General features: G+C 47.7%; 1 protein-coding gene across 1 annotated transcript; it reads left to right on the forward strand.

Moving 5' to 3' along the window:
- The first annotated feature begins 46,184 nt into the window (after positions 1 to 46,184).
- On the forward strand, positions 46,185 to 56,115 carry LOC144671343 (basic phospholipase A2 4-like). Its single transcript, XM_078533181.1, has 4 exons — positions 46,185 to 46,310; positions 48,688 to 48,856; positions 53,647 to 53,753; positions 55,798 to 56,115. Exons 1-4 carry the CDS (start codon positions 46,268 to 46,270, stop codon positions 55,944 to 55,946), a joined length of 468 nt encoding a protein of 155 aa, XP_078389307.1. The 5' UTR covers positions 46,185 to 46,267; the 3' UTR covers positions 55,947 to 56,115.
- The last annotated feature ends 15,974 nt before the right edge of the window (positions 56,116 to 72,089 follow it).

Genomic DNA, 72,089 nt, shown 5'->3' on the forward strand with positions numbered 1-72,089 from the left:
AGTTAGTGATGGCACTGTCCCTCACTTGGATACAGTTACTTAAGGCACCGTATCACTGCGTTACAGTTACTGAAAGCACTGCCTCTCACTGGGCGACAGTTACTGAAGGCTCGGTCTCTCACTGGGATACAGTTACTGAAGGCACTGTCTCACTGGGTTACCATTACTGAAGGCACTGACTTTTGCTGGGTTACAGTTACGGAAGGCACTGTCTCTCACTGTGTTATTTAGTGAAGGCACTGTCTCTCACTGGGATACAGTTACTGACCGTGCTGTCTCTCACTGGGATACAGTTACTGAAGGCACTGTCTCTCAATGGGATGCAGTTACTGAAGGCACTGTCTCTCACTGGGCTACAGTTACTGAAGGCACTGTCTCTCACTGGGTTACAGTCACTGAAGGCACTCTCTCTCACTGGGCTACAGTTACTGAAGGCACAGTCTCTCACTGGGTTACAGTCACTGAAGGCACTGTCTCTCACTGGGCTACAGTTATTGAAGTTACTGTCTCTCACTAGGCTACAGTTACTGAAGGCATTGTCTCTCACTGGCTTACAGTTACTGAAGGCACTGTCTCTCACTGGGCTAAAGTTATTGAAGGCACTGTCATTCACTTGGATACAGTTACTGAAGGCACTGTCTCTCACTGGATTAGTTACAAAGCCACTGTCTCTCACTGGGTTACTGTTACTGAAGGCACCGTCTCTCACTGGGATACAGTTACTGACCGTGCTGTCTCTCACTGGGATACAGTTACTGAAGGCACTGTCTCTCACTGGGATACAGGTTCTTAAGGCACTGTCTCACTGGGTACAGTTACTGAAGGCACTGTCTCTCACTGGCATTCATTTACTTCAGGCACTGTCTCTCACTGGGATACAGTTACTGACCGTGCTGTCTCTAACTGGGTTACAGTTACTTGAGACACTGTCTCTAACTGGGCTACAGTTACTGAAGGCACTGTCTCTCACTGGCTTACAGTTACTGAAGGCACTGTCTCTCACTGGGATACAGTTACTGAAGGCACTGTGCATCACTTAGTTATAATTACTGAAGGCACTGTCTCTCACTGGGTTACCATTACTGAAGGCACTGTCTCTCACTGGGCTACAGTGACTCAAGGCACTGTCTCTCACTGGGTTACAGTTACTGAAGGCACTGTCTCTCACTGGGCTACAGTTACTGAAGGCACTGTCTCTCACTGGGCTACAGTTATTGAAGTTACTGTCTCTCACTAGGCTACAGTTACTGAAGGCACTGTCTCTCACTGCTTTACCATTACTGAAGGCACTGTCTCTCACTGGGCTACAGTTACTGAAGGTACTGTCTCTCACTGGCTTACGGTTACTGAAGGCACTGTCTCTCACTGGGCTAAAGTTATTGAAGGCACTGTCTCTCACTGGGTTACCGTTACTGAAGGCACGGCCTCTCACTGGGTTACAGTTAGAGAAGCCACTGTCCCTCACTGAGTTACAGTTACAGAAGGCACTGTCTGTCACTGGGTCACAGTTACTGAAGGCACTGACTGTCACTGGGTTACAATTACAGAAGGCAGTGACTCTCACTGGGATACCGTCATGGAAGGAACTTTCTCTCACTGGGATGCAGTCACTGAAGGCACTGTCTCTCACCGGGTTAGTTACTGAAGGCACTGTCTCTCACTAGGCAACATGTACTGAAGGTACTGTCTCTCACTGGGTTAGTTACTGAAGGTACTGTCTGTCACTGGGCTACATGTACTGAAGGTACTGTCTCTCACTGGGTTAGTTACTGAAGGTACTGTCTGTCACTGGGCTACATGTACTGAAGGCACTGTCTCTCACTGGGTTACAGTTAGAGAAGCCACTGTCCCTCACTGAGTTACAGTTACAGAAGGCACTGTCTGTCACTGGGTCACAGTTACTGAAGGCACTGACTGTCACTGGGTTACAATTACAGAAGGCAGTGACTCTCACTGGGATACCGTCATGGAAGGAACTTTCTCTCACTGGGATGCAGTCACTGAAGGCACTGTCTCTCACCGGGTTAGTTACTGAAGGCACTGTCTCTCACTGGGTTAGTTACTGAAGGTACTGTCTGTCACTGGGCTACATGTACTGAAGGCACTGTCTCTTCTTGGGTTAGTTACCGAAGGTACTGTCTCTCACTAGGCTCCATTTACTGAAGGCACTGACTCTCACTGGGTTACAATTACAGAAGGCAGTGACTCTCACTGGGTTACCGTCACGGAAGGAACTTTCTCTCACTGGGTTAGCTACGAAGGCACTGTCTCTCACTGGGTTACAGTTACTGAAGGCACTGTCTCTCACTGGGCTACAGTTTTTGAAGCTATTGCTCTCACTAAGCTACACTTACTGAAGGCACTGTCTGTCAATGGGTTATAGTTACGAAGGTACTGTCTCTCACTGGGTTACTGTTACTGAAGGCACTGTCTCTCACTGGGTTAGTTAGTGATGACACTGTCCCTCACTTGGATACAGTTACTTAAGGCACCGTATCACTGCGTTACAGTTACTGAAGGCACTGCCTCTCACTGGGCGACAGTTACTGAAGGCTCGGTCTCTCACTGGGATACAGTTACTGAAGGCACTGTCTCACTGGGTACTGTTACTAATGGCACTGTCTCTGACTGGGATATAGTTACTTCAGGCACCGTCTCTCACTGGGATACAGTTACTGACCGTGCTGTCTCTCACTGGGATACAGTTACTGAAGGCACTGTCTCTCACTGGCATTCATTTACTTCAGGCACAGTCTCTCACTGGGATACAGTTACTGACCGTGCTGTCTCTAACTGGGTTACAGTTACTTGAGACACTGTCTCTCACTGGGCTACAGTTACTGAAGGCACTGTCTCTCACTGGGCTACAGTTACTGAAGGCACTGTCTCTCACTGGGTTACAGTTACTGAAGGCACTGTCTCTCACTGGGTTACCATTACTGAAGGCACTGTCTCTCACTGGGCTACAGTTACTTAAGGCACTGTCTCTCACTGGGTTACAGTCACTGAAGGCACTGTCTCTCACTGGGCTACAGTTACTGGAGGCACTGTCTCTCACTGGGATTAAGTTACTGAAGGCACTGTCTCTCACTGGCATTCATTTACTTCAGGCACTGTCTCTCACTGGGATACAGTTACTGACCGTGCTGTCTCTAACTGGGTTACAGTTACTTGAGACACCGTCTCTCACTGGGCTTCAGTTACTGAAGGCACTGTCTCTCACTGGGCTACAGTTACTGAAGGCACTGTCTCTCACTGGGTTACAGTTGCTGAAGGCACTGTCTCACTGGGTACTGTTACTAATGGCACTGTCTCTCACTGGGATACAGTTACTTCAGGCACCGTCTCTCACTGGGATACAGTTACGGACCGTGCTGTCTCTCACTGGGATACAGTTACTGAAGGCACTGTCTCTCACTGGCATTCATTTACTTCAGGCACTGTCTCTCACTGGGATACAGTTACTGACCGTGCTGTCTCTAACTGGGTTACAGTTACTTGAGACACTGTCTCTCACTGGGCTTCAGTTACTGAAGGCACTGTCTCTCACTGGGCTACAGTTACTGAAGGCACTGTCTCTCACTGGGTTACAGTTACTGAAGGCACTGTCTCTCACTGGGTTACCATTACTGAAGGCACTGTCTCTCACTGGGATACAGTTACTTATGGCACTGTCTCTCACTGGGTTACAGTCACTGAAGGCACTGTCTCTCACTGGGCTACAGTTACTGGAGGCACTGTCTCTCACTGGGTTACAGTCACTGAAGGCAATGTCTCTCACTGGGCTACAGTTATTGAAGTTACTGTCACTCACTAGGCTACAGTTACTGAAGGCACTGTCTCTCACTGGGTTACCATTACTGAAGTCACTGTCTCTCACTAGGCTACAGTTACTGAAGGTACTGTCTCTCACTGGCTTACAGTTACTGAAGGCACTGTCCCTCACTGGGCTAAAGTTATTGAAGGCACTGTCATTCACTGGGATACAGTTACTGAAGGCACTGTCTCTCACTGGATTAGTTACGAAGCCACTGTATCTCACTGGGCTACTGTTACTGAAGGCACTGTCTCTCACTGGGTTAGTTAGTGATGGCACTGTCCCTCACTTGGATACAGTTACTTAAGGCACCGTATCATTGCGTTACAGTTACTGAAGGCACTGCCTCTCACTGGGCGACAGTTACTGAAGGCTCGGTCTCTCACTGGGATACAGTTACTGAAGGCACTGTCTCACTGGGTTACCATTACTGAAGGCACTGACTTTTGCTGGGTTACAGTTACGGAAGGCACTGTCTCTCACTGTGTTATTTAGTGAAGGCAATGTCTCTCACTGGGATACAGTTACTGAACGCACTGTCCCTCACTGAGTTACAGTTACGTAAGGCACTGTCTCTCACTGGGTTACCGTTGCTGAGGGCACTGTCTCTCCCTGGGTTACAGTTGCTGAAGGCACTGTCTCACTGGGTACTGTTACTAATGGCACTGTCTCTCACTGGGATACAGTTACTTCAGGCACCGTCTCTCACTGGGATACAGTTACTGACCGTGCTGTCTCTCACTGGGATACAGTTACTGAAGGCACTGTCTCTCACTGGCATTCATTTACTTCAGGCACTGTCTCTCACTGGGATACAGTTACTGACCGTGCTGTCTCTAACTGGGTTACAGTTACTTGAGACACTGTCTCTCACTGGGCTTCAGTTACTGAAGGCACTGTCTCTCACTGGCTTACAGTTACTGGTGGCACTGTCTTTCACTGGCTTACAGTTACTGAAGGCACTGTCTCTCACTGGCTTACAGTTACTGAAGGCACGGTCATTCACTGGGATACAGTTACTGAAGTTACTGTCTTTCTCTGGGTTACAATTACCAAAGGCACTGTCTCTCACCTGGTTAGTTATGAAGGCACTGTCTCTCACCTGGTTAGTTATGAAGGCACTGTCTCTCACTGGTTTAGCGTTACTGAAGGCACTGACTCTTGCTGGGTTACAGTTATGGAAAACACTGTCTCTCACTGGGATATAGTTACTGAAGGCACTGTCCCTCACTGAGTTACAGTTACATAAGGCACTGTCTCTCACTGGGTTACCATTACTGAAGGCACTGACTCTCACTGGGATAGTTACTGAAGGCACTGTCTCTCACTGGGATATAGTTACTTCAGGCACTGTCTCTCACTGGGTTAGTAACTGAAGGTACTGTTTCTCACTAGGCTTCAGTTACTGAAGGCACTGTCTCTCACTGTGTTAGTTACTGAAGGCACTGTGCCTCACTTAGTTACAGTTACGAAAGTTACTATCGCACTGGGTTACCTTTACTGAAGGCACGGCCTCTCACTGGGATACAGTTAGAGAAGCCACTGTCCCTCACTGAGTTACAGTTACAGAAGGCACTGTCTGTCACTGGGTCACAGTTACTGATGGCACTGACTCTCACTGGGTTACAATTACCGACGGCAGTGACTCTCACTGGGTTACCGTCACTGAAGGAACTTTCTCTCACTGGGTTAGCTACGAAGGCACTGTCTCTCACCGGGTTACAGTTACTGAAGGCACTGTCTCTCACTGGGCTACAGTTTTTGAAGCTATTGCTCTCACTAAGCTACACTTACTGAAGGCACTGTCTGTCAATGGGTTATAGTTACGAAGGTACTGTCTCTCACTGGGCTACAGTTACTGAAGGCACTGTCTCTCACTGGGCTACAGTTACGAAGGCACTGTCTCTCACTGGGCTACAGTTTTTGAAGCTATTGCTCTCACTAAGCTACACTTACTGAAGGCACTGTCTGTCAATGGGTTATAGTTACGAAGGTACTGTCTCTCACTGGGCTAGAGTTACTGAAGGCACTGTCTCTCACTGGGCTACAGTTACTGAAGGCACTGTCTCTCACTGGGTTACAGTTACTGAAGGCACTGTCTCTCACTGGGTTACAGTTACTGAATGCACTGTCTCTCACTGGGTTACCATTACTGAAGGCACTGTCTCTCACTGGGCTACAGTTACTTAAGGCACTGTCTCTCACTGGGTTACAGTCACTGAAGGCACTGTCTCTCACTGGGCTACAGTTACTGGAGCCACTGTCTCTCATTGGGTTACAGTCACTGAAGGCACTGTCTCTCACTGGGCTACAGTTATTGAAGTCACTGTCTCTCACTAGGCTACAGTTACTGAAGGTACTGTCTCTCACTGGCTTACAGTTACTGAAGGCACTGTCTCTCACTGGGCTAAAGTTATTGAAGTCACTGTCATTCACTGGGATACAGTTACTGACCGTGCTGTCTCTCACTGGGATACAGGTTCTTAAGGCACTGTCTCTCACTGGGATGCAGTTACTGAAGGCACTGTCTCTCACTGGGATACAGTTACTGAAGGCACTGTCTCTCACTGGGATACAGTTACTGAAGGCACTGTCTCTCACTGGGATGCAGTTACTGAAGGCACTGTCTTTCACTGGGCTTCAGTTATTGAAGGCACTGTCTCTCACTGGGTTAAAGTTACTGAAGGCACTGTCTTTCACTGGGCTTCAGTTACTGAAGGCACTGTCTGTCAATGGGTAATAGTTACGAAGGTACTGTCTCTCACTGGGATACAGTTACTGAAGGCACTGTCTCTCACTGGGATTAAGTTACTGAAGGCACTGTCTCTCACTGGGTTACAGTCACTGAAGGCACTGGCTCTCACTGGGCTACAGTTTTTGAAGCTATTGCTCTCACTAAGCTACACTTACTGAAGGCACTGTCTCTCACTGGGTTACAGTTACTGAAGGCACTGTCTCTCACTGGGTTACATATACCGAAGGCACTGTCTCTCACTCGGCTACAGTTACTGAAGGCACTGTCTCACTGGGTACTGTTACTAACGGCACTGTCTCTCACTGGGATACAGTTACTTCAGGCACCGTCTCTCACTGGGATACAGTTACTGACCGTGCTGTCTCTCACTGGGCTTCAGTTACTGAAGGCACTGTCTCTCACTGGCTTACAGTTACTGGAGGCACTGTCTTTCACTGGCTTACAGTTACTGAAGGCACTGGCTCTCACTGGGCTAAAGTTATTGAAGGCACTGTCATTCACTTGGATACAGTTACTGAAGGCACTGACTCTTGCTGGGTTACAGTTATGGAAAACACTGTCTCTCACTGGGATATAGTTACTGAAGGCACTGTCCCTCACTGAGTTACAGTTACATAAGGCACTGTCTCTCACTGGGTTACCATTACTGAAGGCACTGACTCTCACTGGGATAGTTACTGAAGGCACTGTCTCTCACTGGGATATAGTTACTTCAGGCACTGTCTCTCACTGGGTTAGTAACTGAAGGTACTGTTTCTCACTAGGCTTCAGTTACTGAAGGCACTGTCTCTCACTGTGTTAGTTACTGAAGGCACTGTGCCTCACTTAGTTACAGTTACGAAAGTTACTATCGCACTTGGTTACCGTTACTGAAGGCACGGCCTCTCACTGGGATACAGTTAGAGAAGCCACTGTCCCTCACTGAGTTACAGTTACAGAAGGCACTGTCTGTCACTGGGTCACAGTTACTGAAGGCACTGTCTCTCACTGGGCTACAGTTACTGAAGGCACTGTCTCTCACTGGGTTACAGTTACTGAATGCACTGTCTCTCACTGGGTTACCATTACTGAAGGCACTATCTCTCACTGGGCTACAGTTACTTAAGGCACTGTCTCTCACTGGGTTACAGTCACTGAAGGCACTGTCTCTCACTGGGCTACAGTTACTGGAGGCACTGTCTCTCACTGGGTTACAGTCACTGAAGGCAATGTCTCTCACTGGGCTACAGTTATTGAAGTTACTGTCACTCACTAGGCTACAGTTACTGAAGGCACTGTCTCTCACTGGGTTACCATTACTGAAGTCACTGTCTCTCACTAGGCTACAGTTACTGAAGGTACTGTCTCTCACTGGCTTACAGTTACTGAAGGCACTGTCCCTCACTGGGCTAAAGTTATTGAAGGCACTGTCATTCACTTGGATACAGTTACTGAAGGCACTGTCTCTCACTGGATTAGTTACGAAGCCACTGTCTCTCACTGGGCTACTGTTACTGAAGGCACTGTCTCTCACTGGGTTAGTTAGTGATGGCACTGTCCCTCACTTGGATACAGTTACTTAAGGCACCGTATTACTGCGTTACAATTACTGAAGGCACTGCCTCTCACTGGGCGACAGTTACTGAAGGCTCGGTCTCTCACTGGGATACAGTTACTGAAGGCACTGTCTCACTGGGTTACCATTACTGAAGGCACTGACTTTTGCTGGGTTACAGTTACGGAAGGCACTGTCTCTCACTGTGTTATTTAGTGAAGGCAATGTCTCTCACTGGGATACAGTTACTGAACGCACTGTCCCTCACTGAGTTACAGTTATGTAAGGCACTGTCTCTCACTGGGTTACCATTGCTGAGGGCACTGTCTCTCACTGGGTTACAGTTGCTGAAGGCACTGTCTCACTGGGTACTGTTACTAATGGCACTGTCTCTCACTGGGATACAGTTACTTCAGGCACCGTCTCTCACTGGGATACAGTTACTGACCGTGCTGTCTCTCACTGGGATACAGTTACTGAAGGCACTGTCTCTCACTGGCATTCATTTACTTCAGGCACTGTCTCTCACTGGGATACAGTTACTGACCGTGCTGTCTCTAACTGGGTTACAGTTACTTGAGACACTGTCTCTCACTGGGCTTCAGTTACTGAAGGCACTGTCTCTCACTGGCTTACAGTTACTGGTGGCACTGTCTTTCACTGGCTTACAGTTACTGAAGGCACTGTCTCTCACTGGCTTACAGTTACTGAAGGCACGGTCATTCACTGGGATACAGTTACTGAAGTTACTGTCTTTCTCTGGGTTACAATTACCAAAGGCACTGTCTCTCACCTGGTTAGTTATGAAGGCACTGTCTCTCACCTGGTTAGTTATGAAGGCACTGTCTCTCACTGGTTTAGCGTTACTGAAGGCACTGACTCTTGCTGGGTTACAGTTATGGAAAACACTGTCTCTCACTGGGATATAGTTACTGAAGGCACTGTCCCTCATTGAGTTACAGTTATATAAGGCTCTGTCTCACACTGCGTTACCATTACTGAAGGCACTGACTCTCACTGGGATAGTTACTGAAGGCACAGTCTCTCACTGGGATACAGTTACTGAAGGCACTGTCCCTCACTGAGTTACAGTTACATAAGGCACTGTCTCACACTGGGTTACCATTACTGAAGGCACTGACTCTCACTGGGATAGTTACTGAAGGCACTGTCTCTCACTGGGATATAGTTACTTCAGGCACTGTCTCTCACTGGGTTAGTAACTGAAGGTACTGTTTCTCACTAGGCTTCAGTTACTGAAGGCACTGTCTCTCACTGTGTTAGTTAATGAAGGCACTGTGCCTCACTTAGTTACAGTTACGAAAGTTACTATCGCACTGGGTTACCGTTACTGAAGGCACGGCCTCTCACTGGGATACAGTTAGAGAAGCCACTGTCCCTCACTGAGTTACAGTTACAGAAGGCACTGTCTGTCACTGGGTCACAGTTACTGATGGCACTGACTCTCACTGGGTTACAATTACAGACGGCATGACTCTCACTGGGTTACCGTCACTGAAGGAACTTTCTCTCACTGGGTTAGCTACGAAGGCACTGTCTCTCACCGGATTACAGTTACTGAAGGCACTGTCTCTCAGTGGGCTACAGTTTTTGAAGCTATTGCTCTCACTAAGCTACACTTACTGAAGGCACTGTCTGTCAATGGGTTATAGTTACGAAGGTACTGTCTCTCACTGGGCTAGAGTTACTGAAGGCACTGTCTCTCACTGGGCTACAGTTACTGAAGGCACTGTCTCTCACTGGGTTACCATTACTGAAGGCACTGTCTCTCACTGGGCTACAGTTACTGGAGCCACTGTCTCTCACTGGGTTACAGTCACTGAAGGCAATGTCTCTCACTGGGCTACAGTTATTGAAGTTACTGTCACTCACTAGGCTACAGTTACTGAAGGCACTGCCTCTCACTGGGTTACCATTACTGAAGTCACTGTCTCTCACTAGGCTACAGTTACTGAAGGTACTGTCTCTCACTGGCTTACAGTTACTGAAGGCACTGTCTCTCACTGGGCTAAAGTTATTGAAGGCACTGTCATCCACTGGGATACAGTTACTGAAGGCACTGTCTCTCACTGGATTAGTTACGAAGCCACTGTCTCTCACTGGGTTACTGATACTGAAGGCACTGTCTCTCACTGGGTTAGTTAGTGATGGCACTGTCCCTCACTTGGATACAGTTACTTAAGGCACCGTATCACTGCGTTACAGTTACTGAAGGCACTGCCTCTCACTGGGCGACAGTTACTGAAGGCTCGGTCTCTCACTGGGATACAGTTACTGAAGGCAGTGTCTCACTGGGTTACCATTACTGAAGGCACTGACTTTTGCTGGGTTACAGTTACGGAAGGCACTGTCTCTCACTGTGTTATTTAGTGAAGGCACTGTCTCTCACTGGGTTACCGTTGCTGAGGGCACTGTCTCTCACTGGGTTACAGTTACTGAAGGCACTGTCTCACTGGGTACTGTTACTAACGGCACGGTCTCTCACTGGGATACAGTTACTTCAGGCACCGTCTCTCACTGGGATACAGTTACTGACCGTGCTGTCTCTCACTGGGATACAGGTTCTTAAGGCACTGTCTCTCACTGGGATGCAGTTACTGAAGGCACTGTCTCTCACTGGGATGCAGTTACTGAAGGCACTGTCTCTCACTGGGATACAGTTACTGAAGGCACTGTCTCTCACTGGGTTACAGTTACTGAAGGCACTGTCTTTCACTGGGCTTCAGTTACTGAAGGCACTGCCATTCACTGGGTTACAGTTACTGAAGGCACTGTCTCTCACTGGGTTAGTTACTGAAGGTACTGTCTGTCACTGGGCTACAAGTACTGAAGGCACTGTCTCTCACTGGGTTAACTTTACTGAAGGCACTGTCTCTCACTGGGTTAACATTACTGAAGGCACTGTCTCTCACTGGGTTAACGTTACTGAAGGCACTGTCTCTCACTGGGTTAACGTTACTGAAGGCACTCTCTCTCACTGGGTTAACGTTACTGAAGGCACTGTCTCTCACTGGGTTAACGTTACTGAAGGCACTGTCTCTCACTGGGTTAACGTTACTGAAGGCACTGTCTCTCACTGGGTTAACGTTACGGAAGGCACTGTCTCTCACTGGGTTACCATTACTGAAGGCACTGTCTCTCACTGGGTTACATATACTGAAGTCACTGTCTGTCACAGGGCTGCAGTTACTGAAGTCACTGTCTCACTGGCATACTGTTATTGAAGGCACTGTCTGTCAATGGGTAATAGTTACGAAGGTACTGTCTCTCACTGGGATACAGTTACTGAAGGCACTGTCTCTCACTGGGTTACAGTCACTGAAGGCACTGTCTCTCACTGGGCTACAGTTTTTGAAGCTATTGCTCTCACTAAGCTACACTTACTGAAGGCACTGTCTCTCACTGGGTTAATGTTACTGAAGGCACTGTCTCTCACTGGGTTACATATACTGAAGTCACTGTCTCTCACTCGACTACAGTTACTGAAGACACTGTCTGTCACAGGGCTTCAATTACTAAAGGCACTGTCTCACTGGCATACTGTTAATGAAGGCACTGTAATTTACTGGGCTACAGTTACTGAAGGCATTGTCTGTCAATGGGTTATAGTTACGAAGGTGCTGACTCTCACTAGGTTACAGTTACTGAAGGCACTGTCTCTCACTGGGCTACAGCTGCTGAAGGCACTGTCTCTCACTGGGCTACAGTTACTGAAGGCACTGTCTCTCACTGGGCTACAGTTACTGAAGGCACTGTCTCTCACTGGGTTACAGATACTGAAGGGACTGTCTCTCACTGGGTTACAGTTACTGAAGGCACTGTCTCTCACTGGGTTACCATTACTGAAGTCACTGTCTCTCACTAGGCTACAGTTACTGAAGGTACTGTCTTCACTGGGTTACAGTTACTGAAGGCACTGTCTCTCACTGGGCTAAAGTTATTGAAGGCACTGTCATTCACTGGGATACAGTTACTGAAGGCACTGTCTCTCACTGGATTAGTTACGAAGCCACTGTCTCTCACTGGGTTACTGTTGCTGAAGGCACTGTCTCTCACTGGGTTAGTTAGTGATGGCACTGTCCCTCACTTGGATACAGTTACTTAAGGCACCGTATCATTGCGTTACAGTTACTGAAGGCACTGCCTCTCACTGGGCGACAGTTACTGAAGGCTCGGTCTCTCACTGGGATACAGTTACTGAAGGCACTGTCTCACTGGGTTACCATTACTGAAGGCACTGACTTTTGCTGGGTTACAGTTACGGAAGGCACTGTTTCTCACTGTGTTATTTAGTGAAGGCACTGTCTCTCACTGGGATACAGTTACTGAACGCACTGTCCCTCACTGAGTTACAGTTACGTAAGGCACTGTCTCTCACTGGGTTACCGTTGCTGAGGGCACTGTCTCTCACTGGGTTACAGTTACTGAAGGCACTGTCTCACTGGGTACTGTTACTAATGGCACTGTCTCTCACTGGGATACAGTTACTGAAGTCACTGTCTCTCACTGGGATGCAGTTACTGAAGGCACTGTCTCTCACTGGGATACAGTTACTGAAGGCACTGTCTCTCACTGGGATACAGGTTCTTCAGGCACTGTCTCTCACTGGGATGCAGTTACAGAAGGCACTGTCTCTCACTGGCATTCATTTACTTCAGGCACTGTCTCTCACTGGGATACAGTTACTGACGATGCTGTCTCTAACTGGGTTACAGTTACTTGAGACACTGTCTCTCACTGGGCTACAGCTCCTGAAGGCACTGTCTCTCACTGGCTTACAGTTACTGGAGGCACTGTCTTTCACTGGCTTACGGTTACTGAAGGCACTGTCATTCACTGGGATACAGTTACTGAAGTTACTGTCTTTCTCTGGGTTACAATTACCGAAGGCACTGTCTCTCACCTGGTTAGTTATGAAGGCACTGTCTCTCACTGGTTTAGCGTTACTGAAGGCACTGACTCTTGCTGGGTTACAGTTATGGAAAACACTGTCTCTCACTGGGATACAGTTACTGAAGGCACTGTCCCTCACTGAGTTACAGTTATATAAGGCTCTGTCTCACACTGGGTTACCATTACTGAAGGCACTGACTCTCACTGGGATAGTTACTGAAGGCACTGTCTCTCACTGGGATATAGTTACTGAAGGCACTGTCTCACTGGGTTAGTAACTGAAGGTACTGTTTCTCACTAGGCTTCAGTTACTGAAGGCACTGTCTCTCACTGGGTTAGTTACTGAAGGCACTGTCTCTCACTGGGTTAGTTACTGAAGGCACTGTGCCTCACTTAGTTACAGTTACGAAAGTCACTATAGCACTGGGTTACCGTTACTGAAGGCACGGCCTCTCACTGGGTTACAGTTAGAGAAGCCACTGTCCCTCACTGAGTTACAGTTAAAGAAGGCACTGTCGGTCACTGGGTCACAGTTACTGAAGGCACTGACTGTCACTGGGTTACAATTACAGAAGGCAGTGACTCTCACTGGGATACCGTCATGGAAGGAACTTTCTCTCACTGGGATGCAGTCACTGAAGGCACTGTCTCTCACTAGGCTACATTTACTGAAGGCAATGACTCTCACTGGGTTACCGTCACGGAAGGAACATTCTCTCACTGGGTTAGCTACGAAGGCACTGTCTTTCACTGGGCTTCAGTTATTGAAGGCACTGTCTCTCACTGGGTTACAGTTACTGAAGGCGCTGTCCCTCACTGAGTTACAGTTATATAAGGCTCTGTCTCACACTGGGTTACCATTACTGAAGGCACTGACTCTCACTGGGATAGTTACTGAAGGCACTGTCTCTCACTGGGATATAGTTACTGAAGGCACTGTCTCAATTGGTTTGTAACTGAAGGTACTGTTTCTCACTAGGCTTCAGTTACTGAAGGCACTGTCTCTCACCGGGTTAGTTACTGAAGGCACTGTCTCTCACTGGGTTAGTTACTGAAGGTACTGTCTGTCACTGGGCTACATGTACTGAAGGCACTGTCTCTTCTTGGGTTAGTTACTGAAGGTACTGTCTCTCACTAGGCTACATTTACTGAAGGCACTGACTCTCACTGGGTTACAATTACAGAGGGCACTGACTCTCACTGGGTTACAATTACAGAAGGCAGTGACTCTCACTGGGTTACCGTCACGGAAGGAACTTTCTCTCACTGGGTTAGCTACGAAGGCACTGTCTCTCACTGGGTTACAGTTCCTGAAGGCACTGTCTCTCACTGGGTTAGTTACTGAAGGTACTGTCTCTCACTAGGCTACATTTACTGAAGGCAATGACTCTCACTGGGTTACCGTCACGGAAGGAACATTCTCTCACTGGGTTAGCTGCGAAGGCACTGTCTCTCACTGGGTTACAGTTATTGAAGGCACTGTCTCTCACTGGGTTACAGTTACTGAACGCACTGTCTCACACTGGGTTACGGTTACTGAAGGCACTGTCTCTCACTGGGTTAGAGTTACTGAAGGCACTGTCTTTCCCTGGGCTTCAGTTATTGAAGGCACTGTCTCTCACTGGGTTACAGTTACTGAAGGCACTTTCTTTCACTGGGTTACAGTTATTGAAGGCACTGTTTCTCACTGGGTTACAGTTACTGAAGGCACTGTCTCACTGGCATACTGTTACTGATGTCACTGTCTGTCACAGGGCTGCAGTTACTGAAGGCACTGTCTGTCAATGGGTTATAGTTACGAAGGTGCTGACTCTCACTGGGTTACAGTTACTGAAGCCAATGTCTTTCACTGGGCTACATTTACTGAAGGCACTGTCTCTCACTGGGTTACAGTTACTGAAGGCACTGTCTCTCACTGGGTTACCATTATTGAAGGCACTGTCTCTCACTGGGTTACAGTTACTGAAGGTACTGTCTCTCACTAGGCTACATTTACTGAAGGCAATGACTCTCACTGGGTTACCGTCACAGAAGGAACTTTCTCTCACTGGGTTAGCTACGAAGGCACTGTCTCTCACTGGGTAACAGTTACTGAAGGCTCTGTCTCTCACTGGGCTTCAGTTATTGAAGGCACTGTCTCTCACTGGGTTACAGTTACTGAAGGCACGGCCTCTCACTGGGTTACAGTTAGAGAAGCCACTGTCCCTCACTGAGTTACAGTTACAGAAGGCACTGTCGGTCACTGGGTCACAGTTACTGAAGGCACTGACTGTCACTGGGTTACAATTACAGAAGGCAGTGACTCTCACTGGGATACCGTCATGGAAGGAACTTTCTCTCACTGGGATGCAGTCACTGAAGGCACTGTCTCTCACTGGGTTAGTATCTGAAGGTACAGTCTCTCACCAGGCTACATTTACTGAAGGCAATGACTCTCACTGGGTTACCGTCACGGAAGGAACTTTCTCTCACTGGGTTAGCTACGAAGGCACTGTCTCTCACTGGGTTACAGTTACTGAAGGCACTGTCTCTCACTAGGCAACATGTACTGAAGGTACTGTCTCTCACTGGGTTAGTTACTGAAGGTACTGTCTGTCACTGGGCTACATGTACTGAAGGTACTGTCTCTCACTGGGTTAGTTACTGAAGGTACTGTCTGTCACTGGGCTACATGTACTGAAGGCACTGTCTCTCACTGGGTTACAGTTAGAGAAGCCACTGTCCCTCACTGAGTTACAGTTACAGAAGGCACTGTCTGTCACTGGGTCACAGTTACTGAAGGCACTGACTGTCACTGGGTTACAATTACAGAAGGCAGTGACTCTCACTGGGATACCGTCATGGAAGGAACTTTCTCTCACTGGGATGCAGTCACTGAAGGCACTGTCTCTCACCGGGTTAGTTACTGAAGGCACTGTCTCTCACTGGGTTAGTTACTGAAGGTACTGTCTGTCACTGGGCTACATGTACTGAAGGCACTGTCTCTTCTTGGGTTAGTTACTGAAGGTACTGTCTCTCACTAGGCTACATTTACTGAAGGCACTGACTCTCACTGGGTTACAAATACAGAAGGCAGTGACTCTCACTGGGTCACCGTCACGGAAGGAACTTTCTCTCACTGGGTTAGCTACGAAGGCACTGTCTCTCACTGGGTTACAGTTACTGAAGGCACTGTCTCTCACTGGGTTAGTATCTGAAGGTACAGTCTCTCACCAGGCTACATTTACTGAAGGCAATGACTCTCACTGGGTTACCGTCACGGAAGGAACTTTCTCTCACTGGGTTAGCTACGAAGGCACTGTCTCTCACTGGGTTACAGTTACTGAAGGCTCTGTCTCTCACTGGGTTACAGTTACTGAAGGCACTGTCTTTCACTGGGCTTCAGTTATTGAAGGCACTGTCTCTCACTGGGTTACAGTTACTGAAGGCACTGTCTTTCACTAGGCTTCAGTTATTGAAGGCACTGTCTCTCACTGGGTTACAGTTACTGAAGGCACTGTCTTTCACTGGGCTTCAGTTATTGAAGGCACTGTCTCTCACTGGGTTACAGTTACTGAAGGCACTGTCTTTCATTGTGCTTCAGTTATTGAAGGCACTGTCTCTCACTGGGTTACAGTTACTGAAGGCACTGTCTTTCACTGGGCTTCAGTTATTGAAGGCACTGGCTCTCACTGGGTTACAGTTACTGAAGGCACTGTCTTTCACTGGGCTTCAGTTACTGAAGGCACTGCCATTCACTGGGTAACAGTTACTGAAGGGTTAACGTTACTGAAGGCACTGTCTCTCACTGGGCTACAGTTACTGAAGGCACTGTCTCTCACTGGGTTAACGTTACTGAAGGCACTGTCTCTCACTGGGCTACAGTTACTGAAGGCACTGTCTCTCACTGGGTCAACGTTACTGAAGGCTCTGTCTTTCACTGGGTTACATATACTGAAGGCACTGTCTCTCACTCGGCTACAGTTACTGAAGACACTGTCTCTCACTCGGCTACAGTTACTGAAGGCACTGTCTCACTGGCATACTGTTACTGATGTCACTGTCTGTCACAGGGCTGCAGTTACTGAAGGCACTGTCTGTCAATGGGTTATCGTTACGAAGGTGCTGACTCTCACTGGGTTACAGTTACTGAAGGCACTGTCTCTGACTGGGCTACAGTTACTTAAGGCACTGTCTCTCACTGGGTTACAGTCACTGAAGGCACTGTCTCTCACTGGGTTACAGTTACTGAAGGCACTGTCTCTCACTGGGTTACCATTACTGAAGGCACTGTCTCTCACTGGGCTACAGTTACTTAAGGCGCTGTCTCTCACTGGGTTACAGTCACTGAAGGCACTGTCTCTCACGGGGTTACAGTCACTGAAGGCACTGTCTCTCACTGGGCTACAGTTACTTAAGGCACTGTCTCTCATTGGGTTACAGTCACTGAAGGCACTGTCTCTCACTGGGTTACAGTTACTGAAGGCACTGTCTCTCACTGGGTTACCATTACTGAAGGCACTGTCTCTCACTGGGCTACAGTTACTTAAGGCGCTGTCTCTCACTGGGTTACAGTCACTGAAGGCACTGTCTCTCACTGGGTTACAGTCACTGAAGGCACTTTCTCTCACTGGGTTACCATTACTGAAGGCACTGTCTCTCACTAGGCTACAGTTACTGAAGGCTCGGTCTCTCACTGGGCTACAGTTACTTAAGGCGCTGTCTCTCACTGGGTTACAGTCACTGAAGGCACTGTCTCTCACTGGGTTACAGTCACTGAAGGCACTGTCTCTCACTGGGTTACCATTACTGAAGGCACTGTCTCTCACTAGGCTACAGTTACTGAAGGTACTGTCTCTCACTGGGCTAAAGTTATTGAAGGCACTGTCATTCACTGGGATACAGTTACTGAAGGCACTGTCTCTCACTGGATTAGTTACGAAGCCACTGTCTCTCACTGGGTTACTGTTGCTGAAGGCACTGTCTCTCACTGGGTTAGTTAGTGATGGCACTGTCCCTCACTTGGATACAGTTACTTAAGGCACCGTATCACTGCGTTACAGTTACTGAAAGCACTGCCTCTCACTGGGCGACAGTTACTGAAGGCTCGGTCTCTCACTGGGATACAGTTACTGAAGGCACTGTCTCACTGGGTTACCATTACTGAAGGCACTGACTTTTGCTGGGTTACAGTTACGGAAGGCACTGTCTCTCACTGTGTTATTTAGTGAAGGCAATGTCTCTCACTGGGATACAGTTACTGAATGCACTGTCCCTCACTGAGTTACAGTTACGTAAGGCACTGTCTCTCACTGGGTTACCGTTGCTGAGGGCACTGTCTCTCACTGGGTTACAGTTGCTGAAGGCACTGTCTCACTGGGTACTGTTACTAATGGCACTGTCTCTCACTGGGATACAGTTACTTCAGGCACCGTCTCTCACTGGGATACAGTTACTGACCGTGCTGTCTCTCACTGGGATACAGTTACTGAAGGCACTGTCTCTCACTGGCATTCATTTACTTCAGGCACTGTCTCTCACTGGGATACAGTTACTGACCGTGCTGTCTCTAACTGGGTTACAGTTACTTGAGACACTGTCTCTCACTGGGCTTCAGTTACTGAAGGCACTGTCTCTCACTGGCTTACAGTTACTGGTGGCACTGTCTTTCACTGGCTTACAGTTACTGAAGGCACTGTCTCTCACTGGCTTACAGTTACTGAAGGCACGGTCATTCACTGGGATACAGTTACTGAAGTTACTGTCTTTCTCTGGGTTACAATTACCAAAGGCACTGTCTCTCACCTGGTTAGTTATGAAGGCACTGTCTCTCACCTGGTTAGTTATGAAGGCACTGTCTCTCACTGGTTTAGCGTTACTGAAGGCACTGACTCTTGCTGGGTTACAGTTATGGAAAACACTGTCTCTCACTGGGATATAGTTACTGAAGGCACTGTCCCTCACTGAGTTACAGTTACATAAGGCACTGTCTCTCACTGGGTTACCATTACTGAAGGCACTGACTCTCACTGGGATAGTTACTGAAGGCACTGTCTCTCACTGGGATATAGTTACTTCAGGCACTGTCTCTCACTGGGTTAGTAACTGAAGGTACTGTTTCTCACTAGGCTTCAGTTACTGAAGGCACTGTCTCTCACTGTGTTAGTTACTGAAGGCACTGTGCCTCACTTAGTTACAGTTACGAAAGTTACTATCGCACTGGGTTACCTTTACTGAAGGCACGGCCTCTCACTGGGATACAGTTAGAGAAGCCACTGTCCCTCACTGAGTTACAGTTACAGAAGGCACTGTCTGTCACTGGGTCACAGTTACTGATGGCACTGACTCTCACTGGGTTACAATTACCGACGGCAGTGACTCTCACTGGGTTACCGTCACTGAAGGAACTTTCTCTCACTGGGTTAGCTACGAAGGCACTGTCTCTCACCGGGTTACAGTTACTGAAGGCACTGTCTCTCACTGGGCTACAGTTTTTGAAGCTATTGCTCTCACTAAGCTACACTTACTGAAGGCACTGTCTGTCAATGGGTTATAGTTACGAAGGTACTGTCTCTCACTGGGCTACAGTTACTGAAGGCACTGTCTCTCACTGGGCTACAGTTACGAAGGCACTGTCTCTCACTGGGCTACAGTTTTTGAAGCTATTGCTCTCACTAAGCTACACTTACTGAAGGCACTGTCTGTCAATGGGTTATAGTTACGAAGGTACTGTCTCTCACTGGGCTAGAGTTACTGAAGGCACTGTCTCTCACTGGGCTACAGTTACTGAAGGCACTGTCTCTCACTGGGTTACAGTTACTGAAGGCACTGTCTCTCACTGGGTTACAGTTACTGAATGCACTGTCTCTCACTGGGTTACCATTACTGAAGGCACTGTCTCTCACTGGGCTACAGTTACTTAAGGCACTGTCTCTCACTGGGTTACAGTCACTGAAGGCACTGTCTCTCACTGGGCTACAGTTACTGGAGCCACTGTCTCTCATTGGGTTACAGTCACTGAAGGCACTGTCTCTCACTGGGCTACAGTTATTGAAGTCACTGTCTCTCACTAGGCTACAGTTACTGAAGGTACTGTCTCTCACTGGCTTACAGTTACTGAAGGCACTGTCTCTCACTGGGCTAAAGTTATTGAAGTCACTGTCATTCACTGGGATACAGTTACTGACCGTGCTGTCTCTCACTGGGATACAGGTTCTTAAGGCACTGTCTCTCACTGGGATGCAGTTACTGAAGGCACTGTCTCTCACTGGGATACAGTTACTGAAGGCACTGTCTCTCACTGGGATACAGTTACTGAAGGCACTGTCTCTCACTGGGATGCAGTTACTGAAGGCACTGTCTTTCACTGGGCTTCAGTTATTGAAGGCACTGTCTCTCACTGGGTTAAAGTTACTGAAGGCACTGTCTTTCACTGGGCTTCAGTTACTGAAGGCACTGTCTGTCAATGGGTAATAGTTACGAAGGTACTGTCTCTCACTGGGATACAGTTACTGAAGGCACTGTCTCTCACTGGGATTAAGTTACTGAAGGCACTGTCTCTCACTGGGTTACAGTCACTGAAGGCACTGGCTCTCACTGGGCTACAGTTTTTGAAGCTATTGCTCTCACTAAGCTACACTTACTGAAGGCACTGTCTCTCACTGGGTTACAGTTACTGAAGGCACTGTCTCTCACTGGGTTACATATACCGAAGGCACTGTCTCTCACTCGGCTACAGTTACTGAAGGCACTGTCTCACTGGGTACTGTTACTAACGGCACTGTCTCTCACTGGGATACAGTTACTTCAGGCACCGTCTCTCACTGGGATACAGTTACTGACCGTGCTGTCTCTCACTGGGCTTCAGTTACTGAAGGCACTGTCTCTCACTGGCTTACAGTTACTGGAGGCACTGTCTTTCACTGGCTTACAGTTACTGAAGGCACTGGCTCTCACTGGGCTAAAGTTATTGAAGGCACTGTCATTCACTTGGATACAGTTACTGAAGGCACTGACTCTTGCTGGGTTACAGTTATGGAAAACACTGTCTCTCACTGGGATATAGTTACTGAAGGCACTGTCCCTCACTGAGTTACAGTTACATAAGGCACTGTCTCTCACTGGGTTACATATACTGAAGTCACTGTCTCTCACTCGACTACAGTTACTGAAGACACTGTCTGTCACAGGGCTTCAATTACTAAAGGCACTGTCTCACTGGCATACTGTTAATGAAGGCACTGTAATTTACTGGGCTACAGTTACTGAAGGCATTGTCTGTCAATGGGTTATAGTTACGAAGGTGCTGACTCTCACTAGGTTACAGTTACTGAAGGCACTGTCTCTCACTGGGCTACAGCTGCTGAAGGCACTGTCTCTCACTGGGCTACAGTTACTGAAGGCACTGTCTCTCACTGGGCTACAGTTACTGAAGGCACTGTCTCTCACTGGGTTACAGATACTGAAGGGACTGTCTCTCACTGGGTTACAGTTACTGAAGGCACTGTCTCTCACTGGGTTACCATTACTGAAGTCACTGTCTCTCACTAGGCTACAGTTACTGAAGGTACTGTCTTCACTGGGTTACAGTTACTGAAGGCACTGTCTCTCACTGGGCTAAAGTTATTGAAGGCACTGTCATTCACTGGGATACAGTTACTGAAGGCACTGTCTCTCACTGGATTAGTTACGAAGCCACTGTCTCTCACTGGGTTACTGTTGCTGAAGGCACTGTCTCTCACTGGGTTAGTTAGTGATGGCACTGTCCCTCACTTGGATACAGTTACTTAAGGCACCGTATCATTGCGTTACAGTTACTGAAGGCACTGCCTCTCACTGGGCGACAGTTACTGAAGGCTCGGTCTCTCACTGGGATACAGTTACTGAAGGCACTGTCTCACTGGGTTACCATTACTGAAGGCACTGACTTTTGCTGGGTTACAGTTACGGAAGGCACTGTTTCTCACTGTGTTATTTAGTGAAGGCACTGTCTCTCACTGGGATACAGTTACTGAACGCACTGTCCCTCACTGAGTTACAGTTACGTAAGGCACTGTCTCTCACTGGGTTACCGTTGCTGAGGGCACTGTCTCTCACTGGGTTACAGTTACTGAAGGCACTGTCTCACTGGGTACTGTTACTAATGGCACTGTCTCTCACTGGGATACAGTTACTGAAGTCACTGTCTCTCACTGGGATGCAGTTACTGAAGGCACTGTCTCTCACTGGGATACAGTTACTGAAGGCACTGTCTCTCACTGGGATACAGGTTCTTCAGGCACTGTCTCTCACTGGGATGCAGTTACAGAAGGCACTGTCTCTCACTGGCATTCATTTACTTCAGGCACTGTCTCTCACTGGGATACAGTTACTGACGATGCTGTCTCTAACTGGGTTACAGTTACTTGAGACACTGTCTCTCACTGGGCTACAGCTCCTGAAGGCACTGTCTCTCACTGGCTTACAGTTACTGGAGGCACTGTCTTTCACTGGCTTACGGTTACTGAAGGCACTGTCATTCACTGGGATACAGTTACTGAAGTTACTGTCTTTCTCTGGGTTACAATTACCGAAGGCACTGTCTCTCACCTGGTTAGTTATGAAGGCACTGTCTCTCACTGGTTTAGCGTTACTGAAGGCACTGACTCTTGCTGGGTTACAGTTATGGAAAACACTGTCTCTCACTGGGATACAGTTACTGAAGGCACTGTCCCTCACTGAGTTACAGTTATATAAGGCTCTGTCTCACACTGGGTTACCATTACTGAAGGCACTGACTCTCACTGGGATAGTTACTGAAGGCACTGTCTCTCACTGGGATATAGTTACTGAAGGCACTGTCTCACTGGGTTAGTAACTGAAGGTACTGTTTCTCACTAGGCTTCAGTTACTGAAGGCACTGTCTCTCACTGGGTTAGTTACTGAAGGCACTGTCTCTCACTGGGTTAGTTACTGAAGGCACTGTGCCTCACTTAGTTACAGTTACGAAAGTCACTATAGCACTGGGTTACCGTTACTGAAGGCACGGCCTCTCACTGGGTTACAGTTAGAGAAGCCACTGTCCCTCACTGAGTTACAGTTAAAGAAGGCACTGTCGGTCACTGGGTCACAGTTACTGAAGGCACTGACTGTCACTGGGTTACAATTACAGAAGGCAGTGACTCTCACTGGGATACCGTCATGGAAGGAACTTTCTCTCACTGGGATGCAGTCACTGAAGGCACTGTCTCTCACTAGGCTACATTTACTGAAGGCAATGACTCTCACTGGGTTACCGTCACGGAAGGAACATTCTCTCACTGGGTTAGCTACGAAGGCACTGTCTTTCACTGGGCTTCAGTTATTGAAGGCACTGTCTCTCACTGGGTTACAGTTACTGAAGGCGCTGTCCCTCACTGAGTTACAGTTATATAAGGCTCTGTCTCACACTGGGTTACCATTACTGAAGGCACTGACTCTCACTGGGATAGTTACTGAAGGCACTGTCTCTCACTGGGATATAGTTACTGAAGGCACTGTCTCAATTGGTTTGTAACTGAAGGTACTGTTTCTCACTAGGCTTCAGTTACTGAAGGCACTGTCTCTCACCGGGTTAGTTACTGAAGGCACTGTCTCTCACTGGGTTAGTTACTGAAGGTACTGTCTGTCACTGGGCTACATGTACTGAAGGCACTGTCTCTTCTTGGGTTAGTTACTGAAGGTACTGTCTCTCACTAGGCTACATTTACTGAAGGCACTGACTCTCACTGGGTTACAATTACAGAGGGCACTGACTCTCACTGGGTTACAATTACAGAAGGCAGTGACTCTCACTGGGTTACCGTCACGGAAGGAACTTTCTCTCACTGGGTTAGCTACGAAGGCACTGTCTCTCACTGGGTTACAGTTCCTGAAGGCACTGTCTCTCACTGGGTTAGTTACTGAAGGTACTGTCTCTCACTAGGCTACATTTACTGAAGGCAATGACTCTCACTGGGTTACCGTCACGGAAGGAACATTCTCTCACTGGGTTAGCTGCGAAGGCACTGTCTCTCACTGGGTTACAGTTATTGAAGGCACTGTCTCTCACTGGGTTACAGTTACTGAACGCACTGTCTCACACTGGGTTACGGTTACTGAAGGCACTGTCTCTCACTGGGTTAGAGTTACTGAAGGCACTGTCTTTCCCTGGGCTTCAGTTATTGAAGGCACTGTCTCTCACTGGGTTACAGTTACTGAAGGCACTTTCTTTCACTGGGTTACAGTTATTGAAGGCACTGTTTCTCACTGGGTTACAGTTACTGAAGGCACTGTCTCACTGGCATACTGTTACTGATGTCACTGTCTGTCACAGGGCTGCAGTTACTGAAGGCACTGTCTGTCAATGGGTTATAGTTACGAAGGTGCTGACTCTCACTGGGTTACAGTTACTGAAGCCAATGTCTTTCACTGGGCTACATTTACTGAAGGCACTGTCTCTCACTGGGTTACAGTTACTGAAGGCACTGTCTCTCACTGGGTTACCATTATTGAAGGCACTGTCTCTCACTGGGTTACAGTTACTGAAGGTACTGTCTCTCACTAGGCTACATTTACTGAAGGCAATGACTCTCACTGGGTTACCGTCACAGAAGGAACTTTCTCTCACTGGGTTAGCTACGAAGGCACTGTCTCTCACTGGGTAACAGTTACTGAAGGCTCTGTCTCTCACTGGGCTTCAGTTATTGAAGGCACTGTCTCTCACTGGGTTACAGTTACTGAAGGCACGGCCTCTCACTGGGTTACAGTTAGAGAAGCCACTGTCCCTCACTGAGTTACAGTTACAGAAGGCACTGTCGGTCACTGGGTCACAGTTACTGAAGGCACTGACTGTCACTGGGTTACAATTACAGAAGGCAGTGACTCTCACTGGGATACCGTCATGGAAGGAACTTTCTCTCACTGGGATGCAGTCACTGAAGGCACTGTCTCTCACTGGGTTAGTATCTGAAGGTACAGTCTCTCACCAGGCTACATTTACTGAAGGCAATGACTCTCACTGGGTTACCGTCACGGAAGGAACTTTCTCTCACTGGGTTAGCTACGAAGGCACTGTCTCTCACTGGGTTACAGTTACTGAAGGCACTGTCTCTCACTAGGCAACATGTACTGAAGGTACTGTCTCTCACTGGGTTAGTTACTGAAGGTACTGTCTGTCACTGGGCTACATGTACTGAAGGTACTGTCTCTCACTGGGTTAGTTACTGAAGGTACTGTCTGTCACTGGGCTACATGTACTGAAGGCACTGTCTCTCACTGGGTTACAGTTAGAGAAGCCACTGTCCCTCACTGAGTTACAGTTACAGAAGGCACTGTCTGTCACTGGGTCACAGTTACTGAAGGCACTGACTGTCACTGGGTTACAATTACAGAAGGCAGTGACTCTCACTGGGATACCGTCATGGAAGGAACTTTCTCTCACTGGGATGCAGTCACTGAAGGCACTGTCTCTCACCGGGTTAGTTACTGAAGGCACTGTCTCTCACTGGGTTAGTTACTGAAGGTACTGTCTGTCACTGGGCTACATGTACTGAAGGCACTGTCTCTTCTTGGGTTAGTTACTGAAGGTACTGTCTCTCACTAGGCTACATTTACTGAAGGCACTGACTCTCACTGGGTTACAAATACAGAAGGCAGTGACTCTCACTGGGTCACCGTCACGGAAGGAACTTTCTCTCACTGGGTTAGCTACGAAGGCACTGTCTCTCACTGGGTTACAGTTACTGAAGGCACTGTCTCTCACTGGGTTAGTATCTGAAGGTACAGTCTCTCACCAGGCTACATTTACTGAAGGCAATGACTCTCACTGGGTTACCGTCACGGAAGGAACTTTCTCTCACTGGGTTAGCTACGAAGGCACTGTCTCTCACTGGGTTACAGTTACTGAAGGCTCTGTCTCTCACTGGGTTACAGTTACTGAAGGCACTGTCTTTCACTGGGCTTCAGTTATTGAAGGCACTGTCTCTCACTGGGTTACAGTTACTGAAGGCACTGTCTTTCACTAGGCTTCAGTTATTGAAGGCACTGTCTCTCACTGGGTTACAGTTACTGAAGGCACTGTCTTTCACTGGGCTTCAGTTATTGAAGGCACTGTCTCTCACTGGGTTACAGTTACTGAAGGCACTGTCTTTCATTGTGCTTCAGTTATTGAAGGCACTGTCTCTCACTGGGTTACAGTTACTGAAGGCACTGTCTTTCACTGGGCTTCAGTTATTGAAGGCACTGGCTCTCACTGGGTTACAGTTACTGAAGGCACTGTCTTTCACTGGGCTTCAGTTACTGAAGGCACTGCCATTCACTGGGTAACAGTTACTGAAGGGTTAACGTTACTGAAGGCACTGTCTCTCACTGGGCTACAGTTACTGAAGGCACTGTCTCTCACTGGGTTAACGTTACTGAAGGCACTGTCTCTCACTGGGCTACAGTTACTGAAGGCACTGTCTCTCACTGGGTCAACGTTACTGAAGGCTCTGTCTTTCACTGGGTTACATATACTGAAGGCACTGTCTCTCACTCGGCTACAGTTACTGAAGACACTGTCTCTCACTCGGCTACAGTTACTGAAGGCACTGTCTCACTGGCATACTGTTACTGATGTCACTGTCTGTCACAGGGCTGCAGTTACTGAAGGCACTGTCTGTCAATGGGTTATCGTTACGAAGGTGCTGACTCTCACTGGGTTACAGTTACTGAAGGCACTGTCTCTGACTGGGCTACAGTTACTTAAGGCACTGTCTCTCACTGGGTTACAGTCACTGAAGGCACTGTCTCTCACTGGGTTACAGTTACTGAAGGCACTGTCTCTCACTGGGTTACCATTACTGAAGGCACTGTCTCTCACTGGGCTACAGTTACTTAAGGCGCTGTCTCTCACTGGGTTACAGTCACTGAAGGCACTGTCTCTCACGGGGTTACAGTCACTGAAGGCACTGTCTCTCACTGGGCTACAGTTACTTAAGGCACTGTCTCTCATTGGGTTACAGTCACTGAAGGCACTGTCTCTCACTGGGTTACAGTTACTGAAGGCACTGTCTCTCACTGGGTTACCATTACTGAAGGCACTGTCTCTCACTGGGCTACAGTTACTTAAGGCGCTGTCTCTCACTGGGTTACAGTCACTGAAGGCACTGTCTCTCACTGGGTTACAGTCACTGAAGGCACTGTCTCTCACTGGGTTACCATTACTGAAGGCACTGTCTCTCACTAGGCTACAGTTACTGAAGGCTCGGTCTCTCACTGGGCTACAGTTACTTAAGGCGCTGTCTCTCACTGGGTTACAGTCACTGAAGGCACTGTCTCTCACTGGGTTACAGTCACTGAAGGCACTGTCTCTCACTGGGTTACCATTACTGAAGGCACTGTCTCTCACTAGGCTACAGTTACTGAAGGTACTGTCTCTCACTGGGCTAAAGTTATTGAAGGCACTGTCATTCACTGGGATACAGTTACTGAAGGCACTGTCTCTCACTGGATTAGTTACGAAGCCACTGTCTCTCACTGGGTTACTGTTGCTGAAGGCACTGTCTCTCACTGGGTTAGTTAGTGATGGCACTGTCCCTCACTTGGATACAGTTACTTAAGGCACCGTATCACTGCGTTACAGTTACTGAAAGCACTGCCTCTCACTGGGCGACAGTTACTGAAGGCTCGGTCTCTCACTGGGATACAGTTACTGAAGGCACTGTCTCACTGGGTTACCATTACTGAAGGCACTGACTTTTGCTGGGTTACAGTTACGGAAGGCACTGTCTCTCACTGTGTTATTTAGTGAAGGCAATGTCTCTCACTGGGATACAGTTACTGAACGCACTGTCCCTCACTGAGTTACAGTTACGTAAGGCACTGTCTCTCACTGGGTTACCGTTGCTGAGGGCACTGTCTCTCACTGGGTTACAGTTGCTGAAGGCACTGTCTCACTGGGTACTGTTACTAATGGCACTGTCTCTCACTGGGATACAGTTACTTCAGGCACCGTCTCTCACTGGGATACAGTTACTGACCGTGCTGTCTCTCACTGGGATACAGTTACTGAAGGCACTGTCTCTCACTGGCATTCATTTACTTCAGGCACTGTCTCTCACTGGGATACAGTTACTGACCGTGCTGTCTCTAACTGGGTTACAGTTACTTGAGACACTGTCTCTCACTGGGCTTCAGTTACTGAAGGCACTGTCTCTCACTGGCTTACAGTTACTGGTGGCACTGTCTTTCACTGGCTTACAGTTACTGAAGGCACTGTCTCTCACTGGCTTACAGTTACTGAAGGCACGGTCATTCACTGGGATACAGTTACTGAAGTTACTGTCTTTCTCTGGGTTACAATTACCAAAGGCACTGTCTCTCACCTGGTTAGTTATGAAGGCACTGTCTCTCACCTGGTTAGTTATGAAGGCACTGTCTCTCACTGGTTTAGCGTTACTGAAGGCACTGACTCTTGCTGGGTTACAGTTATGGAAAACACTGTCTCTCACTGGGATATAGTTACTGAAGGCACTGTCCCTCACTGAGTTACAGTTACATAAGGCACTGTCTCTCACTGGGTTACCATTACTGAAGGCACTGACTCTCACTGGGATAGTTACTGAAGGCACTGTCTCTCACTGGGATATAGTTACTTCAGGCACTGTCTCTCACTGGGTTAGTAACTGAAGGTACTGTTTCTCACTAGGCTTCAGTTACTGAAGGCACTGTCTCTCACTGTGTTAGTTACTGAAGGCACTGTGCCTCACTTAGTTACAGTTACGAAAGTTACTATCGCACTGGGTTACCTTTACTGAAGGCACGGCCTCTCACTGGGATACAGTTAGAGAAGCCACTGTCCCTCACTGAGTTACAGTTACAGAAGGCACTGTCTGTCACTGGGTCACAGTTGCTGATGGCACTGACTCTCACTGGGTTACAATTACAGACGGCAGTGACTCTCACTGGGTTACCGTCACTGAAGGAACTTTCTCTCACTGGGTTAGCTACGAAGGCACTGTCTCTCACCGGGTTACAGTTACTGAAGGCACTGTCTCTCACTGGGCTACAGTTTTTGAAGCTATTGCTCTCACTAAGCTACACTTACTGAAGGCACTGTCTGTCAATGGGTTATAGTTACGAAGGTACTGTCTCTCACTGGGCTACAGTTACTGAAGGCACTGTCTCTCACTGGGCTACAGTTACGAAGGCACTGTCTCTCACTGGGCTACAGTTTTTGAAGCTATTGCTCTCACTAAGCTACACTTACTGAAGGCACTGTCTGTCAATGGGTTATAGTTACGAAGGTACTGTCTCTCACTGGGCTAGAGTTACTGAAGGCACTGTCTCTCACTGGGCTACAGTTACTGAAGGCACTGTCTCTCACTGGGTTACAGTTACTGAAGGCACTGTCTCTCACTGGGTTACAGTTACTGAATGCACTGTCTCTCACTGGGTTACCATTACTGAAGGCACTGTCTCTCACTGGGCTACAGTTACTTAAGGCACTGTCTCTCACTGGGTTACAGTCACTGAAGGCACTGTCTCTCACTGGGCTACAGTTACTGGAGCCACTGTCTCTCATTGGGTTACAGTCACTGAAGGCACTGTCTCTCACTGGGCTACAGTTATTGAAGTTACTGTCACTCACTAGGCTACAGTTACTGAAGGCACTGTCTCTCACTGGGTTACCATTACTGAAGTCACTGTCTCTCACTAGGCTACAGTTACTGCAGGTACTGTCTCTCACTGGCTTACAGTTACTGAAGGCACTGTCTCTCACTGGGCTAAAGTTATTGAAGGCACTGTCATTCACTGGGATACAGTTACTGACCGTGCTGTCTCTCACTGGGATACAGGTTCTTAAGGCACTGTCTCTCACTGGGATGCAGTTACTGAAGGCACTGTCTCTCACTGGGATACAGTTACTGAAGGCACTGTCTCTCACTGGGATACAGTTACTGAAGGCACTGTCTCTCACTGGGATGCAGTTACTGAAGGCACTGTCTTTCACTGGGCTTCAGTTATTGAAGGCACTGTCTCTCACTGGGTTAAAGTTACTGAAGGCACTGTCTTTCACTGGGCTTCAGTTACTGAAGGCACTGCCATTCACTGGGTTACAGTTACTGAAGGCACTGTCTCTCACTGGGTTAATGTTACTGAAGGCACTGTCTCTCACTGGGCTACAGTTACGAAGGCACTGTCTCTCACTGGGCTACAGTTTTTGAAGCTATTGCTCTCACTAAGCTACACTTACTGAAGGCACTGTCTGTCAATGGGTTATAGTTACGAAGGTACTGTCTCTCACTGGGCTAGAGTTACTGAAGGCACTGTCTCTCACTGGGCTACAGTTACTGAAGGCACTGTCTCTCACTGGGTTACAGTTACTGAAGGCACTGTCTCTCACTGGGTTACAGTTACTGAATGCACTGTCTCTCACTGGGTTACCATTACTGAAGGCACTGTCTCTCACTGGGCTACAGTTACTTAAGGCACTGTCTCTCACTGGGTTACAGTCACTGAAGGCACTGTCTCTCACTGGGCTACAGTTACTGGAGCCACTGTCTCTCATTGGGTTACAGTCACTGAAGGCACTGTCTCTCACTGGGCTACAGTTATTGAAGTTACTGTCACTCACTAGGCTACAGTTACTGAAGGCACTGTCTCTCACTGGGTTACCATTACTGAAGTCACTGTCTCTCACTAGGCTACAGTTACTGCAGGTACTGTCTCTCACTGGCTTACAGTTACTGAAGGCACTGTCTCTCACTGGGCTAAAGTTATTGAAGGCACTGTCATTCACTGGGATACAGTTACTGACCGTGCTGTCTCTCACTGGGATACAGGTTCTTAAGGCTCTGTCTATCACTGGGATGCAGTTACTGAAGGCACTGTCTCTCACTGGGATACAGTTACTGAAGGCACTGTCTCTCACTGGGATACAGTTACTGAAGGCACTGTCTCTCACTGGGATGCAGTTACTGAAGGCACTGTCTTTCACTGGGCTTCAGTTATTGAAGGCACTGTCTCTCACTGGGTTAAAGTTACTGAAGGCACTGTCTTTCACTGGGCTTCAGTTACTGAAGGCACTGCCATTCACTGGGTTACAGTTACTGAAGGCACTGTCTCTCACTGGGTTAATGTTACTGAAGGCACTGTCTCTCACTGGGCTACAGTTACGAAGGCACTGTCTCTCACTGGGCTACAGTTTTTGAAGCTATTGCTCTCACTAAGCTACACTTACTGAAGGCACTGTCTGTCAATGGGTTATAGTTACGAAGGTACTGTCTCTCACTGGGCTAGAGTTACTGAAGGCACTGTCTCTCACTGGGCTACAGTTACTGAAGGCACTGTCTCTCACTGGGTTACAGTTACTGAAGGCACTGTCTCTCACTGGGTTACAGTTACTGAATGCACTGTCTCTCACTGGGTTACCATTACTGAAGGCACTGTCTCTCACTGGGCTACAGTTACTTAAGGCACTGTCTCTCACTGGGTTACAGTCACTGAAGGCACTGTCTCTCACTGGGCTACAGTTACTGGAGCCACTGTCTCTCATTGGGTTACAGTCACTGAAGGCACTGTCTCTCACTGGGCTACAGTTATTGAAGTTACTGTCACTCACTAGGCTACAGTTACTGAAGGCACTGTCTCTCACTGGGTTACCATTACTGAAGTCACTGTCTCTCACTAGGCTACAGTTACTGCAGGTACTGTCTCTCACTGGCTTACAGTTACTGAAGGCACTGTCTCTCACTGGGCTAAAGTTATTGAAGGCACTGTCATTCACTGGGATACAGTTACTGACCGTGCTGTCTCTCACTGGGATACAGGTTCTTAAGGCACTGTCTCTCACTGGGATGCAGTTACTGAAGGCACTGTCTCTCACTGGGATACAGTTACTGAAGGCACTGTCTCTCACTGGGAAACAGTTACTGAAGGCACTGTCTCTCACTGGGATGCAGTTACTGAAGGCACTGTCTTTCACTGGGCTTCAGTTATTGAAGGCACTGTCTCTCACTGGGTTAAAGTTACTGAAGGCACTGTCTTTCACTGGGCTTCAGTTACTGAAGGCACTGCCATTCACTGGGTTACAGTTACTGAAGGCACTGTCTCTCACTGGGTTAATGTTACTGAAGGCACTGTCTCTCACTGGGCTACAGTTACTGAAGGCACTGTCTCTCACTGGGATACAGTTACTGAAGGCACTGTGCATCACTTAGTTATAATTACTGAAGGCACTGTCTCTCACTGGGTTACCATTACTGAAGGCACTGTCTCTCACTGGGCTACAGTGACTTAAGGCACTGTCTCTCACTGGGCTACAGTTATTGAAGTTACTGTCTCTCACTAGGCTACAGTTACTGAAGGCACTGTCTCTCTGGGTTACCATTACTGAAGGCACTGTCTCTCACTAGGCTACAGTTACTGAAGGTACTGTCTCTCACTGGCTTACAGTTACTGAAGGCACTGTCTCTCACTGGGCTAAAGTTATTGAAGGCACTGTCATTCACTGGGATACAGTTACTGAAGGCACTGTCTCTCACTGGATTAGTTACGAAGCCACTGTCTCTCACTGGGTTACTGTTACTGAAGCCACTGTCTCTCACTGTGTTAGTTAGTGATGGCACTGTCCCTCACTTGGATACAGTTACTTAAGGCACCGTATTACTGCGTTACAGTTACTGAAGGCACTGCCTCTCGCTGGGCGACAGTTACTGAAGGCTCGGTCTCTCACTGGGATACAGTTACTGAAGGCACTGTCTCACTGGGTTACCATTACTGAAGGCACTGACTTTTGCTGGGTTACAGTTACGGAAGGCACTGTCTCTCACTGTGTTATTTAGTGAAGGCACTGTCTCTCACTGGGATACAGTTACTGAAAACTCTGTCCCTCACTGAGTTACAGTTACATAAGGCGCTGTCTCTCACTGGGTTACCATTACTGAAGGCACTGACTCTCACTGGGATAGTTACTGAAGGCACTGTCTCTCACTGGGATATAGTTACTGAAGGCACTGTCTCTCACTGGGTTAGTAACTAAAGGTACTGTTTCTCACTAGGCTTCAGTTGCTGAAGGCACTGTCTCTCACTGGGTTAGTTACTGAAGGCACTGTCTCTCACTGGGTTAGTTACTGAAGGCACTGTGCCTCACTTAGTTACAGTTACGAAAGTTACTATCGCACTGGGTTACCGTTACTGAAGGCACGGCCTCTCACTGGGTTACAGTTGGAGAAGCCACTGTCCCTCACTGAGTTACAGTTACAGAAGGCACTGTCTGTCACTGGGTCACAGTTACTGAAGGCACTGACTGTCACTGGGTTACAATTACAGAAGGCAGTGACTCTCACTGGGATACCGTCATGGAAGGAACTTTCTCTCACTGGGATGCAGTCACTGAAGGCACTGTCTCTCACCGGGTTAGTTACTGAAGGTACTGTCTGTCACTGGGCTACATGTACTGAAGGCACTGTCTCTCACTGGGTTTGTTACTGAAGGTACTGTCTGTCACTGGGCTACATGTACTGAAGGCACTGTCTCTTCTTGGGTTAGTTACTGAAGGTACTGTCTCTCACTAGGCTACATTTACTGAAGGCACTGACTCTCACTGGGTTACAATTACGGAAGGCAGTGACTCTCACTGGGTTACAGTCACGGAAGGAACTTTCTCTCACTGGGTTAGCTACGAAGGTACTGTCTCTCACTGGGTTACAGTTACTGAAGGCACTGTCTCTCACTGGGTTAGTTACTGAAGGTACTGTCTCTCACTAGGCTACATTTACTGAAGGCAGTGACTCTCACTGGGTTACCGTCACGGAAGGAACTTTCTCTCACTGGGTTAGCTACGAAGGCACTGTCTCTCACTGGGTTACAGTTACTGAAGGCACTGTCTTTCACTGGGCTACAGTTATTGAAGGCACTGTCTCTCACTGGGCTACAGTTACTTAAGGCACTGTCTCTCACTGGGTTACAGTCACTGAAGGCACTGTCTCTCACTGGGCTACAGTTACTGGAGCCACTGTCTCTCATTGGGTTACAGTCACTGAAGGCACTGTCTCTCACTGGGCTACAGTTATTGAAGTTACTGTCACTCACTAGGCTACAGTTACTGAAGGCACTGTCTCTCACTGGGTTACCATTACTGAAGTCACTGTCTCTCACTAGGCTACAGTTACTGCAGGTACTGTCTCTCACTGGCTTACAGTTACTGAAGGCACTGTCTCTCACTGGGCTAAAGTTATTGAAGGCACTGTCATTCACTGGGATACAGTTACTGACCGTGCTGTCTCTCACTGGGATACAGGTTCTTAAGGCACTGTCTCTCACTGGGATGCAGTTACTGAAGGCACTGTCTCTCACTGGGATACAGTTACTGAAGGCACTGTCTCTCACTGGGATACAGTTACTGAAGGCACTGTCTCTCACTGGGATGCAGTTACTGAAGGCACTGTCTTTCACTGGGCTTCAGTTATTGAAGGCACTGTCTCTCACTGGGTTAAAGTTACTGAAGGCACTGTCTTTCACTGGGCTTCAGTTACTGAAGGCACTGCCATTCACTGGGTTACAGTTACTGAAGGCACTGTCTCTCACTGGGTTAATGTTACTGAAGGCACTGTCTCTCACTGGGCTACAGTTACTGAAGGCACTGTCTCTCACTGGGATACAGTTACTGAAGGCACTGTGCATCACTTAGTTATAATTACTGAAGGCACTGTCTCTCACTGGGTTACCATTACTGAAGGCACTGTCTCTCACTGGGCTACAGTGACTTAAGGCACTGTCTCTCACTGGGCTACAGTTATTGAAGTTACTGTCTCTCACTAGGCTACAGTTACTGAAGGCACTGTCTCTCTGGGTTACCATTACTGAAGGCACTGTCTCTCACTAGGCTACAGTTACTGAAGGTACTGTCTCTCACTGGCTTACAGTTACTGAAGGCACTGTCTCTCACTGGGCTAAAGTTATTGAAGGCACTGTCATTCACTGGGATACAGTTACTGAAGGCACTGTCTCTCACTGGATTAGTTACGAAGCCACTGTCTCTCACTGGGTTACTGTTACTGAAGCCACTGTCTCTCACTGTGTTAGTTAGTGATGGCACTGTCCCTCACTTGGATACAGTTACTTAAGGCACCGTATTACTGCGTTACAGTTACTGAAGGCACTGCCTCTCGCTGGGCGACAGTTACTGAAGGCTCGGTCTCTCACTGGGATACAGTTACTGAAGGCACTGTCTCACTGGGTTACCATTACTGAAGGCACTGACTTTTGCTGGGTTACAGTTACGGAAGGCACTGCCTCTCACTGTGTTATTTAGTGAAGGCACTGTCTCTCACTGGGATACAGTTACTGAAAACTCTGTCCCTCACTGAGTTACAGTTACATAAGGCGCTGTCTCTCACTGGGTTACCATTACTGAAGGCACTGACTCTCACTGGGATAGTTACTGAAGGCACTGTCTCTCACTGGGATATAGTTACTGAAGGCACTGTCTCTCACTGGGTTAGTAACTGAAGGTACTGTTTCTCACTAGGCTTCAGTTGCTGAAGGCACTGTCTCTCACTGGGTTAGTTACTGAAGGCACTGTCTCTCACTGGGTTAGTTACTGAAGGCACTGTGCCTCACTTAGTTACAGTTACGAAAGTTACTATCGCACTGGGTTACCGTTACTGAAGGCACGGCCTCTCACTGGGTTACAGTTGGAGAAGCCACTGTCCCTCACTGAGTTACAGTTACAGAAGGCACTGTCTGTCACTGGGTCACAGTTACTGAAGGCACTGACTGTCACTGGGTTACAATTACAGAAGGCAGTGACTCTCACTGGGATACCGTCATGGAAGGAACTTTCTCTCACTGGGATGCAGTCACTGAAGGCACTGTCTCTCACCGGGTTAGTTACTGAAGGTACTGTCTGTCACTGGGCTACATGTACTGAAGGCACTGTCTCTCACTGGGTTTGTTACTGAAGGTACTGTCTGTCACTGGGCTACATGTACTGAAGGCACTGTCTCTTCTTGGGTTAGTTACTGAAGGTACTGTCTCTCACTAGGCTACATTTACTGAAGGCACTGACTCTCACTGGGTTACAATTACGGAAGGCAGTGACTCTCACTGGGTTACAGTCACGGAAGGAACTTTCTCTCACTGGGTTACCTACGAAGGTACTGTCTCTCACTGGGTTACAGTTACTGAAGGCACTGTCTCTCACTGGGTTAGTTACTGAAGGTACTGTCTCTCACTAGGCTACATTTACTGAAGGCAGTGACTCTCACTGGGTTACCGTCACGGAAGGAACTTTCTCTCACTGGGTTAGCTACGAAGGCACTGTCTCTCACTGGGTTACAGTTACTGAAGGCACTGTCTTTCACTGGGCTACAGTTATTGAAGGCACTGTCTCTCACTGGGTTACAGTTACTGAAGGCTCTGTCTCTCACTGGGTTACAGTTACTGAAGGCACTGTCTTTCACTGGGCTTCAGTTATTGAAGGCACTGTCTCTCACTGGGTTACAGTTACTGAACGCACTGTCTTTCACTGGGCTTCAGTTACTGAAGGCACTGTCTTTCACTGGGCTTCAGTTACTGAAGGCACTGCCATTCACTGGGTTACAGTTACTGAAGGCACTGTCTCTCACTGGGTTAACGTTACTGAAGGCACTGTCTCTCACTGGGTTAACGTTACTGAAGGCACTGTCTCTCACTGGGTCAACGTTACTGAAGGCACTGTCTGTCACTGGGCTGCAGTTACTGAAGGCACTGTCTCTCACTGGGTTAACGTTACTGAAGGCACTGTCTCTCACTGGGTTAACGTTACTGAAGGCACTGTTTCTCACTGGGTCAACGTTACTGAAGGCACTGTCTGTCACAGGGCTGCAGTTACTGAAGACACTGTCTGTCAATGGGTTATAGTTACGAAGGTGCTGACTCTCACTGGGTTCCAGTTACTGAAGCCAGTGTCCTTCACTGGGCTACAGTTACTGAAGGCACTGTCTCTCACTGGGTTACAGTTACTGAAGGCACTGTCTTTCACTGGGCTTCAGTTACTGAAGGCACTGTCTTTCACTGGGCTTCAGTTACTGAAGGCACTGCCATTCACTGGGTTACAGTTACTGAAGGCACTGTCTCTCACTGGGTTAACGTTACTGAAGGCACTGTCTCTCACTGGGTTAATGTTACTGAAGGCACTGTCTCTCACTGGGTCAACGTTACTGAAGGTACTGTCTGTCACAGGGCTGCAGTTACTGAAGGCACTGTCTCTCACTGGGTTAACGTTACTGAAGGCACTGTCTCTCACTGGGTTAACGTTACTGAAGGCACTGTTTCTCTCTGGGTCAACGTTACTGAAGGCACTGTCTGTCACAGGGCTGCAGTTACTGAAGACACTGTCTGTCAATGGGTTATAGTTACGAAGGTGCTGACTCTCACTGGGTTACAGTTACTGAAGCCAGTGTCTTTCACTGGGCTACAGTTACTGAAGGCACTGTCTCTCACTGGCTTACAGTTACTGAAGGCACTGTCTCTCACTGGGTTACCATTACTGAAGGCACTGTCTCTCACTGGGTTACAGTCACTGAAGGCACTGTCTCTCACTGGGCTGCAGTTATTGAAGTTACTGTCTCTCACTGGGTTACAGTTACTGAAGGCACTGTCTCTCACTGGGCTAAAGTTATTGAAGGCAATGTCATTCACTGGGATAGTTACTGAAGACACTGTCTCTCCCTGGGTTAGTTAGTAATGGCACTGTCCCTCACTTGGATACAGTTACTTAAGGCAGCGTGTCACTGCGTTACAGTTACTGAAGGCACTGCCTCTCACTGGGCGACAGTTACTGAAGGCTCGGTCTCTCACTGGGATACAGTTACTGAAGGCACTGTCTCACTGGGTTACCATTACTGAAGGCACTGACTTTTGCTGGGATACAGTTACTGAAGGCACTGTCTCTCACTGGATTAGTTACAAAGCCACTGTCACTCACTGGGTTACTGTTACTGAAGGCACTGTCTCTCACTGGGTTATTTAGTGAAGGCACTGTCTCTCACTGGGATACAGTTACTGAACGCACTGTCCCTCACTGAGTTACAGTTACGTAAGGCACTGTCTCTCACTGGGTTACCGTTGCTGAGGGCACGGTCTCTCACTGGGTTACAGTTACTTCAGGCACCGTCTCTCACTGGGATACAGCTACTGATCGTGCTGTCTCTCACTGGGATACAGTTTCTTAAGGCACTGTCCCACAGGGTACAGTTACAGATCGCACTGTCTCTCACTGGCATTCATTTACTTCAGGCACTGTCTCTCACTGGGATACAGTTACTGACCGTGCTGTCTCTAACTGGGTTACAGTTACTTGAGACACTGTCTCTCACTGGGCTACAGTTACTGATGGCACTGTCTCTCACTGGCTTACAGTTACTGAAGGCACTGTGCATCACTTAGTTATAATTACTGAAGGCACTTTCTCTCACTGGGCTACAGTTATTGAAGGCACTGTCTCTCACTGGCTTACAGTTACTGAAGGCACTGTCATTCACTGGGATACAGTTACTGAAGGCACTGTCTCTCACTGGGCTACAGTTACTGAAGGCACAGTCTCTCACTGGGTTACAGTCACTGAAGGCACTGTCTCTCACTGGGCTGCAGTTATTGAAGTTACTGTCTCTCACTGGGTTACAGTTATTGAAGGCACTGTCTCTCACTGGCTTACAGTTACTGAAGGCACTGTCTCTCACTGGGCTACAGTTACTGAAGGCACTGTCTCTCACTGGCTTACAGTTACTGAAGGCACTGTCATTCACTGGGATACAGTTACTGAAGTTACTGTCTTTTTCTGGGTTACAATTACCGAAGGCACTGTCCTCACCTGTTTAGTTATGAAGGCACTGTCTCTCACTGGTTTAGCGTTACTGAAGGCACTGACTCTTGCTGGGTTACAGTTATGGAAAACACTGTCTGTCACTGGGATACAGTTACTGAAGGCACTGACTCTTGCTGGGTTACAGTTATGGAAAACACTGTCTCTCACTGGGATACAGTTACTGAAGGCACTGTCTGTCACTGGGATACAGTTACTGAAGGCACTGTCCCTCACTGAGTTACAGTTACATAAGGCGCTGTCTCTCACTGGGTTACCATTACTGAAGGCACTGTCTCTCACTGGGTTACCATTACTGAAGGCACTGACTCTCACTGGGTTACAGTTACTGAAGGCACTGTCTCTCACTGGGTAACAGTCACTGAAGGCACTGCCTCTCACTGGGCTACAGTTACTGAAGGCACAGTCTCTCACTGGGTTACAGTCACTGAAGGCACTGTCTCTCACTGGGCTGCAGTTATTGAAGTTACTGTCTCTCACTAGGCTACAGTTACTGAAGGCATTGTCTCTCACTGGCTTATAGTTACTGAAGGCACTGTCTCTCACTGGGCTAAAGTTATTGAAGGCATTGTCATTCACTGGGATACAGTTACTGAAGGCACTGTCTCTCACTGGATAAGTTACGAAGCCACTGTCTCTCACTGGGTTACTGTTACTGAAGGCACTGTCTCTCCCTGGGTTAGTTAGTGATGGCACTGTCCCTCACTTGGATACAGTTACTTAAGGCACCGTGTCACTGCGTTACAGTTACTGAAGGCACTGCCTCTCACTGGGTGACAGTTACTGAAGGATTGGTCTCTCACTGGGATACAGTTACTGAAGGCACTGTCTCACTGGGTTACCATTACTGAAGGCACTGACTTTTGCTGGGATGCAGTTACTGAAGGCACTGTCTCTCACTGGATTAGTTACGAAGCACTGTCTCTCACTGGGTTACTGTTACTGAAGGCACTGTCTCTCACTGGGTTATTTAGTGAAGGCACTGTCTCTCACTGGGATACAGTTACTGAACGCACTGTCCCTCACTGAGTTACAGTTACGTAAGGCACTGTCTCTCACTGGGTTACCGTTGCTGTGGGCACGGTCTCTCACTGGGTTACAGTTACTGAAGGCACTGTCTCACTGGGTACTGTTACTAACGGCACTGTCTCTCACTGGGATACAGTTACTTCAGGCACCGTCTCTCACTGGGATACAGCTACTGACCGTGCTGTCTCTCACTGGGATACAGTTTCTTAAGGCACTGTCCCACTGGGTACAGTTACAGAAGGCACTGTCTCTCACTGGCATTCATTTACTTCAGGCACTGTCTCTCACTGGGATACAGTTACTGACCGTGCTGTCTCTAACTGGGTTACAGTTACTTGAGACACTGTCTCTCACTGGGTTAACGTTACTGAAGGCACTGTCTCTCACTGGGTTAACGTTACTGAAGGCACTGTCTCTCACTGGGTTACCATTACTGAAGGCACTGTCTCTCACTGGGTCAACGTTACTGAAGGCACTGTCTCTCACTGGGCTACAGTTACTGAAGGCACTGTCTCTCACTGGGTCAACGTTACTGAAGGCACTGTCTTTCACTGGGTTACATATACTGAAGGCACTGTCTCTCACTCGGCTACAGTTATTGAAGTTACTGTCTCTCACTAGGCTACAGTTACTGAAGGCATTGTCTCTCACTGGCTTATAGTTACTGAAGGCACTGTCTCTCACTGGGCTAAAGTTATTGAAGGCACTGTCATTCACTGGGATACAGTTACTGAAGGCACTGTCTCTCACTGGATAAGTTACGAAGCCACTGTCTCTCACTGGGTTACTGTTACTGAAGGCACTGTCTCTCCCTGGGTTAGTTAGTGATGGCACTGTCCCTCATTTGGATACAGTTACTTAAGGCACCGTATCACTGCGTTACAGTTACTGAAGGCACTGTCTCACTGGGTTACCATTACTGAAGGCACTGACTTTTGCTGGGATGCAGTTACTGAAGGCACTGTCTCTCACTGGATTAGTTACGAAGCCACTGTCTCTCACTGGGTTACTGTTACTGAAGGCACTGTCTCTCACTGGGTTATTTAGTGAAGGCACTGTCTCTCACTGGGATACAGTTACTGAACGCACTGTCCCTCACTGAGTTACAGTTACATAAGGCACTGTCTCTCACTGGGTTACCGTTGCTGAGGGCACGGTCTCTCACTGGGTTACAGTTACTGAAGGCACTTTCTCACTGGGTACTGTTACTAACGGCACTGTCTCACTGGGATACAGTTACTTCAGGCACCGTCTCTCACTGGGATACAGCTACTGACTGTGCTGTCTCTCACTGGGATACAGTTTCTTAAGGCACTGTCCCACTGGGTACAGTTACAGAAGGCACTGTCTCTCACTGGCATTCATTTACTTCAGGCACTGTCTCTCACTGGGATACAGTTACTGACCGTGCTGTCTCTAACTGGGTTACAGTTACTTGAGACACTGTCTCTCACTGTGTTAACGTTACTGAAGGCACTGTCTCTCACTGGGTTAACGTTACTGAAGGCACTGTCTCTCACTGGGTCAACGTTACTGAAGGCACTGTCTCTCACTGGGCTACAGTTACTGAAGGCACTGTCTCTCACTGGGTCAACGTTACTGAAGGCACTGTCTTTCACTGGGTTACATATACTGAAGGCACTGTCTCTCACTCGGCTACAGTTACTGAAGACACTGTCTCTCACTCGGCTACAGTTACTGAAGGTACTGTCTCACTGGCATACTGTTACTGAAGTCACTGTCTGTCACAGGGCTGCAGTTACTGAAGGCACTGTCTGTCAATGGGTTATAGTTACGAAGGTGCTGACTCTCACTGGGTTACAGTTACTGAAGCCAGTGTCTTTCACTGGGCTACATTTACTGAAGGCACTGTCTCTCACTGGGTTACAGTTACTGAAGGCACTGTCTCTCACTGGGTTACCATTACTGAAGTCACTGTCTCTCACTGGGTTACAGTTACTGAAGGTACTGTCTCTCACTGGGCTACAGTTACTGAAGGCACTGTCTCTCACTGGGTTACAGTCACTGAAGGCACTGTCTCTCACTGGGCTACAGTTACTGAAGGCACAGTCTCTCACTGGGTTACAGTCACTGAAGGCACTGTCTCTCACTGGGCTACAGTTATTGAAGTTACTGTCTCTCACTAGGCTACAGTTACTGAAGGCATTGTCTCTCACTGGCTTACAGTTACTGAAGGCACTGTCTCTCACTGGGCTAAAGTTATTGAAGGCACTCTCATTCACTTGGATACAGTTACTGAAGGCACTGTCTCTCACTGGATTAGTTACGAAGCCACTGTCTCTCACTGGGTTACTGTTACTGAAGGCACCGTCTCTCACTGGGATACAGTTACTGACCGTGCTGTCTCTCACTGGGATACAGTTACTGAAGGCACTGTCTCTCACTGGGATACAGGTTCTTAAGGCACTGTCTCACTGGGTACAGTTACTGAAGGCACTGTCTCTCACTGGCATTCATTTACTTCAGGCACTGTCTCTCACTGGGATACAGTTACTGACCGGGCTGTCTCTAACTGGGTTACAGTTACTTGAGACACTGTCTCTAACTGGGCTACAGTTACTGAAGGCACTGTCTCTCACTGGCTTACAGTTACTGAAGGCACTGTCTCTCACTGGGATACAGTTACTGAAGGCACTGTGCATCACTTAGTTATAATTACTGAAGGCACTGTCTCTCACTGGGTTACCATTACTGAAGGCACTGTCTCCCACTGGGCTACAGTGACTTAAGGCACTGTCTCTCACTGGGTTACAGTTACTGAAGGCACTGTCTCTCACTGGGCTACAGTTACTGAAGGCACTGTCTCTCACTGGGCTACAGTTATTGAAGTTACTGTCTCTCACTAGGCTACAGTTACTGAAGGCACTGTCTCTCACTGCTTTACCATTACTGAAGGCACTGTCTCTCACTAGGCTACTGTTACTGAAGGTACTGTCTCTCACTGGCTTACGGTTACTGAAGGCACTGTCTCTCACTGGGCTAAAGTTATTGAAGGCACTGTCATTCACTGGGATACAGTTACTGAAGGCACTGTCTCTCACTGGATTAGTTACGAAGCCACTGTCTCTCACTGGGTTACTGTTACTGACGCCACTGTCTCTCACTGTGTTAGTTAGTGATGGCACTGTCCCTCACTTGGATACAGTTACTTAAGGCACCGTATTACTGCGTTACAGTTACTGAAGGCACTGCCTCTCACTGGGCGACAGTTACTGAAGGCTCGGTCTCTCACTGGGATACAGTTACTGAAGGCACTGTCTCACTGGGTTACCATTACTGAAGGCACTGACTTTTGCTGGGTTACAGTTACGGAAGGCACTGCCTCTCACTGTGTTATTTAGTGAAGGCACTGTCTCTCACTGGGATACAGTTACTGAACGCACTGTCCCTCACTGAATTACAGTTACATAAGGCGCTGTCTCTCACTGGGTTACCATTACTGAAGGCACTGACTCTCACTGGGATAGTTACTGAAGGCACTGTCTCTCACTGGGATATAGTTACTGAAGGCACTGTCTCTCACTGGGTTAGTAACTGAAGGTACTGTTTCTCACTAGGCTTCAGTTGCTGAAGGCACTGTCTCTCACTGGGTTAGTTACTGAAGGCACTGTCTCTCACTGGGTTAGTTACTGAAGGCACTGTGCCTCACTTAGTTACAGTTACGAAAGTTACTATCGCACTGGGTTACAGTTACTGAAGGCACGGCCTCTCACTGGGTTACAGTTGGAGAAGCCACTGTCCCTCACTGAGTTACAGTTACAGAAGGCACTGTCTGTCACTGGGTCACAGTTACTGAAGGCACTGACTGTCACTGGGTTACAATTACAGAAGGCAGTGACTCTCACTGGGATACTGTCATGGAAGGAACTTTCTCTCACTGGGATGCAGTCACTGAAGGCACTGTCTCTCACCGGGTTAGTTACTGAAGGCACTGTCTCTCACTGGGTTAGTTACTGAAGGTACTGTCTGTCACTGGGCTACATGTACTGAAGGTACTGTCTCTCACTGGGTTAGTTACTGAAGTTACTGTCTCTCACTAGGCTACATTTACTGAAGGCACTGACTCTCACTGGGTTACAATTACAGAAGGCAGTGACTCTCACTGGGTTACCGTCACGGAAGGAACTTTCTCTCACTGGGTTAGCTACGAAGGCACTGTCTCTCACTGGGTTACAGTTACTGAAGGCACTGTCTCTCACTGGGTTAGTTACTGAAGGTACTGTCTCTCACTAGGCTACATTTACTGAAGGCACTGTCTCTCACTGGGTTACATTTACTGAAGGCTCTGTCTCTCACTGGGTTACAGTTACTGAAGGCACTGTCTTTCACTGGGCTTCAGTTATTGAAGGCACTGTCTCTCACTGGGTTACAGTTCCTGAAGGCACTGTCTTTCACTGGGCTTCAGTTATTGAAGGCACTGTCTCTCATTGGGTTACAGTTACTGAAGGCACTGTCTTTCACTGGGCTTCAGTTATTGAAGGCACTGTCTTTCACTGGGCTTCAGTTACTGAAGGCACTGCCATTCACTGGGTTACAGTTACTGAAGGCACTGTCTCTCACTGGGTTAACGTTACTGAAGGCACTGTCTCTCACTGGGTTAACGTTACTGAAGGCACTGTCTCTCACTGGGTCAACGTTACTGAAGGCACTGTCTGTCACAGGGCTGCAGTTACTGAAGGCACTGTCTCTCACTGGGTTAACGTTACTGAAGGCACTGTCTCTCACTGGGTTAACGTTACTGAAGGCACTGTCTCTCACTGGGTCAACGTTACTGAAGGCACTGTCTGTCACAGGGCTGCAGTTACTGAAGGCACTGTCTGTCAATGGGTTATAGTTACGAAGGTGCTGACTCTCACTGGGTTACAGTTACTGAAGCCAGTGTCTTTTACTGGGCTACAGTTACTGAAGGCACTGTCTCTCACTGGGTTACAGTTACTGAAGGCACTGTCTCTCACTGGGTTACCATTACTGAAGGCACTGTCTCTCACTGGGTTACAGTTACTGAAGGCACTGTCTCTCACTGGGCTACAGTTACTGAAGGCACTGTCTCTCACTGGCTTACAGTTACTGAAGGCACTGTCATTCACTGGGATACAGTTACTGAAGTTACTGTCTTTTTCTGGGTTACAATTACCGAAGGCACTGTCTCTCACCTGGTTAGTTATGAAGGCACTGTCTCTCACTGGTTTAGCGTTACTGAAGGCACTGACTCTTGCTGGGTTACAGTTATGGAAAACACTGTCTGTCACTGGGATACAGTTACTGAAGGCACTGACTCTTGCTGGGTTACAGTTATGGAAAACACTGTCTCTCACTGGGATACAGTTACTGAAGGCACTGTCTGTCACTGGGATACAGTTACTGAAGGCACTGTCCCTCACTGAGTTACAGTTACATAAGGCGCTGTCTCTCACTGGGTTACCATTACTGAAGGCACTGTCTCTCACTGGGTTACCATTACTGAAGGCACTGACTCTCACTGGGTTACAGTTACTGAAGGCACTGTCTCACTGGGATACAGTTACTTCAGGCACTGTCTGTCACTGGGATATAGTTACTTCAGGCACTGTCTCACTGGGTCACTGTTACTGAAGGCACTGTCTCTCACTGGGATACAGTTACTGAAGGCACTGTCTCTCACTGGGTTACAGTTACTGAAGGCGCCGTCTCTCACTGGGCTACAGCTACTGACCGTGCTCTCTGTTTCACTGTGATAAAGTTTCTTGAAGTGCTGATACGCACTATTGTACTGTTCTGCCAGATTGCTGTCATCCACCTGTAACTCACAGGCGTCCCCCTCACTTACTTGCGAGCGTGCCCTCCAAACTTTGCGGATGATATTTAACCATGTGGTGCATCACCACCTGTCCCAAACCTGTCCACATCCAGCATCCCAACACATGCTCCCGCAGTCATCCTAAATCAGAAATTCGGGATTTTGCCTGGCTCAGAATTACCGGGTCCTGCGGACCGATCCAACTCAGTCAATACATTTGCACATTGATAAATGAGGGGAGATCTTTGATCTGAAATTTGTGATTAAATAAATTGGACTGGGAATTGGGGAGAGGCTAGGCAGCTGAGTGCCTCTGGGTCCAGTGCCTTCTGTATGTGGACAATTTACCCCTTGTCCTCGCTTGTAAGCATTTCGGTCAGAGACCCCAACCTCGCCACCACCGCCCCATAACGACAGGTTCTTCAAACCCCACACCCATGAGAGCAATGCGAGACATTAGAATGAACACCCCAAGGGGATCTTCACATTTGCATTCGCAGAGCGAGCATGGGTGGTAACGACCCAGGGAGCACAATAAAAGGGGCTGAGCCACAGACCAGGTACACACACCGATCTCCCCAAGCAAGTGAGAAGTCATGGAGCATCTGAAATTCATCGCTGTCCTCCTCGGGCTCGGAGGTAAGTGATCGGCTGGAGAGCTGAGGGATGTGCTGAAGGGTGTAAGGAGAGCAAAGGGAGGCAACATTTAGAACCGTGCATCATTCGGAACAAATAAGTTATCAATGACAAGGTAACAGGAAATGTGACTACCTGCCCTGGGAGTGTTTGATGGGGACAGTGTAGAGGGAGCTTTACTCTGTATCTAACCTCGTGCTGTACCTGTCCTGGGAGTGTTTGATGGGGACAGTGTAGAGGGAGCTTTACTCTGTATCTAACCCCGTGCTGTACCTGCCCTGGGAGTGTTTGATGGGGACAGTGTAGAGGGAGCTTTACTCTGTATCTAACCCCGTGCTGTACCTGTCCTGGGAGTGTTTGATGGGGACAGTGTAGAGGGAGCTTTACTCTGTATCTAACCCCGTGCTGTACCTGTCCTGGGAGTGTTTGATGGGGACAGTGTAGAGGGAGCTTTGCCCCGTGTTGTGCCCTCCATGGGCATGTTTAATATGATGGATGAATGTGAACATGAGACTGCTTATAATCCACACTTCACTTGATGTGTCTGTCAGGCTTGGTGATAGACGAGGCAGTGAATATATTCAATAACCACAAGGATGCTTTAATCCATTCTTCCAAAGGGGAGAGTCTGGGACGGGGTCAGTTGGTGATCAGGGAAATAAGTGTGGTAATGTTTCAGGACTGAAGCTGTGATCAGTGCTGGACTATCCCTCTAAACCTTCTACCTGGGTCCACCCTTTACCCATTTCATTCACACCCAATTTACACAGTTCATTTTGTCACCTCAGTCCCAATGGTCATTATTGTCAAAGGACGAAGCAGTTTTTCTGGTCAGGTGACCAAAATCCAATTGGAATTTCAGGAGAGACTTCTTTACCTGGTGAGCGCTGAGATTGTGAAACTCGCTACCACAGGGAATGGTTGATGTGAATATGACTGATGAATTCAAAGGGGAAGCGAGGCAAGTACATGAGGGGAAAAAGGAGTGGAAAGCTATGCTGATAGGGTTAGATGAAGAGGGATGGGAGGAAGCTGGTGGGGAACAGGCACATAGCCATGGAATCGAGGATCGATTTGATAGAGGTGTTCCAAATCACGAGGGGGGGCGCGGGACAGTGTAGATAGGGAGAAAAAAACAAAAAACTACTGCGGATGCTGGAAATCCAAAGCAAAAACAGAATTACCTGGAAAAACTCAGCAGGTCTGGCAGGATCGGCGGAGAAGAAAAGAGTCGACGTTTCGGGTCCACATGACCCTTCAACAGAACTGAAGTATAGTTAGGAGAGGGGTGAAATATAAGCTGGTTTAAGGTGGGGGGCAAGGGGGGGAGAGAAGTTGAGGGTGGGGTGGTTGTAGTGACAAGCAAGCAGTGATAGGATTATCTGCTCCTATCACTGCTTGCTTGTCCCTACAACCACCCCACCCTCAACTTCTCCCCCCCCCACCAGCCCCCCACCTTAAACCAGCTTATATTTCACCCCTCTCCTAACTATACTTCAGTTCTGTTGAAGGGTCGTGTGGACCCGAAACGTCGACTCTTTTCTTCTCCGCCGATGCTGCCAGACCTGCTGAGTTTTTCCAGGTAATTCTGTTTTTGTTTTAGATAGGGAGAAACTGTTCCTGCTCGTAAAGGATTGAGGACGAGAGGGCACAGATTTAAAGTGATTTGCAAAAGAAGCAAATGTGACGTGAAAAAAACCAAAAGGTTCAGGCAGCGAGTGTGTTTCGAGTCTGGAAAGCGCTTCCTGGAAGTGCGGTGGAGGCAGGTTCGATCGAGGCGTTCCAGAGGGCATAGGGTGATTATTTCAATTGAAAGAAACGTGCAGGGTTACGGGGAAAAGGGAGGTGTCAGCTGTGGCTCAGTTCATAGCACCCTCGCCTTTGAATCAGAGGGTTGTGGGTTCATGTCCCACTCCCGGAAAACCAAGAACTGTGATTGTACTCGAAAGAGTTACAATCTGTGACTGTTGATAACTCAAAAGAGTTAACTTTTGAGGTGTCAGCTGTGGCTCAGTTCATAGCGCCCTCGCCTTTGAGTCAGAAGGTTGTGGGTTCATGTCCCACGCCCGGAAAAAAAAAAGTCAAGAACTGTGAATGTACTCGAAAGAGTTACGGGGAAAAGGCTGGAGAGTGGCACTGAGTCACAATGCTCGTTCGGAGATGGGCCGAATGGCCTCCTTCTGCACCGTGTCAACCATTTCTGTGGCTGTGAATCTTTGGGCTGAGTGGCCCATTTCAGAGATGCAATTTCTGCTGGTGTTGGTGAACATTCTTTGTCGGGTTGTCCTGCTTTGTAATCCGCGCGTTGTTAAATTGCTCACTCCGATTCAGGGGTTTCATGATCCAATGTTTTTTTTTTAAAATTGTTGTCTCCTCGTAGCAATGTTGAACCCTGCACAGGGCGCCGCCACTCAGGCAAGAGGCCTACTCCAGTTCGCAGCAGTTGTTCAGTGTGCCAATCCAAGCTTCCAAAATTTGGCCTATCTGGACTATGGCTGTTTCTGTGGCTTTGGCAGCAACGGCAATCAGCCAGTTGACCGACTTGACAGGTAAGATGAGACAAAGCTTGTATAAAAGGGCACATGCTTCCCCTATATAGTCCCTTTCATTACCTCCTGGTGTACAAAAAGTGCTTTATACAGCCCCGATCAGCTCATTTTGAAGTGTGATCACTGTGGTAAGGCAGAAGCCCATCCATACACAGCAAGATCCCACACTCGCAGTGAGATAATGGCCAGGTTGACCTGTTTTGGCGACATGGGTTGAGGGATAAATATTGCTTTGTGCTGCTCATCGCTGATCTCCAGCTCAGGGCTAGAAGCCATGTCTCTCACGGTTCGAGGATCCCGACAATCTCTCACCTGCCGTTTAACCCATTAAGACTCCATTGAAAACTGATGGATACCACGGACGACAGGGGTGGGGGGTGTGGGGTGGGGACCAGACCATCCCAAGTTTTGCTGGGGACACTCCCGGTTTTTCCACTAAACCTCCCAGTGTCCCAAAAAGCTCTCTCCAGGTTGGTCAAATGTCCGGCTTTTCAGCTCTAGAGTTAACGTTTCGAGTCAGTTTGACCCTTTGCCCTTTCAGAGCTAAAGAGAAGTAGAAATGTGACAAAATTTATACTGTTTGGTGGTGCAGGTGAAGCTGGATAGAAGGTGAGCGATAGGTGGGGGCTAAGGACAGATTGACAAAGATGTCATGGACAAAAAGACAAAGGGAGTGTTAATGATAGTGGTAAGGGCTAAAGAAGGTGCTGATGATAGTGGCATAAAGGTAAGAGAGCAGAATGTGTTAAGAGCAGATCAAGGGTCAGCACTTAAATAAAAACAAAAAAAACTACTGCGGATGCTGGAAATCCAAAACAAAAACAAGAATTACCTGGAAAAACTCAGCAGGTCTGGACAAGACCTTCATGAAGACCTTCATGACCTGGACAAGGTCTTCATGAAGGTCTGGACCTGCTGAGTTTTTCCAGGTAATTCTGTTTTTGTTAAGGGTCAGCACTTCTCGTGCTGCACTGCACCCAACCAGAATGCCACCCACTTACCCACTGTTCCGCGGCTACGCGTGAATGCGCCCCAGGAGGTGCAGAGAGAGAGAAATCTCTCTCCTCGACATCAAAGCTTTTCGCTGCCTTTGATTGGGCCAATTGGGGCCACTGAAAGGCGAACCAACCAGAGTGGCTCAGACGCAGTGGCCAATCAGGAATTCCATGGAGGTGGCCAACAGGTGATGCACTGATTTTATAGGGGAGGCATTGGAGGTAATTTAGAATTACTGGGGGTAATTTATAGGAGGCCATGGGGGTGATTTATAGGAGGTTACCGGGGGGGGTCATTTTACCCTCATGACAGCACCCTCGCCTTTGAATCAGAAGGTTGTGGGTTCATGTCCCACTCCCGGAAACCAAGAACTGTGAATGTACTCGAAAGAGTTACAATCTGTGACTATTGATAACTCGAAAGAGTTACCCTCATGACCACCTGGGAGCTGGGAGACCATCAGCCTCAGGGTGTGACAACAGAAGATTGACGGTGGTGTTGGCCAATCACAAGCCGCACTGGTCAGACTCCGCCCATTAGTAAACCACAAATCAGCACTGAGGAAGGTGACAGGCAAAGTGCAGCTGAGCCATGGCACAATCAACCAAACTTCTCATTGACAGATCTTGTGCTCTCCTGCTTACAGCACTGGGTGCAAACAAATCTCCCACACTTGAGGTATGTTTGCTATTTTAAAATCCAGCTTTTAGCTACAAAACATCTGCTGTTAGAACCCAGTGTGCAAATGAAAATAAACGAGGCTTTTCCATGGATACTGGTCTTAATCCATTGCGCCCTGCACAGCGCAGTTAGAGCTGAACCTGGTTGGGATCTTGTGAGAAATGATGTCTTGCTTCAGTTTTTTTTTAAAAGAAAGGTGAGGCAGAAATGTCATTGTCCCAGATCTTCCAAATTCCGGATCCCCATATCCCGGGGGTACTCCAGAAGATGCACTGGGGGAATCCCTCGGAATTCCCAAAAGAAGGACTCCGCGGGAGTTGCCCACGAAATTTCAACTTCTGACGGGCAATGACCCCGCACCTGGAACCCTCAAAACTGAGTTAGAGTTGGAGACTTTGGGTGGTTCTGACTTATTTAGCAGGTTGGTTACCCAGGGGAAGTTGGAAGGATTAAAACCAGTTCCAGCTCCGTGTAACTCTAATACTGGTAATCCCCGACTCGCCGCTGGAACCCCCTCGACTACATACCTTTCCACCCACAATACTCTCCAAATACACCCCCTGCTCTGGACTACCCCACAACTACTCCCCCACCCCATGAGTATCCTCCTGACTCCCCCACTAACCCCCTCTCACCCGACTACACTCTGAACCTCCCACTGCCCCCCGCCCCAGACTACTCCCCCACCCACTCCAACTATCCCCTCAGCCCCCTGACTATCTGGCTCACCGTCGACTACCCTCACTACACCCTGACTACCACCCCACCCCCCCGACTTCCCCCAACACCCCGAACATCCTGCCCCTTGAATGTGCACCCGACCCGCCTACCCTCCTGACCTCCCAACTACTCCCCACCTGATTAACCCCCCCACCGAACACCTTGCCTTTCCCCCACACCTTTACTAGCATCCCCTGCCGACCACCCGATTACCCCCCACCGACATCCTGAATCCACCCTACACCTTCCCTCCTGACCCACCCTACCCCGCACGCACTTGTCTTATCTCTGTAGCTACTCAAAGTGGCTTTTATGACATTTCACTTTACCGGTGTACAGCAGCTAGTGTTCCAGCTCCAACAAGAGAGAATCTAACAATCGCCACTTGATATTCAATGGCATTACCATCACTGAATCCCCCACTATCAACATCCTGGGCGTTACCATTGACCAGAACCTGAGATGAACTAGCCTGATAAACACTTTAGGTACAAGAGCAGGCCAGAGTCTAAGAATCCTGCAGTGAGTAACTCACCTCCTGATTCCCCAAAGCCTGTCCACCATCTACAAGGCACAAGTCAGGGGTGTGATGGAATACTCCCCACTTGTCTGGATGAGCGCAGCTCCCACAACACTCGAGAAACTCAACACCATCCAGGACAAAGCGGCCCCGCTTGATTGGCACCTCATCCACAAACATTCACTCCCTTCACCACTGATGCACAGTGGTAGCAGTGTGTACCATCTACAAGATGCACTGCAGCAACTCACCAAGGCTCCTTCAGCAGCACCTTCCAAAACCATGACTACTACCATCTAGAAGGACAAGGGCAGCAGACACATGGGAACACCACCACCTGGAAGTTCCCCTCTAAGTCACTCACCATCCTGACTTGGAAATATATCGGCCGTTCCTTCACTGTCGCTGGGTCAAAATCCTGTCCCTCCCTAACAGCGCTGTGGGTGTACCTACACCACATGGGCTGCAGCGGTTCAAGAAGGCAGCTCACCACCACCTTCTCAAGGGCAATTAGGGATGGGTAATAAATGCTGGCCCAGCCTGCGACGCCCACATCCCATGAAGAAATAAAAAAAGTTTAAAAAGTTAAACGGGGCTATGGCTTAGCTCCCCCACTATGAGGTACCGACTCCAATAGCAGGTACGGTCCACATTTCCCCAGGAGCCTGGTTCAAAAGTGCAGGTGAGGAATGTTGAGCTCCTGTGCAAGGTAAGTAAACAGGAGTCGAGCGGCAATCCGATGATCTGTGAGTACCATTCCTCAGAAAATTCGGTCCATTGAAATTAAAGGCTGTTGATCACAACTGTTGTCTTTGATAATTGCAGGGGGGGCTTTATAGGGTTGCCAACTCTGGCTGGACATATTCCAGGAGATGTCATCACATGACCTCCCATCTTCAACTGCCCCTCCCACCCCTCCCCCACCCCCACCCCCCACCCCCGACACTTGCCATTGATCAGTCGACCTGAGCATCATCTCACAGCTCCGCCTTCCCAAGGATTTTCAGAGGTGTCAGCTGTGGCTCAGTTCATAGCACCCTCGCCTTTGAATCAGAGGGTTGTGGGTTCATGTCCCACTCCCGGTAAACCAAGAACTGTGATTGTACTCGAAAGAGTTGCAATCTGTGACTGTTGGTAACTCGAAAGAGTTTCCCAAGGATTTTCAACATGTCCGGGCTTCGGCTTTTGAAAATCCGGTCACCCCCCCCAGTGACTGAGTGACCCCAACGTAACTGGGCGTCTGCTGTTACTTGGAAGTTCAGGTAACCCCACCCCCCCCACACTATCAAAATACAAAAGGAGAAAGCTAAAATAGTCATTCCGCATTGTACTGTAAGTGGAAAACACCAAAAACTTCAGGCTTGTTTATTGTAGACAGGGTTTATTGTTTGCCCTGGGCAGGGTGTCATATTCTTTCAGAAAACATTGGTTTAATGATAGATACACATATTCCTGGAGTGTTCATGATATTACCTCCCACCCCCAAACATCTTGCCTCCATGCTGCCACTGGTTGGCTAACATGTCCCACCCTCCAGCTGTGTCATCTTTCCATGAGAATTGGAAAGTGAATAGACACTTTATCATCTGACTGGACGCCCACCACAACCTTATCTCCAATGAACAACTCCACTGAAATAAAAAAAAATCAAGCGAAGCAATGGCTTTATTCCCCCCCCCCCCGCCCACCTCAAGTTACTTGAAATGAGTTGCCTGAGGATTAATCTTTCATCCCTGGAGACTCCAGGGCAATTCTTCAGAGTTGGCAACCCTATCTGAGGCTAGGCTGGAATCATTAAGTCCTTGGCTGAGTTTCAGTCCCTTCAGAAAAATTTACATCTGAAGTAATATCTCCTGCTTGTCAACCCTCTCAGATGCTGCCAAGTGCATGATAACTGTTATGGTCGAGCTGATAGAATGGGATGCAACTCTTACTTCGCATTTTACAGAGTAATTTGCAGAAATTGGAACCCCTCATGCTGTAAGTAAATCACCAAAACAAACCTATTTTGACCTGAGGAAGTTCCGCTGACCCTTTGTCCTCTCCCTTCCCTTAACAGATCAACACCAGCAATGTACAACAACAGGTTACATTTATGTAAAAACAAAAAGCTACTGCGGATGCTGGAAATCCAAAACAAAAACAGAATTACCTGGAAAAACTCAGCAGGTCTGGCAGCATCGGCGGAGAAGAAATCGGTGGAGAAGGAATCTCTGCCGAAGTTCTGCCGAAGGGTCGTGAGGACTCGAAACGTCAACTGATTTCTTCTCCACCGATGCTGCCAGACCTGCTGAGTTTTTCCAGGTAATTCTGTTTTTGTTTTGGGTTACATTTATGTGGTGCCTCTGGAGTAACGAAGTTAACATCCACAGTTGCTTCAGATGACCAAAAGCGTGGCCAAAGAGGTTTTAACGAATGCCTCAAAAAGATAGATGGAGGGAATTCCAGAGCTCGGGGCCCGGACAACATGACGTTAAAAATTGGGGATGCACAAGAAGCCAAAATTAGAGGAGCATAGAGATCTGGACTTGCTGTGGGGCTGGGGAAGATTGCAAAGATAGGGAGGGAACGAGGCCATAGAGGGATTGGAAACAAGGTTGAGAATTTAAAAATCAATAATTTGCTATAAATTCACTACAGCTCCTTATTTAAGCTAGTGCCCTAGTTTAGAGAGAAAAAAAAGCTCATGAACCAATCACCTACTTGCTTACTTAACCTAACGACTATTTCTGGATTTCAACTCTCATGTCTCACTGTGTCCCACCTACTCTTTCAGACCACTATTGTCCTGTAAAGGACTAGTGCTTCCATCGCTGCACCAAATTCCCTCATTCATCGTATTTCCGAGTTCTGTACTCTTGTCAAGTCTGTGCTCTGTTCAACAGACTTTCATGCTCTGTGCATTAGCAAAAACCTCCATTATTTATACCATCTGAAGAGCTGAGTTAGGCCATGATAACTAAGGATCCAGTTCTAACTAGCCACTGGTTGTGCACTAGCTTGTTTACCACTGGCTAAGACTGAAGGAAACTGCGAGTTAATATTAACGTTGATTGCTAAGTGCAACACTTGTCAAGATTTCAAAAACCCATCAAACACCTGGAATTCCAGTCCTGCGCCAAATTCTGGTGTTAAGCACCAGACCTGTCCTCTGGGACAGGTCAGTGGGTATCGGCCCCATCCAGTCCATTCAAACCACACGTCCCCAGATTCAAGGAGGGGAACATTCATTGGTGACAGCCAAGGTTTAAGTTGGTGTGCTACTTCTCACTGTGGTGGAGGTGTCAGCTGTGGCTCAGTTCATAGCACCCTCGCCTTTGAATCAGAGGGTTGTGGGTTCATGTCCCTACTCCCGGAAACCAAGAACTGTGATTGTACTCGAAAGAGTTGCAATCTGTGACTGTTGATAACTCGAAAGAGTTTCTCACTGTGGTGAGAACTCTGATTGGTTCATTTCCCCCATGCTTGAGGGATAACTGTAGAAATCACCATGCTAGGGAACCCACCCCCCCCAACACATTATAGGCATGCACCCCACCCCAGAGGCTTGACCACATGAGGGAATCGCACAATATTAGGGAACTCCTGGCAACATGAAGGACAGAATACACAACAGGAGATTGGGGACCACCCCTTCCCCACCCACACTGGAATGCTTCTCACTGCCTTAGGCCCGCCAAAGTATTAGATTAAAAATGAATGAACTTTGGGCGTGCCTCTGGCACACAGCACGAGGGACATTTTCCGACGCGAGGGACCCCCATCATATATTAAGAAAGTCCAACAACGTGATTCGGGCCCCCTTCTGAATCGCCCACAACACGAAGGGGCTCGCAATAATAAAGGTTCTTGCAACATTGTGGATTCTCACACCTTTTAGCACACCACCCACCCCCATCCTATCCCATCCCATCCCCTCCCACCCAACCCCATCATTATTGTGTACTTTAATGGAGTTGCTATGTAAACATTACAGTGCGTATATTATTATACTGTGTTTATTTATTTGCTCTCTCCTCTTTAGCAATCAGATCGTTTGGACAGAGTTCATGTGGTCTAAAGGTATGCCGATGTGACGTTAAAGCTGCCCGGTGCTTCAAAAAATATCGCAACCGATTCAACCCTAAATTTGTGAATTATAACCAATCTCGGTGTTTTCGCAAGTTACAATGAAGCGGCAGGGATGTGTCTCTCCAATAGAATATCCCGGGTGTGATTGATGGGATTCCTCTTGCAAGACCTCGACTGATTTTCCACTCGCTCACTTTTCTGTCTCTCCTTGCTAAGTTATGTTTGCTGTTTTGCCTTTAATTCATTTAAAATGTACCTTGCAGTTCTGGTGAAATAAACGACACTGATCGAAGCATGCAATTCTGGGAGTTGCGAGTGTTTGTTGATGACCACTACAGAAATCGGCCTCGATCCTGGTTGTCGGGGCACCTGGGTGGTGGTGTTTGGGGGGGTGGGTGGGTGGGGGGGGGGAGGTAGATGAAGAATTATAGCAGGTACAGACACTTCGGTTACGTGCAGAGAAACAAAACAGAATGGGCAAAGGTAGGAGAATGAGGGGCAAAGTGGGTCATCATCACTGAAATCATCATAAACAGAGGGGGTGCAAAATACCCAGTCAAGGCTTGTCATTTGGATTTGTACATTCCCACGTCATAGAGTCATAGCACACATGGCATTCAGCACACAAAAAGGCCTTTCGGCCCATCATGTCCGTGCCAGCCATCAAGCCCCTATCTACTCCAACCCCATTTTCCAGCACTTGGCCCCTAGCTCTGTAGGCAATGACGTTTCAATTGCTCATCTAAATACTTCTTAAATGTTGTGAGAGTTCCTTCCTCTACCACCCCCTCAGATTTCAGATTCCAACAACGCTCTGGGTGAAAAGATTTTTCCTCAAATCCCCTCCAAACCTCCTGCCCCTTATCTTAAATCTATGCCCCCGCCTTGGTTATTGACACCTCCGCTAAGGGGAAAAGTTTCTTCCTATCCAGCCCTATCCATGCCCCTCATAATTTTGTACACCTCTATCAGGTCCCCTCTCAGCCTTCTCTGCTCTAAGGAAAACAACCCCAGCCCAATCCAGTCTCCCTTCAATGGGTTGAAACGCTCCAGCCCAGGCAACATCCTGGTGAATCTCCTCTGCACCCTCTCCAGTCACATCATTGACACTTTCGATTTCCTCCCCCACACACCTGAAGCTATAACCCATCGAGAATCAACATCTCCTGAAACCGTCCTGACTACCCCTCGGTATAGCTCCAAGAATACAATATTCCTCCTCACACCAGTGCTCATTTCTCATCTGTGTTCCTGAAGCTACTGACTGTCAATGAGGGAGACAGTTCCTGAAGACATTGATTGCTACTGACACCAGATGTCAGACACCCTTCTCTACCGCACAGGAGTTCCAATTATTCCCATTTGAGCCTCAACCTCAAATGCCAGCAGGATATTTGACCTTGTGGGGCATCACAAACAATCCCAAAGTTGTCCACACACAACAGCTGTACACATGGGCCTGCAGTAATGTTGAGCACCGACCCCATTAACTTAAGGAAGTATCTTGCTTTGCTTTACGATTGTTCTATACAACTCAGCACCAAACGAGTCAGGAAATGTACAGTCATAAATGAGGGAAGATCACTGTTGCAATGTAATTATTGGGCTGGCAATTGTGAAGGACCTACATTTGATTTATGATGTGTCCTGTGCATTCTGCATTCTGACATGTACTAGTTAGGGGTCACTTGTAGGTAGTTGTGTAAGAGAGGGTGAGGCCACCTGCCCCACCCATAACATCAGCATTTAGACCATAGACCATAAGACATAGGAGCAGAAATTAGGCCATTCGGCCCATCGAGTCTGCTCCGCCATTCAATCATGGCTGATAAGTTTCTCAACCCCATTCTCCCGCCTTCTCCCCGTAACCTTTGATCCCCTTAGCAATCAAGAACCTATCTCTCTCGGCCTTAAATGCACTCAATGACCTGGCCTCCACAGCCTTCTGTGGCAATGAATTCCATAGATTCACCACTCTCTGGCTAAAGAAGTTTCTCCTCACCTGTTCTAAAAGGTCTTCCCTTTACTCTGAGGCTGTGCCCTCAAGTCCTAGTCTCTCCTACTAATGGAAACATCTTCCCCACGTCCACTCTATCCAGGCCTTTCAGTATTCTGTAAGTTTCAATCAGATCCCCCCTCATCCTTCTAAACTCAATCGAGTATAGACCCAGAGTCCTCAAACGTTCCTCATATGCTAAGCCTTTCATTCCTGGGATCGTTCTCGTGAACCTCCTCTGGACCCTCTCCAGGGCCAGAACATCCTTCCTGAGATACGGGGCCCAAAATTGCTCACAATCTTCTAAATGTGATCTGACCAGAGCCTTATAAAGCCTCAGCAGCACATCCCTGCTTTTATATTCTAGTCCTCTCGAAATAAATGCCAACATTGCATTTGCCTTCCTAACTACCGACTCAACCTGCAAGTTAACCTTAAGAGAATCCTGGACTAGGACTCCCAAGTCCCTTTGCACTCCAGATTTCTGAATTCTCTCCCCATTTAGAAAATAGTCTATGCCTCTATTCTTCCTACCAAAGTGCACAACCTCACACTTCCCCACGTTGTATTCCATCTGCCACTTCTTTGCCCATTCTCCTAACCTGTCCAAATCCTTCTGCAGCCTCCCCGCCTCCTCAATACTACCTCAATAGTCCACCTAACTTTGTATCATCTGCAAACTTAGCCAGGATGCCCTCAGTTCCTTCATCTAGATCATTAATGTATAAAGTGAAAAGTTGTGGTCCCGACACTGACCCTTGCGGAACTCCACTAGTCACCAGCCGCCATCTTGAGAAGGACCCCCTTATCCCCACTCCCTGCCTCCTGCCAGACAGCCAATCTTCTATCCATGCTAGTATCTTGCCTCTAACACCATGGACTCTTATCTTACTGAGCAGCCTCCTGTGCGGCACCTTGTCAAAGGCATTTTTCGAGCCTCTCACACTTGGGAGATGGGCAAGATGTTAAAAGTAGCGCCCCAAGATGATCTACACCCCAGTTCCATTTGCAGAGCTAACGTGAGGTGGAATGACCCCGAGAGCATAATAAGAGAGGCAGAGCCACGGGCGAGGCAAACATCGACCTCTCAAAGGAAACAAGAAGCCATGGAGCCCCAGTACTTCATTGCTGTCCTCATTCTGCTGGGAAGTAAGTGACCAGCTGGAGATCTGGGGAGGTGGTGGGGGGAGTGACAGTAACAGCGAGTGAGGTCACACCCAAAACTGGGCATAATTTGAAATGCTGATCAATTTCAAATTGCAGAGAAGGCAAAAAGAAATGGGAATAACTACCCTGGGAGTGTTTGATGGGGACAGTGTAAAGGGGCTTTACTCTGTATCTAACCCCGTGCTGTACCTGCTCTGGGAGTGTCATATTTGACAGTGCAGAGGGAGCTTTACTCTGTATCTAAACCCGTGCTGTACCTGTCCTGGGAATGTTTGATGGGGACAGTGTAGAGGGAGCTTTACACTGTATCTAACCCTGTGCTCTACCTGCCCTGGGAGTGTTTGATGGGGACAGTGCAGAGGGAGCTTTACTCTGTATCTAACCCTGTGCTGTACCTGTCCTGGGAATGTTTGATGGGGACAGTGTAGAGGGAGCTTTACCCTGTATCTAACCCCGTGCTGTACCTGCCCTGGGAGTGTCTGATTTGACAGTGCAGAGGGAGCTTTACTCTGTATCTAACCCCATGCTGTACCTGTCCTGGGAGTGTTTGATGGGGACAGTGTAGAGGGAGCTTTACTCTGTATCTAACCCCGTGCTGTACCTGCCCTGGGAGTGTTTGATGGGGACAGTGTAGAGGGAGCTTTACTCTGTATCTAACCCCGTGCTGTACCTGTCCTGGAAGTGTTTGATGGGGACAGTGTAGAGGGAGCTTTACTCTGTATCTAACCCTGTGCTGTACCTGTCCTGGGAGTGTTTGATGGGGACAGTGTAAAGGGGCTTTACTCTGTATCTAACCCCGTGCTGTACCTGCCCTGGGAGTGTTTGATGGGTACAGTGTAGAGGTAGCATGGTGGCACTACCACCATGCTAAATGGGTTGGATTTCTAACAGATCTTGCAACACAAGAGTGGGCAGCCATGAGGTGCTGTGGGCCATCAGCAGCAGCAGAATTGTACTCGAACACAATCTGTAACCTCATGACCTTGCACATCCCGCAATCTACCATTACGATCAAGCCAGGGGATCAACCCTGATTCAATGAAGAGTGCAGGAGGGCATGCCAGGAGCAGCATCAGGCATACCTAAAAATGAGGGTCAACCTGGTGAAGATATAACACAGGACTACTTGCGTGCCAAACAGCATTAGCAGCAAGTGATAGACAGAGCTAAGCAATCCTACAATCAACGGATCACTGCTAAGCCACATCCAGTGGTGAATGGTGGTGGACAATTAAACAACTCACTGGAGGAGGAGGTTCCACAAATATCCCCATCCTCAATGATGGGGGAGCCTAGCACATCAGTGCAAAAGATAAGGCTGAAGCATTTGCTACAATCTTCAGCCAGAAGTGCCGAGTGGAAGATCCATCTCAGCCTCCTCCGAAAGTCCCCAGCATCACAAATGCCAGTCTTCAGCCAATTCAATTCACTCCATGTGATATCAATAAACAGCTGAAGGCACTGGATACTGCAAAGGCTATTGGGCCTGACAACATTTCGGCAATAGTACTGAAGACTTGTGCTCCAGAACTTGCCGCGCCCCTCGCCAAGCTGTTGCAGTATAGCGACAACACTGACATCTACCCAGCAATGTGGAAAATTGCCCAGGTATGTCCTGTACACAAAAAGCAGGACAAATCCAACCCGGCCAATTACCGCCCCATAAATCTACTCTCCATCATCTGTAAATTAACGGAAGGGGTCATCAACAGTGCTATCAAGCGGCACTTGCTTAGCAATAACCTGCTCACTGATGCCCAGTTTGGGTTCCCCTGGGCCATTCAGCTCCTGACCTCATTACAGCCTTGGTTCAAACATGGACAAAAGAACTGAACTCCCGAGGTGAGGTGAGAGTAACTGCCCTTGACATCAAGGCAGCATTTGACCAAGTGGGACATCAAGGAGCCCTAGCAAAACTGGAGTCAATGGGAATCAGGGGGGAAAAACTCTCTGCTAGTTGGAGTCATACCTAGCACAAAGGAAAGTGGTTGTTGAAGGTCAGTCATCTCAGCTCCAGGACATCACTGCAGGAGTTCCTCAGCGTAGTGTCCTCGGCCCAACCATCTTCAGCTGCTTCATCAATGACCTTCCTTTCATCATAAAGTCAGAAGTGGGGATGTTCGCTGATGATTGCACAATGTTCAGCACCATTCGCAACTCCTCAGATACTGAAGCAGTCCATGTCCAAATGCAGCAAGACCTGGACAATATCCAGGCTTGGGCTGACAAGTATCAAGTAACATTTGTGCCACACAAGCGTCAGGCAATGACCATCTCCAACAAGAGAGAATCCAACCATCACCCCTTGAAGTTCAATGGCATTACTATCACTGAATCCCCCACTATCAACATCCTGGGGGTCACCATGACCAGAAACTGAACTGGACCAGCCATATAAAAACTGTGGCTACAGGGGAGCAGGTCAGAGGCTAAGGATCGTGTGACGAGTAACTCACCTCCTGAGTCCCCAAAGCCTGTCCATCATCTACAACACACAAGTCAGGAGTGTGATGGAATACTCCCCATTTGCCTGGATGAATGCAGCTCCTACAACAGTGAAGACACTGGACACTGTCCAGGACAAAGCTGTCCGTTTGATTGGCACCCCATCCACAAACATTCACTCCCTCCACCACCGACACACAGTGGCAGCAGTGTGTGTACCATCTACAAGATGCACTGCAGGAATTCATCAAGCCCCCTTCAACAACAGCCTCCAAACCCACGACCACTACCATCTAGAAGGACAAGGGCAGCAGACACATGTGAACACCACCACCTGGAAGTTCCCCTCCAAGTCACTCACCATCCTGACTTGGAAATATATCGCTGTTCCTTCACTGTCGCTGGGTCAAAATCCCGGAACTCCCTCCCTAACAGCGCTGTGGGTGTACCTACACCACATGGACTGCAGTGGTTCAAGATGGCAGCTCACCACCACCTTCTCAAGGGCAATTAGGGATGGGCAATAAATGCTGGCCCAGCCAGCGACGCCCACATCCCATGAATGAATAAAAAAAAGTTTATTTTTACTAGTAGGGTGCCGCAGGGATCAGAGCTGGGGCTACAATTATTTACAATATATATTAATGACTTGGATGAGGGAAGTGAATGTACTATCGCCAAGTCTGCGGATGACACAAAAATAGGTGGGAAGGCAAAAGATGAGGATGACACAAGGAGTCTACTGAGGGGTATAGACAGGTTAAGTGAGTGGGCAAAAGTGGACTATAATGTGGGAAAGTGTGAGGTTATGCACTTTGGCAGGAAGAATAGAGGAGCTGAATATTATTAAATGGAGAAAGACTGCAGAAAGCTGCAGCACAGAGGGATTTGGGAGTCCTTGTGCATGAATCCCAAAAAGCTAACATACAAGTTCAGCAGGTAATAGGGAAGGCAAATGTAATTTTGGCCTTTATTTCAAAGGGAATGGAGTATAAAAATAGGGAAGTCTTGCTAAAACTATACAAGGCACTAGTTGGACCACACCTAGAATACTGTGAACAGTTTTGGTCCCCTTATCTAAGGAAAGATATACTGGCATTGGAGGCAGTCCAGAGAAGGTTCACTAGATTGATCCCGGGGTATGGAGGGATTTTCTTATGCGGAGAGTTTGAGTAAGTTGGGTCTGTACTCATTGGAGTTTAGAAGAATGAAAGGTGACTTTATTGAAACATATAAGATTCTTAGGGGGCTTGACAAGGTAGATGTTGAGAGGTTGTTTCCCTTTGTGGAAGAGTCTAGGACCAGAGGGCTTAATCTCAGATAAGAGGTCACCCATTTAAGAGATGAGGAGGAATTTCTTCTCTGAGGGTAGTCAATCTGTGGAATTCTTTACCGCAGAGGGCTGTAGAAGCTGGGTCATTAAGTATATTCAAGGTTGAGACAGACAGATTTTTAATCAGTAAGGGAATCAAGGGTTATGGAGAAAAGGCAGGAAAATGGAGTTGAGGATTATCAGATCAGCCATGACCTCATTGAATGACGGAACAGACTCGATATGCCGAATGGCCTACTTCTGCTCCTACGTCTTATGGGATATGGTCTAATGGTCTTATGGCAATAAATGCTGGCCCAGCCAGTGAAGCCCACATCCTGTGAATGAATTAAAAATTTCAAGTAATTGGCAAAAGAAGCAAAATCGATATGAGAAATGTTTTGTTTTCACGCAGCGAGTGGCTGGGGTCTGGAATGCTCTGCCTGAGAGTGTGGTGGCGGCAGGTTCAATCGAAGCATTCAAAGGGGAATTGGGATGTTACCTGAAAAGGAAGAATGTGCAGGGTTACGGGGAGAAGGAGGGAGAATGGCACCAGGTGAATCGCTCCTTCGGAGAGGTTTGGTGCAGACATGAAGGGCCGAATGGCCTCCTTCTGCACTGTAACAATCCTGTGATTGTGTAATGGGGGGAGGCTTGTGTGGAGCAAACACACAGACATGGGATTGTAGAGACGAATGGCTTGTCTCTGAGGTTCAATTTCCACCGACTTTGCAGATGTTCTTTTTAAGCTTGTCCTGTTTTTCAGTCTAAGCGTTGTTAAGATGTCCGCCTGCACACTCTGATTTCCGGCTGCCTGATACACCGATTTTGTTTTTTATTTGTTGCTGCTGTTGTTTCTTGTCCTCTGAAGTAGTGTCGATTCCTGCTCAGGGTGTTGCAATTCAGGGAAGAGGCATAATCAGCTTTGCAGAAGTTGCTGACTACTCCAGCCCAGAGGTCAGTAACCTGCGCTACAATGACTATGGCTCCTTCTGTGGGCTCGGAGGCAACCAGCCAGTTGATGCAGTTGACAGAGTAAAATTAAGCGTCCCCCCCTCTCTCTCTATCTGTCTGCCTCTGTCTCCAAAAAGCAACTGTGCCTCTTTCTGTGTCAATGTGTGAAAATTGTCACTTTGTTTTCAATAGGTTTTGGCTGGGTTTCTTTCCCCATGACAACCAGATCACATGGGTCTGTCTCCAGGCAGAGGTTTAGTATGACAGCCAGGATGGATATAATAGAAAGAGAGAATTTGCATTTCTATGGCGCCGTTCACTGCCTCAAGCCGCGCAAAAAGCGCTTAACAACCAATAAAACGGTTTTGAAGAGTGACCATTGTGGTAAGGTAGGGAATCGCAGCAGTCAATTTGTACATGGTCCCACAACCAGCAGCGAGATACAGTAATGACCAGAGCGATATGTTTTTAATGATGATGGTTGAGAGATAAACAGTGGTTTGGACACCGGGGGACACCTTCCTTGCTCTTCCCAGAAGTAGTGCCGTGGGGGGGTGTCATTTCAGTCCACCTGAGTGGGCAGGCGGGGCCTCGGTTTCATGTTTTATCTGAAAGATGGCACCTCCGATATTGTGTACTCAAATCTTTGGAGTGATGCTTGAACCCACAACTTCCTGACTCAAAGGGGAGACTGCTACCCTGGAGCCAAGGCTGACGCACAAATAGGTAGCATAAGAACGTAAGAAATAGGAGCAGGTGTAAATCATTCGGCCCCCTTCACCATTCAATACGATCATGGCTGACCTTCTACCTTCACTTTCCCACCTGTCTCCCTTATCCTTGAGATATCAAAAATCTATGGACCTCAGTCTTGAATACACTCTTACAATCTCCCTGGGGACCAATAACTTTGAAAAAGAGATGAGTTTCCCAGCGACCAACAGAAAGAACGAAGGACAAGATTTCAAGTTTTAAGCCTTTTACTGTAACAAAAAAACCACAATAGATGAGTTCAAACATTCATTAACAGGCAACGAATATATCAAAGTAAATAAAAGGTACTTTCGCATTAACTAATTGACTCAATCGAGGTGTGCCATATGAAATGTTTTTAGTTTATACCATGCTTAAGATAGGTACATGGATATTTCCCAAGGCACTCCCAGCTTCCATGGCTCTCTTCTTCCTGCCAGTCCATGTTGAACCTTCCAACGTATTCGAAAACCATTCTAATCAGCTGGGGTATTCCAGCAAGGCCCACCTCGGTGTGTCCTTGTTCCTCAAATCTCCAAAGGTCCTGTCAGTCCTGTCCCCTTCCTTTCGAACAGAAAACCAACTTTTAAAAGCAATCTTGCTTAGTTGTCAACACAAAAACAGTTCACCCTGCTCTTTACTGCAGTAGCTGCTACTTCTCCACACAGCAGCAATTCCTTTCCCTCTCTCTCTATCTGTCTGCCTCTGTCTCCAAAAAGCAACTGTGCCTCTTTCTGTGTCAATGTGTGAAAATTGTCACTTTGTTTTCAATAGGTTTTGGTTGGGTTTCTTTCCCCATGACAACTAGATCACATGGGTCTGTCTCCAGGCAGAGGTTTAGTATGACACCATCCCCCTATCTGGGCCATTCTATTTCGCCTTAAGTTAAAAGAGGCATTTTAAAACATAACTGTCTTGTTCAGTCCCACATTCGTAACAATACTCAATGATGGTGTATCCAAAACCTCTGGGGTGAACAATTGCAAAGATTCACAATCCCAGAGTGAAGAAATTTCTCATGTCAGTCCTAAATGATCAACCGCTTATCCTGAGACTACGCCCTCAAGTTTTAGATTCCCTAACCAGCGGAAACAATCTTTCAGCTTCTACCCTATCAAACCCCTTCAATATCATATGTGTCACATATGAAATGACCTCTCACTCTGCTAAACTCCTGAGAATATAAAGCTAATTTATTCAGCCTCTCATCATAGGATAACCCTCTCATCCCAGAAACCAATCTAGTGAACCTTCACCATCCTGTTATCTTGTGGTGTTTGGTCCCCTTACCTTAGGAAGGACATTATTGCCATAGAGGGAGTGCAGCAAAGGTTCTCCAGACCTGTTGCGGGAATGGCGGGACTGTCCTGTGAAGAGAGATTGGGGAAACTGGGCCTGTATTCTATAGAGTTTCGAAGAATGAGAGGTGATCTCATTGAAACCTACAAAATACATAAAGGGACAGACAGGGTAGATATGAGAAAGATGTTTCCCCTGGTTGGGGAGTCTAGAACCAGGGGACACAATTTCAAAATAAGGTGGAAGCCACTTAGGACTGAGAGGAGAAGAATGTTTTTGACTCAGAGGGTTGTGAATCTTTGGAATTCTCTGTCCCAGAGGGCAGGGGGAGCTCAGTCGTTGAGTATGTTTAAAGCAGAAATTGCCCTAAAGAGCAATGAGATAAAGGGATATGGGGATAGTGTGGGGAAAAGGCATTGAAGTTGATGATTGGCCATGATCGAGCAGGCTTGTTGGGCTGAATGGCCTACTCCTGCTCTTATGTTGCTATGAAACAAAGCAACTTTATTGGAGCTATATCCAGCAACTTTAACGCCAGCCTAGAGAGTGCAGGGGCTAGCAGCCAGTACTGACTCTACGGGAATACCTTTAGCACCCGGCTCCTGCCCCATCCACCAGGCAGCCCAGTCACAAAGGGTTGGCTCAACCCCAAAAAGCCAATTGGTCCCCTGTGCAAGATGGACAATGGAGGATATAATCTATTTTTCAATACCTCTTTGTGGACCTGTCACATATCTAATGTGGACAGCACCACCTCCCATACCTCCCTCTCCTGTGTCCTGTGTTGTAGCTTCACCAGATTGGCACCTCATTTTTGCGTGTGCCTGGTGCTGCTCCTGGCATGCTCACCTGAGATCTTCATCGAACCAGGGTTGATCCCCTGGCTTGACAGTGATGGTCAAGTGGGGGATATGCTGGGCCGTGAGGTTACAGGTTGTGGTTGTATACAATTCTGTTGCCGCTGATGACCCACAGCGCTGCGTGAATGCCCGCTGTGCCCTCACCTCTGATGAGCCTGTCCTATCAGTGGGACAGGGCATGCCCAGGGCTGGTGATGTCTGTGACATGAGCTGCAAGGCACGATTCAGTGAGTGTGACTATGTCAGGCTGTTGCTTGACTAGCCTGTGGCACAGCTCCCATAAGTTTGGCACAAGCCCTCGGAAGTTAATATGGAGGGCTTTGCAGAGTTGACAGGGCTGGGTGTGCCAATGTCATTTCCGGTGCCTTGGTTATTGCTGGGAGGTCCATCTGGTGTTATTGCTATTTGACTTTTCTGTAGCAGTTTTGTACAACTGAATGACTTGTTAGGCCATTTCAGAGGGCAGTTAAAAGTCAACCGCATTACTATGGGTGTGGAGTCATATGTAGGCCAGACCAGGTAAGGACGGCAGATCCCCTTCCCTAAAGGACATTAGTGAACAAGGTGAATTCCAGATGGGAACCATTATAAATGCTTGGCTGAGAGGCCAGACTCTCATAAAAGGATTACATCTGTAGGAGTCTTGTTTATATAGGTGCAGAGAACAATTGACTTTACTTGATTATAATAAGAGAGGTTATAATAAGTTATCTTTTCTGTTATCCCTTTTGTCAATGGCTCAATATTTATTTGCACCAGATTAAGAGGGGCCAAGTGCTTAAAGCTTATGTTATTGATACTTTAAAGGTCTGTTTGATTGACACCTTCATAGGGTTGTAGCAACAGAAGTTTCCCTTCAAAACATTGTGAATTGATGTTTTTTAAGCAGTTTCACACATGCCATTGTTACTATAGGGTTCATTGGTTTTGTACATAGTATATACTGGGTAAATGGGCATGGAAAGACCATGAATTGGCATGGAATGTATGAGGGGCCAGGCGGGGCATGAATTAGCACTGAGTTGAAATGGAGAGGGCATGAGGAACATAGGGGTGGTGGCATGGGAATAGCCTTTTGAACTTACCTTTCAAAAGGTTCCAGAATCCAGACCAAGGTTCATGACTCCTCTGAAGGGCTGTGAACAAGGAGTCACCCAGAATCTGGCTGGATTCCACAAAAATTGTGGGCGGTGGGGGCGTTGGGGAGGAGGGGTTCATAGAAAATTGCTTACCTCTGCAATGACTCTAGGGCCCATCCAACTCCATGAAAATCTGGCCCAAATAGGCCATAAAGAAATATAGGTAGGTTAAGTGAGCGGCTAAAATTTTGCCAGGTGGAGAATAAAGTGGGACAATGTGAAGTTGTTCACTTTGGCAGGAAGAATTGAAAAACATTAATTTCCATTATTTAAATGGAAAGAGTCTGCAGAAACTGCGGTACAGAGGGATCTGGGTGTCCTGGTACACTATCACAGCCAACTGAGAGGTGGTAAAATGACTCCCCGCCCTCTTTCCACCTCTCAGTTGACTGTAACGGGTGTTTAAAGAGGAATTTGATTGTCAATCTAGTGAGCATTTAACTGTTTGAGTGCTGTGGCTGCAAAAGGCACACACAGACAGGATGTCTTGTAAGTTTTAAAAGAAAGGGAAATATTGTTCATTACCCTTAACACCCAATAGGTAAAAAATAATTTTAAAAAAACGTCCCAACTCACACTCACACATGCATACAAGAGACTCACACGCAGACTGAAGTAGGTTACAGGGAGGGAGGGTAAGTTAAATTGCTTAAGAGCCTCCAAAAGAAAGTCAATCATATATGGATCCTGTAGGTTGATGCGTTAGATGTTTCAGACTGTGTTCTGTGATTTTTTTTCCAGATTCTATGTACAGGCAGCTTAAAGTCTTGACAGACGATCTGCATCTTTTCCTCTGGTATCAGCAGCTGTTTGTTTTACATTGAAGATGCTGCCTGCGGTGTTAAGCTGGTCAGATACAGGCAGGGGGCATGTTTGCAGAGTGGCTGGAGAGAAAGAGAGAGAGGCATCATGAGTTCCCTGCTCACCCTAATCCACTCATGACCTGTCTGACTCTGACCTTGGAAAAGCAGTTTCTTTATTTAACACAAAGGTTTAGCTTGCTATCACATGACCTCCATTCACAAACCAGCCAGTTACTAAATACGGCCATATCGAGCTGGGGAACCCTCAATCCAGGTCCATTTCTTAAAGTGTTAACTGCTTATTGCCGTGAGTCGTCCAAAGGGTCTGGGGCTGGCAACTCTTCTCAGCTGGGGCCCATGATCTGGTTAATAGATTAATGGCCAGTGGAGCCCCCTTCTCAGGCAGGGTCCATTGTCCAAAGTGATTTTTGACAGGTTGGTCTGCACCCACCTGAATAAACATGTTATATCTGGATGTCTGCGAGTGGTTCAGGAGATGGGCCATTCACACTTGTTTAAGCTGATTGTCCGATTGGGCTACTTCCAGACAGCACACCTCCTTTCTGATAGCTTTAGTGACAGTATGAGTCACTTAAAAGTACTGTTGCCAGTCTTCCTTAAAGCTTAGCCTGTGGTTTCAGACTACTCCATAAATAAAGTCATTTTTGATATAAAACGTGGTTTTACAACAACACAAAAAGTCAGCATGCAGGTACAGCAAGTAATTAGGAAGGCAAGTGGAATGTTGACCTTTATTGCAAGGGGGATGGAGTATAAAAGTAGGGAAGTCTTGCTACAACTGTACAGGGCATTGGTGAGACTGCATCTAGAGTACTGCGTATAGTTTTGGTCTCCTTACTTAAGGAGGGACATACTTGCGTTGGGGGCAGTTCAGAGCAAGTTCACTGTGTTGATTCCCAGGTGAAGGTTTTGTTTTATGATATAAAGTTGAGCGGATTGGGCCTGGTCTTTGGGTTTACAAATAGTTGTTTGGTTGTACTGAACTCGGGTATGGATGAAAAAAGAGGCACGAGGTATTCTTGCAAAGTGTCCTGATGAGTGGAAGAATAAAAGCTTCGACATGTCTCTTTTCCCAGCAATACTCTTTGGAGTTCTTTGGGGTTGGAGGTGGATATAGGACTAGGGGGCACAATTTCAAAGAAAAAGGGTCTCCCATTGAAGGCGGAGATGAGGAGGAATTTCTTTTCCCTGAGGATCATGAGTCTTTGGAATTCTCTTCCCCAGAGAGCAGTGGAGGCTGGGTCACTGAATATATTCAAGGCTGAGTTAGGCAGATTTTTGACTGACAAGGGAATCAAGAATGATGGGGGGCGGGCGGTGTGGTGGGATGGTTGGTGGGGTGGGGGGCCAGCCAGAAAAGTGGAGTTAAAGTCACAATCAGATGGGCCATGATCTCATTAGTTGGCAGAGCAAGCCAGATGGGCCGATTGGCCTACTCCCGCTCCTGATTATGTTTCTTTACAATTTTATAATTTTATGGGCCATCCACAACATCAAGGTGGTGTAGTGATAATATCACTGGACTAGTAATCCAGAGACCCAGGTTAATTCTCTGGGGACAGGGGTTCAAATCCCACTACGGCTGCTTTTTGAATTTGGTTAATAAATCTGGAATTGAAAGCTAGTCTCAGTGATGGTGACCATGAAACTATCGTTGATTGCTGTAAAAACCCATCTGGTTCACTAATCTCCTTTAGGGAGGGAAATCTGACATCCTTACCTGGTCTGGCCTACATATGACCCCCAGACCCCACAACAATGTGGCTGACTCTTAACTGCCCCTCTGAAATGACCTAACAAGGTCAGTTCAAGGGCAATTAGGGATGGGCAACAAATACTGGCCCCCCTGGTGACACCCACACCCCATGAAAGAATAAAGAAAAAATGAAGGAGTCCAGTAAGGACTCTTACAACATTGGGAATCCTCACATCTTAAAGGAACACCTACAACATTAGTGTGCATGTTACTGTGTGTACCTTACAGTGTGCATATTATAGTTTGTACATTACCATTAATATATTTGCTTGTACTGTCCCCTTTAAAGGATAATTCATGGTGGTCATGCAGTAGCAGGAACTGTGACTGTGACGTTCCAATTGCTCTGTTCTTCAGGAAGCACAGTGACAAATTCAACCAAACATTTATGCATGATGACCATACTCTGTGTCAGACCATCCCATGGCTCCAACAATGAAGCCACAGAGATGTGACGGAGAGTCGCATTGTCAAGAGCATGTCCAGTAGCATATCCCAGGTGCAATTGATGGGATTCTCTTCTGCTGTGGTAACTGATTTCTCGGTCACTGAGTGGTCCCTCGTGTCTAAGTTTTGTTGCAGTTTTACCTTTAATTTATTTAAAGTGTACTTCACAATCCTGGTGAAATAAGTAAAACACAGTCTCTGTTGCTGTGACTCATTGGAGCATAAAATGCTGCGAGTGGGAATGTTCGCTAATAACTGATAAAGAAATCGGCAAAATGAAGCAGGCACACACCCACATCATCCCCCTGGTTTAGGGAACTAATTTTTCTTTCATTCGTTCATGGGGTGTGGGCGTCACTGGCTAGGCCAGCATTTATTGCCCATCCCTAATTGCCCTTGTGCAGAGGGCATTTCAACCACACTGCTGTGGGTCTGGAGTCACATGTAGGCCAGACCAGGTAAGGATGGCAGATTCCCCTCCCTAAAGGACATTAGTGAACCAGATGGGTTTTTACAACAATCAGCATTGGTTTCATGGCAAAAACAGGATGACCTGGAAAAACTCAGCAGGTCTGGCAGCATCGGCGGAGAAGAAAAAAGTTGACGTTTCGAGTCCTCATGACCCTTCAACAGAACTGAGTAATATTAGGAGAGGGGTAAAATATAAGCTGGTTTAAGGTGGGGTGGGAGGTGGGGGGAGAGAAGTGGGTGGGGGGGGTGTTGGTTGTAGGGACAAGCAAGCAGTGATAGGAGCAGATAATCAAAAGATGTCACAGACAAAGGAACAAAGAGGTGTTAAAGGTGGTGATATTATCTAAACGAATGTGCTAATTAAGAATGGATGGCAGGACACACAAGGTACAGCTCTAGTGGGGGTGGGGTGGAAAGACTAACAGGGCATAAAGGGTATAGATTTAAAAATAATGGAAATAGGTGGGAAAAGAAAAATCTATATAAATTATTAGAAAGAACAAAAGGGAGGAGGAAGAAACGGAAAGGGGGTGGGGATGGAGGAAGGAGTTCAAGATCTAAAGTTGTTGAATTCAATATTCAGTCCGGAAGGCTGTAAAGTGCCTAGTCGGAAGATGAGGTGCTGTTCCTCCAGTTTGCGTTGGGCTTCACTGGAACAATGCAGCAAGCCAAGGACAGACATGTGGGCAAGAGAGCAGGGTGGAGTGTTAAAATGGCAAGCAACAGGGAGGTTTGGGTCTTTCTTGCGGACAGACCACAGGTGTTCTGCAAAGCGGTCGCCCAGTTTGCGTTTGGTCTCTCCAATGTAGAGGAGACCGCATT

The sequence above is a fragment of the Cetorhinus maximus genome, chromosome 32, assembly GCF_964194155.1.
Source record: "Cetorhinus maximus chromosome 32, sCetMax3.hap1.1, whole genome shotgun sequence".
NCBI lineage: Eukaryota > Metazoa > Chordata > Chondrichthyes > Lamniformes > Cetorhinidae > Cetorhinus > Cetorhinus maximus.

What these genes read in the sequence shown, in the direction of transcription:
- LOC144671343 (XM_078533181.1), top strand. Translation starts at nt 46,268, where the DNA reads ATGGAGCATCTGAAATTCATCGCTGTCCTCCTCGGGCTCGGAG. An exon ending in TGTCCTCCTCGGGCTCGGAG is followed by an intron (nt 46,311 to 48,687) that starts GTAAGTGATCGG and finishes GTCTCCTCGTAG; the next exon opens with CAATGTTGAACCCTGCACAG. An exon ending in CCAGTTGACCGACTTGACAG is followed by an intron (nt 48,857 to 53,646) that starts GTAAGATGAGAC and finishes CAACCCTCTCAG; the next exon opens with ATGCTGCCAAGTGCATGATA.